At 52.2% G+C, this 64,261-nt stretch overlaps 1 protein-coding gene and 3 long non-coding RNA genes across 6 annotated transcripts; 1 reads left to right on the top strand and 3 right to left on the bottom strand.

Annotated features, from left to right (window-relative positions):
* The first annotated feature begins 5,402 nt into the window (after positions 1-5,402).
* Positions 5,403-14,308, top strand: LOC134430109 (uncharacterized). Its single transcript, XR_010030736.1, has 3 exons — positions 5,403-5,629; positions 11,644-11,800; positions 14,011-14,308. It is a non-coding gene; the product is annotated as an uncharacterized LOC134430109 (long non-coding RNA).
* A 1,814-nt stretch (positions 14,309-16,122) lies between these two features.
* Positions 16,123-49,007, bottom strand: RPS6KA1 (ribosomal protein S6 kinase A1). 3 transcript variants are annotated; one of them, XM_063177644.1, is made up of 23 exons: positions 48,913-49,007; positions 42,713-42,757; positions 31,914-31,967; positions 27,693-27,809; positions 26,777-26,858; positions 26,429-26,509; positions 25,557-25,636; positions 24,852-24,958; positions 24,258-24,295; positions 24,011-24,153; positions 23,441-23,511; positions 23,132-23,220; positions 22,947-23,011; positions 22,502-22,604; positions 21,928-22,055; positions 21,365-21,490; positions 21,124-21,213; positions 20,524-20,682; positions 20,142-20,303; positions 19,767-19,843; positions 19,539-19,656; positions 19,021-19,158; positions 16,123-18,808 (listed from the first exon to the last, which is right to left on the bottom strand). In XM_063177644.1, the coding sequence occupies exons 1-23, from the start codon at positions 48,973-48,975 to the stop codon at positions 18,686-18,688; spliced, it is 2,259 nt and encodes a 752-aa protein (XP_063033714.1). In that variant the 5' UTR covers positions 48,976-49,007; the 3' UTR covers positions 16,123-18,685. The 3 variants fall into 3 exon arrangements, with proteins under 3 accessions (XP_063033714.1, XP_063033715.1, XP_063033716.1); XM_063177645.1 differs by having other exon boundaries at positions 21,365-21,487; XM_063177646.1 differs by lacking the exon at positions 42,713-42,757 and having other exon boundaries at positions 48,913-49,004.
* Positions 38,460-42,705, bottom strand: LOC134430110 (uncharacterized). Its single transcript, XR_010030737.1, has 2 exons — positions 40,364-42,705; positions 38,460-39,176 (listed from the first exon to the last, which is right to left on the bottom strand). It is a non-coding gene; the product is annotated as an uncharacterized LOC134430110 (long non-coding RNA).
* An 897-nt stretch (positions 49,008-49,904) lies between the features above and the next one.
* Positions 49,905-51,419, bottom strand: LOC134430073 (uncharacterized). Its single transcript, XR_010030724.1, has 3 exons — positions 51,312-51,419; positions 50,243-50,474; positions 49,905-50,134 (listed from the first exon to the last, which is right to left on the bottom strand). It is a non-coding gene; the product is annotated as an uncharacterized LOC134430073 (long non-coding RNA).
* Between the last annotated feature and the right edge of the window lie 12,842 nt (positions 51,420-64,261).

The following is a 64,261-nucleotide window of genomic DNA, read 5'->3' as shown; positions in this document are numbered from 1 at the left end:
GAAAGAAAGAGCAACAGATATCTATCAATTCCAGTGGCTGATTCCAGCCACCCACAGGAACTGAGGAGCAGTTGGCTCTGTGTCCCCTCAGGCACCCTCAGGCTGAGGAACAGCTAAATTGTAATCACATAACCTCCAACGGGCACTGCTTTCGTGGCTGTTGATTTCATAAATTGTCTTGAGGTTCCTTGTCATGGAAGACATTGGATATAATTACAGACAAAAAAAATAACTCACGGGCCTGGTCCTGGGCAAGGTGCTTTGGCAGCTCAGCAGCTCAGGGGATGATCAGCTCTTTGTATACAGGAGCCCAATGCTAAGAGACAAACTGCAAGAAATAAATACCTGTGGTACAACTCCAACTTACCAGTTCAGAAAAGACCACACACAGAATTCCTGAGAGGCAATGAAACCACAGAATTAAAAATTTTAAGTGCAAAGCCAACATTAAGTCATCCATTTGCAATTGTTGGTGGTGAATCCATCTACTCCAGAAGGGAAGAGGTCACTCTCTTCTTTTTCCAGGGCAAGTCTATGAATAATTTGAGTGATTAAAGCTCAAATCAGGTGTGAAAATGAAAGACTGGGAATGCACATGGAAAAGAAACCACATTCACAAAGAGAGACTCAGCTTTCATTCTGGAATCAGGAAAGGCCCCTTCCTTTTCTGTCCTGCCACAAAATACAGGTGAGCTCGTACATTTTTTCCCAAAGAGTTGGCACTTTTAAAGGCACATTGAAATCTTATTTTTACTTTTTAGGTCTCCCTTCCTCTATTGGAGATGACCTAAATTTTGAGCTGAAGCACTCATCCTCGCTTGGAATAGAAAACAACAGCAAAAAAACATCAGGCTGTGAAAAGAGGCAAAATAATAGGAGGGAAAATTACAGTGAAGTCCTCCCTGAATAAGAGGAGGTCACAAAGGCTGCAGAAATAGAAGCTGAAGTGGTGCTATCCTGAGCCAGGGGACACAAAGTGGTTGCATTTACAGCCCAGGCAGAGGACAGGTGGGCAGGATGTGAATCGAAGCAAACGGCCGCAGTTCTGGGAATACCCAACAGCTCTCAGCATCCCCTTCAAACACTGCTCCCGGGGAAGAAATGTCACACACACCAAACTCCAAGAGCCTGCTGTCACAAAAAACCCTACAAAAACCTGAGTGCTTTCTAGGAGTGCTCAAATGGAGTCAGACAGCTACAGAAAGGGATAGAGGCATATTTTATATGTTACATAGAAAAATGTATGGGAACACATAAACAGCCCAATAATCAGCAGTGGAGACTACTGAACATTCATGCAGCTCATTGTTAACAAAACAAACCCCAAAATGTACTTGCAGATACATTGATTGTGCTTTATTTTATCATCTTAAATAGCCAGCAGAAACTGAGATTATAATCTGTGCCTTTTTAAAATTCCATTCAACAGATGTTCATAAACAGACTGGAGCCAAATTTCAGGTCCCCAAAAGGATATTCAGCCTGAGAACTTTTACAAATGGATGATAAAGTCCCACTTTTCCCCTTGTAATCATTGCTTTTCTGAGACACTAAATCCTCTCTTAGCCTCATTACAAGTTCCCACCAGCATAAAATGTATTTTTCATTTCCATTTCCTATAGTATTGTTTTCCAAAAATGGCATTTCCCAGCACAAGACAACTCTCCTTCACTCCTTTTTTATGTCACCTCCTCAATACCAAAGGATTGTCTCAGTGACAAGGCTCTGTTCTTCTAAGAAGATGAAAAAAATCCAAGTGGTACTAATAAATATTTACTTAATGTAAAGAAAAGGGAATTCAACAGTTAAGGATGAAAATTACATGGGAAAAAAAAGGTGTTTGGAAAGGCAAGGCTCTAAGAAGTTCAGTGCTGTTTATGAGAACGACTGCTCAATGGCTCCTTCTGGGACACAGTGAGATGACTTCTTTAAAAGTATGGTCTAGAAATACCCCCAAATCACTGAAATTATAAGTCACCCGAGTATTTCAGCTGCAATACAAAATTAAGAAATATCAGGACACATAATGAAAATGGTGGAATGAAACCAGCATTGCACTGACTTGTCTATGTTAAAAGGGGAAGGGGGGGGCTGAAGTGAAAGGTTTTATTTTTACTTAATTACTCTCAGTGCTCCCTGGAGACTCCTTCCAAAGCGTATTTTGTATTTGGACCTAAATGCAAGCAGGATTCAGCCTTGATCTTATTCCTTATGACAATAGGTTTCTTAAATTAGAAGTTCCACAACTGGAATGTTGACACCAGTGCTGGTTCCTCCAGCACCTCAGAGTCCCTCCTGTGCTATCAATCCATTAACCTGGGAAGCAGCGAGAGCAGGGGACCACAGACTGTTCAAAATCTAAAAATCCATCCGCAAAACAATACTTACAGCATCTTTCATCCATTTCTATGTATGTGGAAATGGGAAGTCTCAAAATACATTAAAAAAAAATAGAAATCAACAAACCCACCTAACTTCAAGGTATTCCGAAATTATAACATATTAATTGAGTGAGCATCCACCTGTGATACGATTTAAGAGTCTCCTACTGCAGCATTTCACACGTATTCAATCCACCTTCTGGTTACAGCGTGCAAGTTTATGTATGCTATGTAGAAGGAACAGCAGAGCTGGTTAAAGATTTTCTCTTGCTTCACATACTCTGCAAGCTTCTCATTAACTCATACATGACTTTAATCAGTGCTGAAGCACACACTTCCTTCAGCATGCAGCAGGAATGAGCTGGGGAAAAAAAATCCTCCATAAAATATTATTGTAACCATGAATTAATAAAGAGAAGGGCAACGTTTTCCTAAAGTGGCTGCCGATTCTCATCTCTAAAGGGTTAAACCGACCTTCGCTGATCCAGAAGAGGTAATAAAATAGAACTTTAAGGACAAAAATGGAGCACTTAAAGAGATTATTATGAAGAGCCACATTCAAGAAGACAAAACCTTATTCTTAAAGCACAGATGCTTCTGAAACAAGAGATCGCACGTTTTTAACAGCACACTGCCAAGCGCTTATAATGAATAAGCAAAACGACGGGAATCAGGGTGTTTTTTTTCCTTTTTCCTTGGAGCTCAGAGGGAAGGGGCATTCATGGATGTGGTAGCAGAGCCAGCTCCGCACTTCTGCAGGGCTGTGGACCTGGTGCTGGTCGGTGTGTGGGGGGAGAAAACAGAGTAAAACCTGAGAAAAACCCATCAGAGCTCCTGTCCTCCCCTTCCAGCGTTAATGGGAGGGATACGAGTCCATGGGAGCTGCAGTGGGGGATGGTGCTGGCGGAGGGGGTGGGGAGAACCGAGCGAGGCCTTACAACCATCAGCAGCTCTTGTTCTTGTTCCTTTCAGCCTTAGCAGGAGGATGTGAAGCTCATGGAGCCGGCAGCGGGATGGGGCGGGGGGGGGGAAGCAGCGCAGGATCATAGTTTAGCTTTTGTCCTCTCTCCGCAGGGTTAATAGGAGGACACGAGTGTCACCGGGATAAGGGCAGGGCCAGGGGGGGCACGGCGGGGACCGCAGCTCCCCGCAGGGCTCCCGGCAGCGTGTGCTGGGATTTGTGGGGTCCTGTGCGAAGTCACAACACCCGCGGGCGAGGCGTGTGGGGGGGGAACACGGGGCAAACTTCCCTCAACGTGGCGGCTCCGCTTATCCAGCACGGCGAGCCCGGGGTGCCCCGCGGGGTGGGGCGAGCCCCGGCCTTATCTGTGGGGCGCAGGGAGCGCGGCTCCGCGGCCGCGGGCAGGGAGGCAGCGAGGGAGGGAGAGCCCAGGTGCGCTGACAGAGGGAAGGGGGGCACAGGCGGCCCCGCGGCCGCTCTGAGGGCGCTCCCTGCCCGCAGCGGGAGCGCGGGGCTGAGGCGCGATCCCGGCCCCAAAACAGGGGAAAGTTTCCCCAAACTTTAGCGCGGGGGTCCCGTCCCCCCTCAGCGAACCCCTCACGGGGCCCCCCCTCAGCGGCTGTTCCCGCCCCCGCCGCAGGGGGAGGGGGGCGCTGTTCCCGGCTCCGCGCCGCGTTTTCCCGCTCACCCCCCGCTCCCCGCGCCTCCTCACTCCTCCGCGCCTCCGGATCCCTCCGCCGCAGCCGGCGCTGGGGCTTTTTCACCTCCCCAACCCCCACCGCTTCATCCCGATTATCCCGCCCGAAGCTGCGGGGAGGATGCGGCGAGAGAAACACTTCTCCCACCCTGTTCCTGTAGCTGGGTCCCGGCTACGTGGACCGCGGGACGGAGCCTTTTGCTGAGTGAGGGAGAAGAGGCTGTTGGGACTACTTGGCGTTCCTGCCACGGCCTCGGCGGAAGGAGCGCGCTTGATCGAGCGGCTGTGGGGTATTGCGGCTCTCCTCAGCGCTTCCTGGAAACTCCCGCTTAGGAGCGAGGGGGGGCGGGAGCGAAAGAGTCCCAGGCCGGGAATGGGAGGGGGGGCAGGGCACAGCCCCCTCCCCGTGCCCGGACACCCCCCGAACCCGCTGACACCCCTCAGACCGATACTTACCCCCTCTTCCTGTTCAGATGGAACAGGGAGAAGTAAGGGATAAACTCCCTCGTAACCGCCGTGAGGGGTGGTGGGGGCTGAACTGTTTTTCCCCTCACAATCTGGAGGGTGAAAGGACAGACTCCTCTTTTCCACTCACAACCTGGGGTCTGGAAGAGCAGACTCCCCTTTTCCCCCTCACAACCTGGGGTCTGGAAGAGCAGACTCCCCCTTTCCCCTCACAACCTGGGGTCTGGAAGAGCAGACTCCCCCTTTTCCCCCTCACAACCTGGGGTCTGGAAGAGCAGACTCCCCCTTTCCCCTCACAACCTGGGGTCTGGAAGAGCAGACTCCCCCTTTTCCCCCTCACAACCTGGGGTCTGGAAGAGCAGACTCCCCCTTTCCCCTCACAACCTGGGGTCTGGAAGAGCAGACTCCCCCTTTCCCCTCACAGCCTGGGGTCTGGAAGAGCAGACTCCCCCTTTCCCCTCACATCCCGGGGTGTGGAGGAAAGACCCCCATTTTTTTCCTCACAAGCTGGGAGCAGCGCCTCTCTACCCCCAAAACTGAGCGCTGGGGAGCGGGGGAACGCAACGGCGTGGGGGAAAAGAGAGCCCGGCATGGCCAGGGGACAGGGGGAAGTGATCCCCCAAAAAGAGCCCCTTTCCCCCCGAGTTCTTGGGGATGGGGGCGATCTCTGGATCCGGAGGCCTGGGAGCGGGCTGAGGTGGTGCGGGGGAGGGGAGGCCGGGCTGGTAAATGCAAAACGCTGGTACAGAAGCGTTTTAGCACAATCGGGCTGGAAAGCTCCGACTGCAACGGGCTGAGAACAAAAAAAAAAAAAAAAAAGAAAAAAAAAAAAAAAAAAAAAAGGAAAACGTGAAAAGGCTCCTTTGCTGCCCTCTGCCTGCCGAGGCTGCGGGGGAGCCCGGCCGCCTCCGAGGCTGGCGAAGGGCTGACATTGCCGGAGTGAAAAAACGGAGGAATCCGGGCCAATTCGCGCACCTGTGGTGCTTCCACGGAATCACTTAGGTTGGAAAAGACCTCCGAGATCACCGAGTCCAACTCTTCCTGGCTCTGGATGCACTGAGTTATCCTTTTTCCCACGTGTGGACGTACTCCTGTTCTCCTCACTTCTAGACAACTTAAGTAGAGGTAAAACTCCTTCCCGTTAGACTAGGCTGAAGAATATCTTCAAGCCCAAGAGGGTTTTGGGGTCTGCAGTTCAATACTTGAATTATTTAATGAAACAACAGTTCAAATGCCTAACACATGTAAGCCACAGAAAAGAAAAAAAAAGAAAAAAAGTGGAAAAAACAGGAGAGTAGAGCGAGTGTGCTGATAAATGCCTGTGATACACAAACACGGGCAGTAAATACCGTGTGGTTCATTAGATATGGGCTGGGGTGATCCTGCCCTGCAGTTAAAGGCCTCTCACTTCCTCTGCCTTCTCCAGATCGGTGCCTTGTACCAGCTCTTGTCCAGCTCTGCTGGTTTCCAGTTTGCCACCCTTTAAATGTGGAGCTGTTGATCCTTTCTGGTGTTACAATGCAACTCTTTGATGCCCAAAGCCCCTACCTCTACTGAATCTACAAGTTTCGTGGATGCTGGGACTACACAGGAAAGGCAGGCAACATGTAATGAAATTATGTGGAAGAGAAAGGTCCATTAGAACACGGAGATACCCGTAAATCCTGTTAGCAGCCAAGTATTTCCATAGAAATTTCCTGATTTTAGATGCCCAGCACCTGTCCTATCCATTTCCTTAACACCATTCCTAAATCCCTATGTGGCTTCATTTACAAACCTAAACCCCAAATGTAAATTGAGGGGGGAGCATCTCTTTGAACTCCTGTCTCCTTGGGTTTTAGCTCTAAATTCCGTAGTTCAGGGTCTACTGGAAAGGGCAGCCTCCAGCTCTTGGACCAAGAATCATCTCTTGGCATTAGACTCCTCCAGCACCGCTCAGTTAAAGATGAGCTGTGTTAAAATCTTTTAGTTATGTGCTCTTTGTTGAACTTTTATTCCTTTGCTCTTTGTACCCCAGTCAGTGCAGAACAGCTTGTAAATACATAGATTTATTCTGTCAGCCTCACACTGCTTCCCTTAAATATCAAAATATTAAAACACAAAAGCTCCCCGATTACTCATCAGCAGATCAGTGACTTTACACACAGGCAGCTTTCTCAGGAGTAAATTAAAACAACTCCTTCAAAAAATTTGAGCTGAGGTGGATTGTTTCCAGATTCCCAGAAACTGTGAGGGACAATGTGCTCAACACCAGGATCCTCAGAGCGGCTGCAAAAGGTAAAGATACATCTTGGGTCCTGCAATTAAGTCCAAATTAATTATTCTGGATTCATTTTGTTCAGTTAATGATGTTAATTGCCTGCCTGGCATACTGTTTAGAATTTGGAGCCATTTAATGACTGCTACATAAAGATTTTGCAGTTGGGAGTGATTTTTTGATAACAGATCCAATACAAATCCCTGTCCGGCCTCCCAGTTGTGTTGGCTCCCCAGTGCCAGGTGGAAGGGCAGTGCTGCTTGGTTTGTAGTTGTGCTTTAAGTGATTACTAGATCCAGGGCAGTATTTATACCTGCCTTTTTAACATTCTGGCTGACAACATTTGGTATTTTTAAAGTTATTCAAGTAACTCAATCCTAAGCAGACATTCTACTGAATCCAGAAGAGTAGAATCCAGTAAAAAGGTGTTAGTTTTATGAAGCTGAGCACATTTTAACCAGGAAAAGCTGTGTTTATGGGCCCAGAGTACTTGGGACTCGCTGCATTTGAAGCAGTGTCACTGAAATATCACTGAAAGGCAGTGCAGGAGACCCTGCTTTTCGGCTTCCCAGCCTTCTGCCAGGTCTCTGGCAGAGCATGAGGGAAGTTTACAGGAGTTTCCTAAATGGGAAGGGAAGGGAAAATAATTTAAACAGTATAGTTGTGAATCAGAGGCAGAGGAAACGTAGTTATGTGGAGGGAATCCCTCTGTTAAGGAGAGAATCCCTCCTGTGCCTCTGTGCTCAAGTGGAAGCCCCAGCAACACTGCTGCCCAGTCACAGCTCCCACACAGTGAGCTGGAGATTCCAGGGAGATTATCCAGCCAAAGCAAACATGCTGGAGGAGTCAGGCAGGTGCTTTTGGAGGAGGAGGGTGTTTCAAACACACTCCTCAGCCCTCCACATGACCTGTATGGCATCCGGCAAGGCTGAGTTAGTCCTAAGGCCAAAGGAGTAAAATGCAGGTAAAAGATAGAGGTGTCTCCTCTCCATGGCTGCCACAGAGCGAGAGCACAAGACAGCAATGAAATTTCCAAGGCATTGTGCTCATTTTTCATCAAACGCCCATTAGTAAAATTGTTTTCTTTGCTTTTGACAAATCAGTTCAAGCCCACACACATCCTGCAGGATACATTACACTGGGGGCTTGAGCCTCTTTCATTTCCCAAACAGCTCTGTCACCCTGTTAGTGATCGTCTACCAAAGCACTCCATTGCACATCCCTCATGACACAATAATTCCTAATATTTATACCCTTTTTAATGAATGGAAGATGCATTGATGTAGAAGCCAGATACAGCATAAATATCAACAGAAGTGGCTGAACTTGATTCACATTTTCTGGTGCTGTGCCCTCTTACAAATCTTTTTGCTGTTCTCCTGGCCTCAACAGATTTAGAATGGTATTTCAAAGACCACTGATGACACCATTCAGTAGCTGGCAAGACAAAGAATTCATGGATGGAGTTAATAAGGGAGATAAAAGCAGTCTGTGCCCCAAACCCAACATTTTCACAGTGCACGTGGGCTGGTTGTGTGAGCCAGATGCAGAGAGCTCCAGGGATGCTACGCCGCAATCCTACAACCCTAATTCTTGCGCATTTAAGGCTGTATCTGATTAGGCATTTCTGTATTTTCTGAGTATGTAATTATCTAGCACAGTACGTGCGAGTCATGGAGTAAACCCAGTTGGGAGTGGAGCACTGGGAAGGGGAGAAAAGGTCTGTACGTGGGTGGGTGGGTTTGTCCCTGTCGGTGATTGCAGCAGCCTGGGAATACAGTGTGGAAAAAAGCCTTTCCTGGAAAGAAACTGAGGTGAAATCCCCTCACTGTGCTGCGAGCAGTTATCACTTCCCTGTAGACCACGAATGAGGTGATAACTAGATCCCAGGTCCTTGTAGGATCCTCATTAGGAAGAAATTCCTTACTCAGAAGGTGGTGAGGCCCTGGCACAGAGTGCCCAGAGCAGCTGTGGCTGCCCCTGGATCCCTGGAAGTGTCCAAGGCCAGGCTGGTCGGGGCTTGGAGCAGCCTGGGACAGTGGAAGGTGTCCCTGCCATGGCAGGGGGTGGGATGGGATGGGCTTTAAGGTCCCTTCCCACCCAAAGCACTCTGTGGTTCTGGTGGTCTGTGATCCAGAGCACACCCTTGGGTACCGTCCCAAGCAGGTGACAGTTGAAGAAACAGAAGTTTCAGGCTTCTCAGAGTTGAAGAATTAAGGAAATCCAAGTGTCCTTGCTGTAAATGCAAGGTAAATTATTCATATTCTCTCTCTCCCCCCTCTTTCCTCCCTCTAGTTCAGTTTTTCTTTTCATGCTTTAATCGTTTTGACACCAAGCTGTACAAAAGTAATTTAAAATTAACGTGACTGACACTTGGTAGATAGCAGGACCCAGTGCAGGGCTCCACCTTCTACTGGGAACTGCGGAGAGGGCCTCTGGATTGGCTGCAGGACCTGAGGCAGCTGATGGGGACTAAGGAAAAACATGGCAAACAATTAATTTGCTAATTTAGTTTTCTGTTTAATTTGAGACCAGAAAATTGTCAGGCACTCATCAGCCCACAAGCAAGGCTGAGTGGACTCAGGGCAGTGCTGAGCTATTGGCAGCAAGGAGGGGATGTGTTTGATTAGCCAGCAAAGCAATTTCTTCTGTGGTACCGATGGCATTTCACAGCGTGTTTGAGCTCTGAGGTTCTATGGTGTGGCTTTTGTGTCACCTCTCCCCAGCTCGGTGCATTTTGCACATCTGACTCTGGGAAGGAGGTGATGTGGACATGTGTGCTGCAGGACAGCTGGGAAAAGTTGTCACCTCAAACACAGAACGTGCCATAGCCTGTCACTAACCCGGTACTGCCACACGGTGCCTCGGTCAGCCGGGATGCTGACAGGGATAACTGCGCACCGTGAGCATAATGGACCTGGATCGGGACTAATGTCCTTTGATGGGGAAAGAAATGCTCTAATTTGATTTCCTCCCTTCAGCTGCCGAGTGTGTAATTTCAGATCTGTGCAGAGCAGGCCCTTTACGCTTGGGTTTGAGCCTTTTTTTGATTGATTAAATTGAATTGTATCTATTTATTTCACGCATCCAATTCAGGATTTCACTAGTGGGTCGTCAGAGCGAGAACGTGCACATTTATCGGGAGTGAGAACTCACCACAGCCCGCAATTTCCTCTGATGCCTTTGCCGGGATTTGGTGCTGTGGGGGCGAGTGGGTGTGCGAGGAGCTGGGAACGTGTGAAATCGAGGAGCTGGTTGCCAGCAGAGGGAGCGTGGGGCAGGGCCGGGTTCAGCGGAGAGTCAGGAGGCTGGAAACGGGACCGGCTCCCCAGGAAACATCGCACAGCTCTCTGATAAAATATCCCGAGACTGTTGGAAGATAGCACGATTTGTTTCCTTAATCCAAATGAACCGAGAGATGGGATCTCGTTTGCAAATCTGGGACCTTCTTGGCCTCCCTAATTCACAGATTCGCTCTTCCCGGCTAAGTGATGCTCCCGGGAAGCCCAAGTCACTAGATGGTACTGTTGCTGTTCAATATTGACGCCTCCGCGGGCCAGCTCCTTGGGAAACTCGCGTTTCTGTCGGGAGGGAGGGACGGCTGTGTAATTTGTGAGGGAGACGTGAGCGAGGAGCCGAGAAGTAGGTCAGAGCTGCTTCCTGGGATTGGGCTGTGGGAGGGGGAGCGGAGGGGTGGCAGAGATTTTGTCAGGGCTGGTTTGCTTTGAGGTTTGCTGCCCAGAGGGGCACAGGGTCAGGCCCTCACGTAAACTCTGGAAAAGCTGGGTTTTGGTCAGCCTCACTCGTGGTTAAGCCCCAGCAGAAGGATGAGCCTGGGGAAGTTTTGTCGCTCTCTGACCTCAGGGCACACCGAGTCACCTCCTGGCAGGAGGCAACACAGCAAATCATAGAATCCTAGAAAGGCTGATTTGGCTTGGAAGGAACTAAAGCTCATCTTGTTCTACTCCCTGCCATGGGCAGAGACACCTTCCACCGTCCCAGGTTGCTTTAAGCCCTGTCCACCCTGGCCTTGGACAATTCCACGGATCTCCAGCTCTCCCCTAAAAGCCAACCCACAGCGAGGGACTGGTCGCACAAATTCCTGGAGCACTCTGAAATCCCCCCAAGCTTTCCAATGACATCATTGCCAGGTCCCATCCCCGTTAGGAGGTCAGCAAGCTCTCCCTGGCCAGGGTAACAAACAGGTTATTGTGCTCTGTGCTGCAAACAAGCCCCGGCCCTCCTGGCTCCAGCCCCAGCGGAGAGCAGAGGAGCTGCTGCCTGCCCGGCCTGCGCTCGGGTTTCTGTTAGAGGAGAAAGTCAGGCCAATTAAATCAGGCAGCATTGAATCTCTAATTGACATAAATGAGACAGACAGACAGCTGGGAAGACTGGGAGGAGGGGAGGGGAAGGGGAGCAGGTGCCCTGGATGAGAAAGAGATGGAAATACACCCTAATAGTACCACAGCTTTCCTTATTCTGTGTGTTTACATTAGCCAGCAACATCATGGAAAGTGTCTGAGCCCCTGCTGGAGAGAAATTAGTAAAATAAACACAAGTTGCAACCATTATGGAGTTGATTAGAATGTTCCTAAAAATCTCCAAACAAACCCAAAGGAAAAAATCACCCTCAAAAAGACGTTTGAATTTGTGTAGTTAAATTAAGAAATTGGGTTTTTCCCATGCAGTTTGAACATGAAGCCTTGCAGCTGAACAATTACAAAATCATTTAAAATCATATTTGTTTAATTTTCCACATCTGAGCAGTGCTTACCCAGGTATTTCCCCCTCTCTTTTGACCAGGGAGTGCACTTTTGTCTTTAACAGACCTTTTAAGCACTAATATATACAGAAATAAGTTATTTAAATTCATACATTTCAGAAGGATGAGGCACAAAGAGGAGGAACTCGCCCAGGTCCCACCCGGCACTGCAGAAGGAACCAGAATTACCAGCCCTCGCTCTGCCTCGCCCAGGGTGTGCCCTGATGGAAACAAACTGTCCGACATTTTCTCCAAACACACTTCTGCTGCTGCACAGGTGAGAAGCGAAGGTGGGAAAGCATTCCCAAGTGGATGCAGGTAACAAGGAGGGGGGGAATACAGTTTTGTGCTGCTGGTGAATCCTCCAGTAGCACGACAGAACAGCAATTTGCAATAATGTCTTACAAACCAACCCATATCTTAGTTTTAAAATAATCAAGATTTGCACATTGTGGTGTAAAAACCAGAAATGTTTTTCATTTACATTTCCAGAAACTTTTGAGATCTCTTTCCGAATATTTCAACACATTCTCCTTCCCCATTTTCCCAGCTGGGATAATTTTTTGCCAGCACAGGCAATTCTTCTCGGTATCCATGGGAATTGCCTCCATAATTAGACGTGCACCCAGTGCACAGATCAGAGCGCTCCAACCCAGCAGCTGGAACTAGGAGGCAGGTCTGATTAAATCTGCTCTGCCACAAGGAGAAAAGCCAGCTTTAATGAAACATCACAGGACTCCCTACCCTGTCTTTAAACAGGGCAGGAAAAGGGACTCCGGGATTACTTTGAGAGTGACTGCTTGTGGTGTGCTCACAATTCACAGAGCAGAAAGTGAGCACTGAGTGATCCAGGGCCTTGAAACTGGGGATCTGTCTCATTAAAAAGGGGCTGATTGCCAGCAGCTTATTAAAGGGGCTCACAGTCTGCCTTCAGAACGGCGGTGAAGGTTGGAGGGGTCAGCAGGTGCAGATGGAGGTTTTCTCCTTGATAGTTTCTTCTAAAGCCAGTAAGATCAGGGTCTGCTTGTAGAGGAACAGCTTCTCTGGGTTCCCTGCCCTGCCCATCAGTGATTGATTGTGTGGATCCACCAAAAGACACAGAGCCACCCAAAGCTCTTTTTTTATTGAATCCCACAAGGATTTGGATGGGAAGGACCTTAAAGCCCACTCAGTCCCACCTCCTGCCATGGGCAGGGACACCTGCCACCATCCCAGGCTGATCCAAACCCTGTCCAACCTGGCCGTGGACACCTCCAGGGATGGGGCAGCCACATCTGCTCTGGACAATTTTCATGGAAAGTAAATGATTTCTATTCCTGCACACCCAATTCTGCAGGTACAATGTGCTCTTCAGGAGAGGGAGCTGGTGAAAGAGGCAGATGGTCGGATAGAAATTATTAATCCCATACACAAGTTCTTTATCTTTAGTTGCTGCCTCCATTTGGTGTCACAAACCCCACGACTCCTGGGGGCTTCCCCTTTTAAGAAACAGAGCTGGGAGTTGGGGTGGAGCAGACGTTAAAATTCCAAGTGGTTTGGTGGGTGGGAAAAAAGCGACTTTTAACAAATACGCCAGGGCTGGGGGATCAAACAGGGCTCTGGTCTAGACAGAACCACACTCCCCGCCTGCCTCAGAAGTTCATAGCACACCAGCTGACAGAATTTAGCATCTCGTTTCCCTAACATGATTAAAATGCAGCTCCGTGTCCTGGGGTACTGACAGCCCCTCAGATCTCTCTGCATTCCAAGCCACGTTTCCATTTCCACTGCTGGAGTCGCTCCCTTTGGAAACGTGGCCCTGTGGACGAGCGGCGCTCGCGGATCCCAGCAATGCAGCTTGCTTTAGCTGGGGTTTGAACTCAGCCCTTCCTGTAATTCTATGATTTGAATATCATTTTTACAGCCCTTGCAAGTAGCAGATGAATGAGAGATTCCTGGCTTTGAGTCAAAAGCTGTGGTAATTAAATGTTTATAAAACACTTTAAGCATGCGAAGTGCTGTTGTAGACAAGGAACCAACAGATCTGGCAGATTGGAGCCGGATTTTAAGGCATACCAGCAAACAGAGCCCATTTCCCCGACTAAATCTCTCTTTTCGAGCTGCTAGCAGAGGGTTATGGAGGCCATCACCAGGTTCCTTTTATTATAACCAGAGTAAGTGAAATCGGAATCACTTTCTTTCATATGAATATGTGTAATTCAGAAGTTTTCCCCTCTGTAAGAACTCGCCAAGCAAAGGGTCAGCTTGCTGTTCAGCTCAGGAAGGAACTACCCCGTGGGAAGCAGAATTGCTGCTACTTCTGATCTCTCACATAAAACTGGAGAGCTTCCACCTGTTACAGGTTTCTAACACCATCTGCTGTTTAAAAGGAAGATGGCATTGGAGCTCAGCAGCACTGAGAGCTTGTTTGATGAACCAGGCACGACACCAGCAAATCTGGAATGTTTCTGTAATTGCCACAATTATTTTTTTTTTTCTTATTTCAAGCCCTGAACATATTTTGACTTGATCTTCATTATGAAGTGAATTATTTCTTTGCTAGAGGAAGAAGAATCCCAGTGAGCAGCAGCCGAATGTCAGGTCCACAACACTTCAGTTTTCATTCCCAGCCATGAGGCTGTCGTTTCAGCACCAACACAAATTTCAAGCAGTGTCACTCTCTCCAAAGCTTGGCCCGAAGAACTGACTTAAAAATGTTTTCATAAGAGAGAACCATGGTCGCCCTGGGATATGAGGAGCTCAAAGCAAATAATTCTTCCCATTAAAAATAAAAATATTGACCTTTTTCTGGCTCACACTGCTGCCTGTGGGACAGAATAAACACTCTAACCAAGGATTCTTCTGCTGCTTCCTAATTGAAAGAGATACAAACTTTTGTCCCAGGAAAAACAACAGAACCCAGGAGCTCATTACACGTTTAAATTGAAAGGCTCACAACTACTGCTCTTAGTTTTGTTTGCAGATATTTATAATAACAATTTTTTCTAAAACAAAAAGACTTTTCTCCAAAGGGGTTCTTGGCCATTCACCTTGAGACAAGCAGGGGTTTAGATAAAAACCACCCAAAACCTCAAAATCTAACACCAATCAGAGGTTGCAGCACTGGGATTCTTCTCCAGTGTGATCCCATCAGCCCAGTTACAGCATCACCCCCACCTCTCGCATTTCTCACCCCTCCACACATCATTTAAAGTCAGTGGCTCCTTTTGTGAGCAGCCGGCTCCTCACCCCGGCACTTTCCCTGCACTTCGACAAAAGAGACCTTTTACATGTCAATTTATTTTCAGACAAGCATATCTGAAAGGGAGTTTCCCTCCGGAGTCGAATTAGTATTAATGGCAGGTGTTCAGTGGCACACAAAGGGAGGGAGGCTGAGCCGAGGCACTAAGACAGCTTGATGTTTTAATAACCAGAGGCAAGGAATGGAGTGGCAGCGGACCTGCGGCTTCCCCGGCGTGAGTGAAGGTTTTATTCAGAGCCCCCATGTACTGCCGAAAGAAGACCTTGAAATATTTTAAATGTTTTCTTTGCCTTGAAAGAGGGATTAAATTGTTGAATATTCCATGAAAGCGCAGCATCCACCCCACATCCCGTGGAACTCACTCGCAGTCACCGAGTACTTCCGAAGCCTCCCGCGGCCTTGGGAAGCGGCCGTGGCCACCACGAGGAGGTGGTGGCACCCAGGAGGCCTCCAGCTGCACGGTTCACCATCCACCAGTGCCTAGAGATGCTGAAAAAAGAATTACATGGAGTAACTCAGAGGTGGGAATTGGAGAGGGATTTGCATTAAAGTGTAAAAGTTAAAACCACAGATCAGTTGCTCAGTGAAGTTTCACTATGAAAAAGAAAGAGAAGATGATTGCTGGGAAAGCTACTGGCCTTCAGTTTTAAACTGAATCTTGATGGGAATATTTCCCAGGCCAAAAGACATTCATTGATGCCCTGGTGAATTTGACAGAGGTCAGCAAGGGAAAGGCACAGCTACACATGGGAAAGAAGAGAAACATCTTCTCAGCTGGGTGAGCCCCTGCAACAGAAAAATGGCTGATTTATGCCCCAAAATAGGGAAATTTAACCTGTGTTATACAGAAACAGTATTATATAGAGCTGTTCAACATTATTTTCATGCTCCTTGACTGTGGATCAATATGTTTTTTTCTGCAGAGGTTATTTCCAGGTAGACTCAGCAGTTTGAGGCTGGATTCCGGGATTTCTGCTCCCTTGAGCTTTCTTTCAGACCTATTCAGGACAAAAGCTTAAAGATCAAATCCACCATTAAATACCTGAACTAACAGAAATAGCTTTCCTTGTAAAGATGTCCTTATGTATGGAAGTTAAATCAATTTTTGCCTCTTTTAAAACCAAGACAATTTGTGATATACTCTGTATCCTCTTTCTCCCAAGTTACAGCTGAACGACTCCAAACTCCTGCAAGAGCAAATCACTTGGTCTCTCACCCTCCCAGTAGGCATTAGATAACCAACTTTCACCTCAAATAATGCAATTTCAGTTAATATGACAACAGTACTTTGGCAAAGGGCAGGACCAAAGTGGAAAAGGAAGGAGAGAGCCTAACCCGTCACAAATACAGCTCTCATATACAGAAAATTGACAAGTCCAATTTTATTGAGCACTGCAATTAAAAAAGTAACAGCACTTGGTTGATCTGGAACTAAAAATCAAGGCTTATTTTACTTATGGATAACTCAGAATAACATGGTTAAAAGCCCCCGGAGAGGAAGGTGTAGCCCTTCTTGTTCTCTCTGTTCTCCAAGGGGATGAGGGTTTCAGAAGCTCCAGCTGCATCAAGCACAAAGTTCTTCAGATAGGAGACCCGAGGGTGGCAGAGGGGTTTGATGCTCCTGGTTTTGGGGTCTGACACCCCAGGTATCATCTCATGGCCCGGCAGAACCTGCAGCAGCTGAAGGCTGCTCTCCCCCTGCCCACACTGATCTGCACCTGCTTGTCCCCACACCCCTGAGTTGTCCCCAACTGGCCTCACACCAGCACATCACAGGGAGGATTCAGCAAGGGCTGTAATGTTTTTCCTGACTGATGTTTGAAAACATTTGCAGTCTCATACAAATAACCAGCTATCCCCCAAACCAGGACAAGTATTTGGTTTAAGACCTCCTAAACCCCAGGGTTTAAGAGCACTGAACCCCACCCACCCATAGTGGGTTGGCATCCAACCCATCCACCACCCCAGACCTTCCCTTGAAATACAATGTAGGAAATATTCTGAAAATCTGTGGAGGTTCCTGCAACACCCAAAGGGACTGAGCCCAGCTGCAGAAAAAATGATTATTGCATTGGTTGCAGGTTGCACCTACCATTTGCACAGCACTGGCACAAGAGTCACTGTGGAGGTGTAGGGAACATCATGCCACAAGTATTTTTAAGGAAGGCATTTTGGGTGGTGAAGTCTCTCCCTCCCCAAATCTCAGCAAAATATTAAATTCCTGTCTGCTGGGGTTGGTGGCAATACCAGTAAGATCCACTGTGGACTGGGGCTGGCCTCCTCCTCTCAGAAGCACTGGACACTCAGGCTGCACTTGGAATACAGAGAGAAAGAAATTGTGACTATTTCAGCTTCTCACTGGCTGCTCACAGGACCTACTTGGATGACGGTACAGGAGAAGAGCACTGTGCATCTCACATAATTATTTTTATGGAATTCTCCGTTTTAAAGTCAGCTAGGACTGAACAAAAAACCAAGTTTCCTCTCTTGTGACACGATCAGCTAAAAGTAGCAGAAGTTGACATGAGAACCTTTGCTTGCTCCAGTCACATCCTTGAGCTCTGTTTGCAGCCCTTGTAGCAATCCTGCTGCTCCCAGGAACTGCCACCATGGAACCATGGAGCTCTGGCAGTTCCTTGCAGGTCAGACTGGGGTGGCTATTTATTCCTAGCAGTTTGTCTCCAAGTGTTGGTTTCTACAAGCACAGAAGTGTCCTGAGTAAGAATTTCCCATTCCTGTTGGTTCTTGCCTCATTCCAGGACTGGTTCTGGTCACCTCCCACTGAGAGAAGGTAGCACGAGAGGCTGCCCTAAGCAGCACTGCTGGCTTTCAGGGCCTGGTAAAAAGCTGTGTAGCTTTTCCAGAAGGCAGCCAAGGAGCACTGTCCCTGCAGAGCACGGAGGAACAACCTGGGAAGGGCAGAGATGCCCGGGGAAGGCCGGGGGTCGCTGGTTCTGCAGCTCACAGTCAGTCACAGGACGGGCCCTGAATGACACATTTATTGTACAAGTCAGAAAGAAACCCTGAGTCACGGCTGGAGAACAAAGTTAAATTAAAAAATAAAGGTTTCAGATGTTCAGAGGTTCCTACTGAGGGGAAGGAAAACCCCACATAGTAAAAGCAGCAGCCAGAGCCAGCCCAAAGGTTTGCCAGGGAGGAGGTTCTGTCGTCACCCTCCCTGCACAGGTGACAAACTCGGCAGTGATGGGAGAGCATGGAGATAGGAGAGCAGAGGGAAGGAATGAGCCAGATCTAGGAGGTGTCCTGGCCTGCTGAGCATCTGCAGGAGGGCTTGGAAAAAACGTGGTGGGTTTTGTTCAGAGATCTGAGCTGCTGGCTGGGCTGGGGGAGCACGGGAGAGAGGGAGAACAGAGGCTGCAAAATCCACTTTACATGGAACAAACACACAGGACTTAGAAGGGAGGGAGGTCCTTCATGGACACGAGTGCTGCTGGCTGGGAGGGCTGCAGGGCTGGCTTTGGGAAATGCATCCAAAGGTTTGAGGGAGGAAAAACCCCAAAGCCTAAACCCCAAGTGTGACACAGTCTTCCAGCTGCTGTGGAGCTGGAGAGCATCAGTTCCAAGAAATGCTGTAGTAACAACAAATACCTGGTCCTACACAGGGAAGGGTGAATCAGAGCTGCTTTTTAGTGCCACTTGACATCAGTTATACATTCTAGTTCTCATATACACAGATGGATTTCTTTATAAATCGACAATTTACACATCAAAAAAGTTTTACAGTGAAGTTCTTCAGCAAAGATCAGTCCACATGAGGAGGACCCAGTCTTTCAGGAGCAGGAAGGCACTTGGCCTCTTGAGAGCAAGTTCCCAGGGGAGCCCCTGTGCAGACCCTGCCCGTCCTCTGTCCCCCTCTTCTGTAGGTGTGCAAAATCTGGGCTGTTCCTGCGCTGTGGGGCCTCACAGGGTGGTGGAGGGGAGCTTCTTCACCCGCCTCTGTGCCAGGATGGAGGATTCGATGGGCTTCAGCTGAGGGCTTGGCTTGGAGCTGTTCAGCGCCGAGTACGTGGCAGCCATGGCGCCCTGGAGAGGCGCAGGAGAACTACTTCAGACTCATGGTTTACAAGATGGGACCAGAGCAGCCACATCCACAAAGAAAGCCAGAAGCATCTTTCTTGTTTCATTAAAGAATCTCCCCTTTCTTTCCTCCCCAAAACCCCTGCTTGTCTGTACTGCCTGCCCTGGCTCACACCTCTCCAAACTTCCCTCCTGCTTTCCCACTCCAGATTCTGTACCTTTACAAGCTGAATGTCCTGGTGATTGAGCTGGCTCTGGGGTAAACTGTCCTTCTGGGTTATCCAAGGATGCTGCAGGACCTGCTTGGCTGTGAGACGCTGGTGAGGATCTACGTGGAGCATCTTTGATACCAGATCCTACAGGCATCATTTGGAAAGTCAGACTTTAGAAGATTTCATAATTTAAATGCAAAAAACCCCACCTGTGTACACCCCCAGATTAGGATTTAAATGCAAAGGCCAAGTTTAAAGTGCCCAGGCATCAATGTCTTTTTGTATGAAATATGTTTTTGGCAGGCCTAGGGGGTAGAACACAGAGCAAACCCCACATGGGTCAAGCACAAGGTTGGTTTTCCATGCAAATATCACAGCCAGAGCTAAAACAAAGCTGCTGTGAGGAACTTGTGTAGGGTAGAAGCTGCAGTGCTGGTTTTCTTCTCTCTCTTGTGTGCTCCCTCCCCAACCCGCTCTATATTTGCCTCACAGCAACCCCAACCCCAACAAATATCAAACCCTACCTTGGCCATGTCAGAAATAGTGTCCCAATTGCCCCCACTGATGGAGAACTTCCCTCCTCCTATCCGTGTCAGGATCTCTTCTGGAGTGTCACTGGGACCATTTGCAAAGGGAGTGCAGCTGGGGAGAGAGGAGAGAGCCCTGGCTTACTGACCCAGGCAGGAGGAGAGGCACAGCTGTCCCCACAGAGCACACCTGGACAGGGGTCACAGCCCCAGCCACTGCCTTACCCTGCCAGCATCGTGTACAGCAGGACCCCCAGGCTCCAGATGTCACAGCCCTCATCGTAGCCTTGGCGTTTCAGGACCTGAACAAGCAAAGGGAAAAAAAGTGTGTTTGCTTCCTGTCATTGAGCTCATTTCAGAAGAGGGGCTTGACCTGGGTGCAGTCCATATGCAAAGCTTCCAGAGCTGGACAGAACAGCAAAGTCTGGGACTAAAATATCAGGATTCAAAATAGATTCATTACTACAAGTGTTATTTCTGTAATTGCCTCTTCCAAGGCGGGATGGAGATGGGAACAGGGCAGACCCTGCCAGGTGGGAGCACAGGTTAGGGGAGGGACAAGGGGACTGCTGGAGGGTCTCAGGTCAGTAGGGTGCTCACCTCGGGTGCCACGAAGTTTGCTGTGTAACAGGGGGTCATGAGGAGCCCGTTCTCAGCCCTGAGCTGCTTGGCAAAGCCAAAGTCACAGATTCGGATGCTCTCAGGGTTCCCTGATTTATCCACGTAGAGGATATTGCTGGGCTTCAGGTCCCTGTGGACCACCTGTGGAGCCAAGAAAGGGCTGTGCTCATACCCCACAAAAATAAAGGTCTGAAAGCTGCCTGAGGTCACTCATCCCCTGCCCTCGCCCCACATCTGCTTTGCCAAGAGGGCAACACCAGCAAGAAATAATTGTCATGATGGGCAGTGTTACTCCTGGGAGGAGAGGGAGCACAGTGTAATGCCAGGGAGCTTCCAGGAAACCAGTCAATACCACACTCACCCCTTGGGAATGCAGATACTCCACTGTTTTACAGATCATGTGCAGGACTGAACTGGCTTCTCTCTCCGAGAAGAATTTCTGTCTGAGGATTTTATCCAGCAGCTCTCCTCCCCTCATGAGGTCGGTCACCAGGTACACGTACTTGCCATCATCGTACACCTGCCAAAGAAAACATGGGTGGGGTGACCAAAATGTGCTTCCACAGCTTCCTTTTTGTACTCCCATCGCCAAGGAGCAGACAGGAATCAGCAGAGGTGGCTTTGGGGATGCTTCCCCACCCCAGAATCATGTAATATCCCAACCTGGAAGGGTGCCACAGGGATCACTGATCCAGCTCCTGGCCCTGCCCCAACAATCCCACCCTGGGCATCACTGGCAGTGCTGTCCAAGAGCTTCTGGAGCTCTGGCAGCCTCAGGGCTGTGCCCATTCCCTGGGGAGCCTGGGCAATGCCCAGCACCCTCTGGTGGGCATCTTGTGACAGAGAAACAGCAACATGTTGAGCTGGGTCGCTGGGCTGCCCCTGCTGGGGCTGAACTCTGCTCCCACCAGCCTGCCCTTCCTAAACCAAAGCATGGGGAAGTCTCCCAAGCCACACTCACATCTTTCAGGGTGATGATGTTTGGGTGCTGCCCGTACCGCAGCAGGATCTCAATCTCCTCAGAAGGGTCTCGCTTGCTCTTGTCAATCACCTGCAAGAGTAGGGACACACTGCAGCCACCCCAGATGGGGAAGGGGCCAGGACAAAGCACACGAGCTGAGTTTGGAGCCTTGCAGAGCTCCTGTACCATATCCACTCTGTTCCCTCATCTCTTTAGCTCTACAAATACTTAAGTCCCGGACCTTGACCGCGTACTCCATGTTGGTGGCCTTGTGGATGCAGCGTTTGCAGACGGAGTAGGAGCCGACGCCGATGGCCTCCTTCACCACGTACCCATCGCTGAACTGGACGTTCTTGCCGTGCAGCTGCTGCCAGGGCACACAGGACAGGTTCAGGGAAGGGTTTGTGCAACATGATGAGTTAATGCAGCACAGAGAGAGCTGTCAGACTGTCTGCTACATCTCACAGCTTCTCCTCCCGCCGGGGAGCAGGAGGAGAGGAGAACAAGGCAGATATAGGTCAGTGGGCCAACGCTGCCTGCACCAAGCACGGTGCCTTTGCCTTTGGCTGCCCAACCCACAGGCATTACAGACCCCCTGCCAGCACACATCCACCTGGGGACAGGAAAGCCACAGCCCCACACTGCCCTGACAGCCTGTGCACAGTGTGGCAGTCAGTGGTGATGAAAGAACAGAAGGCAAGAACTCCAAAGAGAACTGCCTCAGGCTCCAGGTAGTGCAGAGGCCCTGCAGACCTGGAGCATCCCTGCACCTCCAAAGAGCTGTTCCTCTGCCCCATTGCTTACCTGCACAACTGAATGCAGGGCAGGCTGGGGAGGGTGGACTTTGCCATCCTCCATTAACCCGGTTGCCACGAAACTGAAGCCTCGGAAGAGCTGATGGGCCCCTGCACTCGGGGGCACACCTGGGGAATCTGCAGTGGGAGAGACAGCTCGAGAAGGGCCTGAGGAGCAGAAGCCTCCCCTTTGCTCCCAGGAGCTACTGTAATTTATTTCAGACAGGATCCACACCAGCAGCATGGAGTTTACCCCTAACATCCCACAGAGAATCATGGAATTGTCCAGCTTGGGAAGGCTCTCTAAGATCAGTGAGTCCAACAATTCCCCCAGCACTGCCAATGTCCCCAAGTGCCACATTCACATGACTTTTAAACCCCTGCAGGGATGGTGACTCCACCACTGCCCTGGGCAGCCTGTGCCAGGGACTGACAACCCTTTTGGGACAAGAAATTTCCCTGATATCCAACCTAAACCTTCCCTGTGCAGAAACCTTATCCTGCTGGTGCTGGATACTCCCTGGTGTGAAGTCACAGAGTGACATCTCACAGGAAAGCTGGGCTTTGCCTCAAGTCATACAAACCTTTTGGTGTCCGTGATGTGAACTCTGTGTCAAAATAAAAGGTATCATCTGGCTGGCCCACTGCAGGCTTGAAAGGGGGTTTGATTTCCCTGCGATACAGCTTCTGCAAAACACACAAAACCCAAAAAACAGCTGCAAAAACAGCTTGGAAGTGCTCCCACAGGCACCTTCTCCCAAAGGATGCAAAGGCTGGTGAGGAATGAGGGCCAGGAAGAGATTTTGTGGAACTCTGTGTCTTAGCATTTTGCTACAGCTCAGGGAGGTGACAGGTAGCCCATGTATGAGACAGAGAATTTTGGTTTTGGAAAGGGTTATTGGAATGGATGGGGACAGCGGTTAGTGGCTCTCCCATAGCTGGCCAAGCATCAGGACTGTTGTATTCCTGCTGCTAGAACTGTGTTACTGTTGCTGAGTGGTGCAGAAATTTGCTCTTTCTGATACTCACGTTCCAGTCGATGGTGGAGTAGAAAGGGTGGCGCTTGATCTCCTCTGCCCCATCTGGCCCAGACCCTGCAAAAGCCACCACGGGTCATGTTGTACTGAACCCCCAACAAGGCCAAGGGCACAGCCAGGGAGGCAGCACAGCCAGGTGTCACAGAGAACCTCAGAAACCAAAAAACCTGGTCTTACCTAATCTGTTGGCTGGATTCCTTTTGAAAAGGGCTCGCAGGAGACTCTGAGCCTCAGCGCTCAGGAACTGTGGCATGCCCAGTTTCGCTCTGGGGAGGAAGTTATGCAATCAGCTGCAGGTTTGAAGAAAAGCCACAAGGCATCTACACCACCTCCACCCTTAAAATGCCCAATCATCTCTCTGGCATTTACACTGCACCCTTTAAATGGATGGCTGATATGGCACCACTTGCCAAATAACACCACAGAATTTCAAGAGCCCCCACTTGCAACACCCCTACTGTGCAGACAGGAGGGACAAACTCTTACTTGAGGATGAGGGTCATCGTCTCCTTACGGTCCTTCCCCTGGAAGGGCAGTGCCCCTGTGAGCATTTCAAACTGGGAGGGAAAGAGAAGAAGGGAGGTCATATCTGCGCAAGGCTCAGGGTTGCACAGGTCCCACTGCCCCTTCCTGCTTGTGAGGGGTCCCAAGGCTGGCTCTGACAGGGCTCACAGGCACGGCGAGTTCCCAGCAGCAGCTTGGCTCTCAGGGTTTGCCTGGGAACGTGTCCAGGCCAGCGCCTGCTCCTGCCGGAGCCCTGGGATCCTGCAGCTGCCAGACGGTGGCACCAGATCTGCACTGACAGCGCGGGCCCGGCGCTGGGGTGGACACGGACACCCTCACACACCCCACAGAGAGCCCCCTGCATCCCACACACGCCACAGCCCCCTCACAGCCCAGCACCCCCCGGCACAGCAGCCTCGAGGGACCAGCGCTCCTGGCTGGAGGCCTGGACAGCCCCTTAGGGCTCTTTAGGGGTCAGCAGGACACGCAGAGCCGTGTCTGGTGTCCCAGGGCAGGGGCAGCTGGCATTGCCAGTCCCGGCAGGGTACCCACCATGAGGACCCCATAGGACCACCAGTCAGCACTGTGCGAGTGGCCCTGGCGATTGACCACCTCCGGGGCCATGTACTCCACGGTCCCACAGAACGAGTAGGCTTTCTTCTCGTGGTCTATGGCCTCCTTGCTCAAACCAAAATCTGCACAAGAGAAAGCTGTCAGCACACTGCTCCACACATTTCAAGCAGCTCTGTTTTTCAGGAACCAGCCTTGCTGGAGCCCAAGGCTCAGTGGAGCCCCTTACCTGTGAGTTTGATGTGCCCCTCTTCATCCAAGAGGATGCTGCAGCAGGAATAGAAAAACAAGTTGTTACTGTCTATGTAAGGGCTAGTGAGAACAAGCACAGCAAGGGATGGTCTGAGATCATCCTTTGGCTCCCAGAATCCAAAGTTACCTGTCCCTTCTCCCTGTGCTTTAAGCTCCACCACCAAGACAGGAGTGGGACCAGGAGCAGCTCCCTCCTCTCCACACCCTCGGCTTCATAGCAAACCAAAGGCCCCAGAGGTACCTCCCTCTGACCTCCACAAACCCCAGGCAAGGATAACCAAGCTGGAGTGGGCTCTGCAGAGCCCACCTGGTCCCTTCTCCCTCTGAAGGCTCCCAGCTGCCTAAAGCTGGAGCCTGGGGACTGCCATGGATCTCTGCTCAGCCTGTGGCACACACAGCTGCCGGCTGGAATCACTGATCCGAGGAGCAGCAGCCTTGGATTGGCACCAGCACCTCCCACGTGTCCAGCCCCAGGGCACCTTCCAGCCCCTCTGGAAGGTGGGAGCTGTTCCCTGACTCCAGGCTGGGCTGGATGCAGGGCTGGGATCCTGCCTCAGCTGGCCACACGTACTTCTCTGGCTTGAGGTCCCTGTAGATGATCCCCAGGCTGTGCAAGTGGTCGAGTCCCAGTGCCAGCTCTGCCAGGTAGAACTTCACATCCTCCTCAGTGAACATGACCTGCAGGCAGGGGGACAAAGCAGAGAGGTGCTGGCTTACAATGCCAGCAGCTCCCCTGCACCCAGGCAAGACCTTCCACATCCATGTTGCTCCCTCCTGCCCTTTCTAAATTTTCCAGACTTCACCCACTGCTCATGGCTTGGATCATGAATGGACCTTAATGGATCCAGTGCCACCCTGCCATGGCAGGCACACCTCCCACTGTCCCAGGCTGCTCCAAACCCTGTCCAGCCTGGCCTTGGACACTGCCAGGGATCCACAGCTGCTCTGGGCACCCTGTGCCAGGGCCTGCCCACCCTCACAGGGAACAATTTCTTCCTTAACTCTAATCAAAAATGACCTTTTTTTCATTCTTGTTCTTTAGGAGATGCTCATCTGAAGCTGTTGCAGGGGTGGATCTGCCACCTGTGCTGCTGCTGCTCTTCTGCTGGACCACAGGGCTCCCACCACACCCTCTCCTGGTGCCAGCTCTGGACTAGCAGCAGGCTGGAGGCAGCTTTCATCCTCTCAAGGACTGCAAGGGTCAGTTACTTCTCCAGGCCCTGAGCAGAGAGGAGCTGAGCCACAGCAGCCCACCGAGATGCCAGAGCATACCCACCTCTTTGGAAAGCCGAGTGAAAAGGTCACCTCCTCTGAGGAAATCCAAGATGAGGTACAGCTTCCCCTCTGTCTGGAATGCTGAAACACAAGCCAGAGCAGGAATCAGAGCCCTGCACTGAGGGAGTTTTCCGTGGTGTTACATTAATCACTTAAATCCCAGTGGCTCCAGCTGGGCACATGCCCTGCGTGGTTCCTGGGTCAAATGCAGGTAGGGCTGATGGGGTAAAGGAGATGGCCTGTCCCTGCTGCTGAAATGGGAGCTCCCCACAGCACTCTGGCACTGCAGAAAATCCTCATTTTATGGGGGTCTGGTTCCCTTTCCACCAGTGATGCCCTCCGGAAAGGGCTATTTTCCCAGGAGAGGTGCTGGTCACCTTACAGCAACAAAGCTGTCCTTGCCTTCCCCAGAGTCAGGGCACTAACAATGCAGAACTCCAGCTCAGCTAGTTAGCTCTACTTTCTCAGTTTCTCATGGCTTAATGTTCTAATCCCAGGGATTTGATGTTTAAACCTCCACTCCCAGTCCATGCTCAGCTCCCCAGTAACCCTAACCCTAGGCAGTGAAAGCATCCTTGGGCTAAGGCTGATTCCAGGGAAAAAGCTGTGGATGAAGCCATATTGTGGCAGTTCTGTGTTCCCCTTGGGATGCCTTTTGCAGCTGCAGTGTGCCTGGGGCTCTGGGCTTTGTGGTTTTCAGAACCCTAGGCATAACCCTAACCCTAGGCAGTAAAAGCAGCCTTAGCTGGAGCAGGCAGTGGGACCACAGATCCTTCCAGAAAAGAATTTCTGTTCAGGGGATTGTGTTGAAAGGCAGCCAGAGTCTGCTGGAGCTGCAGCCCCTCTCCCAGCACCCCAGGGAGCTCCACTCACCGTAGTGGAGTTTCACCACAAAGGGATGGTTGACATCAGCCAGGATGTCCCTTTCTATCTTTGTCCTCAGTCGGTCCCGCACTGTGGGAAGAGAGGAACAGCTCAGACTCAGAAATGGGCCCTGGCAAGTGTCCTGCCCCCTCCCAGCCTTGAGCACCAGGCTGCTTGAGCCAGGTGTTTCCCACCTCCGTCATGATGCTCTTAAACAGAGGAAAGAAAAGGAGGATGTTTTGCTGGGAAAAAGATGCTTCTGTTTCACCCAGCCCACCCCAGGCCAGCAGTGACATTTCCCCAGTGCTCTGTAAGTCACAGAGGGTCAGAGCACTGCAGCAGGAGTCTCCTTCCTACCTTTCAGTGTCGCCTTCTTCAGCACTTTCATGGCATAGAGGTGGTTGGTGTCTGGGGGAGTTATTTTTCTCACCAAGAAAACCTGAGGCAGGAAAACACCACATTCACCAAGTACTAAACACTGGCAGTAGGAGCTGGATGCTTTCCAAAGTGGCAAACCCCAGAGTGTCCCTAAGAAGCTCAAGCTTTCCCATGGGGTTTCCAGGAAAGTGCTGTGTGTGGACTCCTCTCACCCCCCAGTGTCATGTTGCACTTTCCTCCTTTCCAGCCTTCCACACCTCCTGACTCCTGCAGTTCTTGTGGGGCTGGGGCTGATGCCTGGGAGCTGTGATTGGAGGCACTGATGCTTCACTTTACCACTAAAGCCTCCTGGTTTGTCAGTCAGATCAACTCCTTGTTATTCAGGTCTTGCATCCTCTGGATTTTTATCTCCTACCCTTCCCTGATGTCTCATTCTACCTGGTTTTAGGCAGCATCAAAAGGACACCACCTGCAAGTAGTGGGCTTGGCAGTGCTACTGGTTGGATTGGATGATCCCAGAAGTCTTTTCCAGCTATTCTCTGATTCTACAAAACCTCTGCTGCATTTTCTCAGGCAGCAGTCCTGTCCAAGCCCCCACTGTCAGCTGGTAACTGACTGACAGCAAACTGATTTAATGTGTCAGCAGATGGTCTGTGAGACCTGGATTATTGAAATAGATAAGAGCTACAGGCTACTTCCTTCCTCCTTCACAGAAAGGAAACTGGACCGTAAACAGGGGCCAAACCCAGCCTGGGGCACACAGCAGCAGTTCTGAGAAGGGAGGAACATGCCCAGGAACATTCCTGGGAGTCAGGAAAGTGGGTTTATTGGGGATGGTTCCTTTCGTCACCAGAATAATTTGCCTGGCATGGCACATAGGAAGAAGTGATCTCACCTTGCCAAAAGAGCCCTGTCCCAGCACCTTCAGGAGCTCAAACTGTGAGGGATCAGCCTTCTCAGAGCCCTCCTTCACATGGTGGGTGATGTTGATTTCCTGCACGACACCTTCCCCCTGAAACAGAGGGCACACGGTTGGCAGGGACTCCTGAGCAAGGGAAAGGAGCTTTCTGGGATCATGGAACAAGGACTGCAGCTCCAGACTCACGGGAGCCACACGGGAGAGAACCACAAAGGCTGGTGCTTGTCACAGGTATCAGCATCTGCAATCAATAAGGGTAGGGAGGCCCAGGTAAATACAGAGCCCTCCCTCCCAACCACAGGAGCTGCTTTGAACTGCATTTCAGAAGAGTGCTTGAGAAGCACCTTCCTTTTTGAGGCACTGGTAGCAAAAACAGGAGTGTTTATGCCACTAAAAATCCCACAACACAAAAAATAAGGCACTGTTGTCAAAACAGGGCCAGGGCTGGCAAAAATAAGACATGTTGGAGCCCATCTGCTCAGCAATCTGAGCAACTCTGCAACATAAGTCTTAGTGCATCTTCAGCACATACAGATGATGCTTTAACAGACTCCAGCCTTCAAGAAGATTGAGGGGAAGCCAAGGTCTCTGGCACATGTTTTGTTTAAAACACATTATTTTACTTAAAAAAAATAAAGAAGAAAAAATGGATTTCATCAGCATAAGTAGAATAAACTCACCAAGGGATCAGGGCCAGCACAGCCACAGACCCTGAGGTGATGCTGAAACACCTCCTATTCCCAGCAAAACTTTTGGACCCAAAGAGCAGCAATTATGTTCAAAAATTCATTAAATTCTGCTGTCCCCAGCCCTGGGGAAGCTGTGGCCAGCAGAGGCTGCAGAAAGCTGGAACTACAATTTATTTTTTTCCCTTGCAGAGTTGGGGGAAAAAATTTACACTTTGTTTTCTAGACCTATTTAGACACTTGTTGTGAAACCACCTCATCAAAGCAGCTTTTAAAGCCAGCCAGGGGCAGGTGCCAGCCCTGCCTGCCCTGCCCAGCCCACTCCCACCCTCCGTGGCCATGGATGTGGTTGCCCACGGATGTGGTTGCCCACCTGCACTGAGCTCCCTCCCCACTCTCAGGCTGGGTTTTTCTCAGTTTAGGAAGTGGCTTTGTTTCCATGGAGGGAGCTCTGGTCTCTCCTGTGCAGCTCAGGCACTCGGGGCAGGGGCACAGGAGCTCCCTGGTGTTATCCTGCCTTTCCCTGGGCTCGGTGATCACAGGCAAGAAAGATCCCATAATCCCTTAAACAACACATTTTCATGTTCCCGATGATCTCCCAGCTTAAACCAGCCACTTTGCACTTCTGGGTCCATCTGGAGGCTTAGTCCCTGCAGGCAGCTGCTGTGAGGAACAGCTTCCCACCTCCAGAGCTGCAACAGGAGCCGGCCAAGCTCAGCTCCTCCTGCCAGCTCAGCTCTGCAGGGAGACAGCCCACAGCAGGGAGAGACCCATTACGGAAGAAATTCTTCCCTGTGAGGGTCCCTGGCAAAGGTGCCCAGAGCAGCTGTGGCTGTCCCTGGATCCCTGGCAGTGCCCAAGGCCGGGCTGGACAGGGCTGGGAGCACCTGGGACAGTGGGACGCGCCCCTGCCATGGCAGGGGTGACACTGGAGGGGCTTTAAAGTCCCCTCCAGCCCAGACCATCCTGTGATCCTCCTACCACTTTGACAAGCCATTTGGTATCTTGCTGACACAAGGGAGGATTTTCCCTCATGGACTCATCCACCAGCTTGGAATTCAACACTCAGGACTCTTGTGACACGCTCCTACAGCCTGGCTGGCAGCACACACAAATCTCCAGCACAAAACCACCCCTGTGCCACCGAGGCCAGTTTCTTCCAGAGTCACCACAACAAACTATCCCAGAAGGCAGAGTGCCCTGAACATCCATGGGAAGCATCAGGAAAGGAAGCAGAGGGAAGAGGCAGGTAGGTAGCAGCAGGAGAGGCAGTAGGAGTGGCAGCAGGAGAGGCAGCAGGAGATGGCAGCAGGAGAGGCAGCAGGAGAGGCAGCAGGAGAGGCAGCAGGAGAGGCAGTAGGAGTGGCAGCAGGAGAGGCAGCAGGAGATGGCAGCAGGAGAGGCAGCAGGAGAGGCAGCAGGAGAGGCAGTAGGAGTGGCAGCAGGAGAGGCAGCAGGAGATGGCAGCAGCAGAGGCAGCAGGAGAGGCAGCAGCAGTGGCAGCAGCAGTGGCAGCAGCAGTGGCAGCAGCAGTGGCAGCAGGAGATGGCAGCAGGAGAGGCAGCAGCAGTGGCAGCAGCAGTGGCAGCAGGAGAGGCAGCAGGAGAGGCAGCAGCAGTGGCAGCAGCAGTGGCAGCAGGAGAGGCAGCAGGAGGTGGCAGTGGTACTGACCGGGCTGGAGAGCTGGCTGGGGGCAGGCAGCTGCAGGCTGCAGGGCTTGGCTCGCTGCTTCCTGTGCAGCCAGAGCATCAGGAGCGCCCACAAACGGGGAAATTTGGGGTCCCTCTCCATTGTCCCATCCCGATCAACATTGTCTGGCCCCGGGAGCTGCGGCCCCAGAGCGGGGCTGGGGGCTCTGCCGCAGCAGCAGGAGCTGCAGGAGCTGCAGGAGCTGCAGGAGCAGGAACTGCAGGTGGCTGCACCGGCGGCGGATGTGCAGTGGGACCAGACTCGGTCACACAGAGGGAGGTTCATGCTCCCCCTCCCCAGCAACAACACTTGTGGTTAGGGCTTTTTTTTTTTCAGGTTTTCTTTTAAAAAAATAATAATCTCACAGCTCCTCGCTGGCATTTGGGCTCCCTGGCTCAGACAAGACACTGATAGAAACCACACAGAGTCTCCTAAGAGTGATTTCCATCTAATGCTGCCTGAAGTTCACGTCAGGCTGGGAGCTTTGGGTATTTCCACAACAGGGGAAATCGTGAGAAGCCACTTTCCTCTCTAAAACAGAAGAGAAAAACTCGCAAGAACCCAACCAGAAGTGTGATGACACCTTGGAGAGCTGCACATCTCTGCTCTCCCACTGGCACAGGGATGAGGGGGCACCCACGAAGGGATTCCTTCAGGAATGTTTGGATTGGCATTCAGTCCCTGTCTTGCCTTATGCTGCACAAGACTCCTTGCTGTGGAGTCTGGAGTTATTTATCTGAGAGCCACCCTGAAGGTCCATGAGGTGTTTTTAAGGGCATTTCTTCTTTCTCATCCCACCATGGCTCAGATTACGGGCAGGACAGAACAGAGGTACTTAGAGGGCTCGTTTGGCCTCCTTCCCCCTCCAAACCTGTTCACCTTTGACCTTTCCATCAGGACAGACAGATGTTTCCTGCAGCAAGACCCCAGAGGGTGCTGGTAAGAAAGAGGCCCCTTGAAATGAGTCAAAAGACACCCACACAAAAGGAAATATCCCCGTGTCAGCACTGATTTCTGAATTTCTCCCGAGAGTGCAGAGGATGGAACCAGTGAGACAAATTATGACTGTCTTGCCCCCTGTGCCCCCACCACGTGCTCTTTGAGAACTGATAACGAAAGAAACAAATGACTGAGCAGCAGAGAGGCAGCTGGGCCCAGCCCCAGCATGCTGCCTGCTGAGCTCCAAGGGCTGGGGCAGGTGCCAGAGCATGGAAAAGCACCTGCAGCTGCTGAGCACAGCAGGAGCCTGGTTCACACAACGCCTCCTGCCTTCTGACACAGCCCCGGGAGGGGGAACCCTGTCCACCCTGTGCTGCCCAAGAGAAGCACCCATTCATTCCTCAGCAGCTCCACGTTCTCAGCGTGGGGGAGCAGCAAACTCCTGGGCCTGGGCCTGGCAGGAGCTGATAAATCTCGTTGTGACCAGGACAATTTTTCATGTTGTGTTACCAGTGTGGGAGAGGAGCCTCAGAAAGACAAGAAAATCTCCCTTGTACATCCACGCAACCAAAAGTGCCCGTTCTGGCTCACTGACAAGATCAGAAAGCCACAGGAGACACAAATGGCAGCACGGAAAGGGGGTTGGTGTGGGGAGGAAGGAGGAGGAGGACGATGAAATCAAGTCCAGGATGTCATGTGAGCAAGTGAGCAATAGCAGTCTCACAGAGCTGAGAGGGGCTGGCAGGGGCGGCAGGCAGGGCAGGAAAGGCTTTGGTTTGGTTTTCAGAGAGGTCCCTGTGAGCTCTGCTCACACCTCGTGTGTGGGACAGAATGCAAATGAAACGGATGAGTCTCAGTGAGGTGCCCACTGCAGCTCTCCTACCTTGTCTGCAGAGTCCACCAGGTCTTTCTCTATCCAAGTGATGTCAGACTTTGCCTGTGGGACAATAAACAAATGTCAGCACAGAGGGGCTGTGATTGTCTGCTAAGGTTTTCCCAAAGAACTTGTCCAGCAAGACCAGGTGAGCTGTTCACAGCCACTGGGGTGTCTCACTGGGGGAGCCATTGCTCCTTGGGATGTGATTCTGAGCCATGAGGTAGCTCCAGGAGAGCAGTTGGTCCCAGTAAATAAATTTATATTGATTTGATTTGATAAACTCAGGGTGACCTGGAGGTGGGACAGGAGCTACTGAGAGGGAGAAGAGAAGGAAAAGCAAGCCCTGAGGAAGGGAGGAGCTGCATGAGAACAGTGAGATTAGAGCTAGGAATTAACTGATTTTCAGCTCCAGAAGGACCAAATCAGATCGAGGGGCCCCTGCAGTCCCCTCTTCCCCTTCCTCCTCTGCACTGCTGTGCCCTCACAGGGGGAGCAGCAGGAGAGAGTCACTGTCCCACTGCTCAGGAGCAGCAGGGTGACAAATCTGCCAAAGCCACAGCTGAACCCTTCCTGAGCGAAAAGTCATCACAAGACCCTCAGCAGATCCCACTCCAGGATCCCTCCCACCCACCAGGAAAGCAGCTCCATCCTGGCTCCTTCAGAGCAGCCCCAGCCCCTGCCTGCGATGGGGTGGGAGTGCTGGATTCCCACAAATCCCACAGATCCCACGGATCTCTGCAGGTCCAGCCCTCCCTGCTCCTGGGGGAGCACCTGCTGCCACCCACAGCCTCCACAGGCATTTCCCACAGATCCCTGCACTGCTGGGAAAAGAGACTGGCTTCTCCTGGAAAATAAAAGCCCAGGAAGTCTCCCCAGTCAGAGGAGGAGACAAGCTCTGAACCTCTCTGTGCCGCCTTCGCAGGGCACAGGCGGCTGAGTCACCCACAGCAGGGGCTGGGCACGGGTGAACAGGGGGTTTTCCCAAGTTCCAAAACAAGTCCTGTTTTCTACTTTCCCCCTTTTTTTGAGGGAGGATTTTACAAGCCAGAAGCCAAGAGACAGGTTTGTTTTTGCTCGCGTTTTGTCACTTTGCCGGTTGAGACCGTCACATCTAAATGCAAGGAAAAAAAAACCACCCTGCAAAAGCTCGAAACAGATTCTGCTCTTGGCATTTCACTTCCTATTCATCAACAACTAACCAGAAGCTGTTTTAATTTCTGTTGCTTCAACACATGCTCTGGTCCCAAAACACTCCCAAAATCTGGCAGCACCTAGGAAAGACACTTCTTAGAAAGCAGTCATACCCTCCAAAATGCCATTTCCAAAAGAGTGCTTAATGAAACCGGGATAAGGTCTGGCTCTGTAGGATCAGGAATTCCCTGACTCCTTGTGTCCTGCAGAAGAGACAGAGCCCAGCACGGCAGGCAGAGCAGGTATTTTATCAGACACTTGCCTCCTGGATCCTTGGCTTGCTGCGGAAGAGGAGCCTCAGCATCTCCAAAGCTTTGGGCTGTTATCCTCCCATCCTTCCCCAGCTGGTTCCTGAGCTGGCAGCCCCAGCGGCGCCCGGAGCGGCGTGAGAGCCCCGGTGCCGTGGTTGTGTCACTGGGATGTATTTTGGGAGTTTTACTGAAAGGAAACGGCGGTTTCGTATGGGGAAATGGCTTTGTGTGGCCATGGCTGCACAATGCAGCAGCCAAACGAGAACACTGGGTGGCTTTACGGGTGCTTAGGCATGGAAAGAGCCATCAGCAAATCTCAGCGGGCTTTTCAGGAGGATCAGTGCAGTCCCCCTGTCACACACACGAAAACAGGCTCAGAAACAACAATTTCAGGCACTGCACAAGGCAGCAACGAGCAACTGAGAGCCTCAGTAGTTTTCTTCCTCAAAATTTCTCTACTCCTGCTCTGGGCAGCACAAATGGTGATGCAGCAGGGATGCTCTCCCTGTAGGATCAGTGGAATTGCAGCTCTCCAGGGAAAGGGCCAGGAGGCAGCAGCAGCTTCTGGATCAGCACAGGAGCAAGGTGGACCTGCTGGAGAAGGCCATGAAGATGTTCCAGGGACTGGAGCCCCTCTGCTCTGCAGCCAGGCTGGGAGAGCTCATATGGGGAAGAGAAGGCTCCAGAGAGAGCTCAGAGCCCCTGCCAGGGCCTAGAGGAAAGCTGGGGACAGAGTTTTTAGCAGGTCCTGTTGGGATAGGGCAAGGAGTGGTGGTTTGTGCTGAAGGAGGTGAGATTTAGATTAGATATAGGGAAGAAGTGTTTTACAATGAGGCTGGTAAAGCCCGTGGCTGAAAGCAGCCGGTCTCCTGAGGGAACTGGGAGTGCACATGTGGCTCCCCATTTTCCTTGCATGGAGCAACAACTTCCCCGTGGAGCAGCAGCTCCTGCTCAGGAGGGAGCTGGGATCAGTGGGAAGCACCAGGGGCTGCAGCTCTGCAGAGGAAGCGAGGCTGGAGCTTGTGGAGAGTAAAGGCTGCTCTGTCTGGAACTTTTTTCAAGTGGTGGTTCTCAAAAAGGGGAACAAATAAAGTAAAGAAACCTCCCCACTCACTGCCTGCCCTTCTGCAAAGGCCTTTTTTGGGCAGGGCTGGCCCTTGGCCTCATTTGCAACTAAAGAATTGGCCAGAACCTGGTACTTTTGATTGTATTTCTGTGGTGGATCCTCTTCAGTGCTCCTGGGAGCCCCCAGCCTGAGAAATCCTGCAGGGCACGGAGCAGAGCACGGCCCAGGCTGGGAAGGGAAGCGTTCAGCTGGGGGTACCTGTGCTTTGGGGCCATGGACTCTCTTAAAAGAAAAGGGAGCAATCCTAGAGGATCTGCAGGGACAGAGAGGCCTCCTTAGCCTTTAACTCACTCTCAACAAGGGCATTTGCTGACAGACAAAAGCCTCAGGGACACTGGGGCCCGAGGAGGAAGGGACACCGCAGGGTGGCTTTGAAGGTGGAAGTCCTGCACAAAGTCACTGCTACAAACACAGCCCAGGAGCGCCGGGGACCTCGGGAGTGGAAATTCCCAAGGAGGGAATAAGGACAGGGGCAGGTTCCTGGCAGGAGGTTTGCAGGAGGAGATTACTGAGAGGGAGCAGGGCTGCACGTTTCACACCATCCCCAAGGACTGTTACTGGTCTCCTGAAAAACAAAACCAACCAAAAATGGCAGAGGGAGGAGAAACCCAGAGGACACAGTCAGGCCTCTGCCCAGTGGGGGTAACGCGGTGTCCAGAAATCCTCAAAACATCAAAGCCTTTGTGCCCAAACCCTTACACAGCCAAGGCAGCTGAAGAAGGGAATGACCAGCTCCATCCTGGCGTGGAAAACATCAGGAGCCTCCCCACACATGGCTTAAACAAAAGCCTGACTCCTGGAAACGCTGCCATCCTCCTGGGGGCAATTCCTCCCCACTCACAGAGGCAACCAAACGGTGTAAAATCAACCTGGTGACTCCTGGGAAGGACTCTGCTGCTCCTCCAGTGATCCTGGCTCCCCACAACAGGGGTTACAGGCAAACCCCTAAAAAGGGAACACTGCCACGGACAGGCAGTGCCACACTGGCACCCCTCGAGCACATTCCAGCAGGTGGCACTCGGAGCATCTTCAGCGTCCAAATGCGTTTCTCATTTGACACGGGATGGGGGGAGCCCAAAGGCCATTTCATAAGCACACACGTCATAAACACCCCCCTGGGAAGATTCAGCACCCCTGAAACAGAGGGATCCTGGAGATTGTTAAGGGATGAAGGGTTTTCTCAAGGAAAGCCTGAGGCTGAAGAAGGGAGGAGGCAGATGGTGGCTCACACAGCTGAGCCCCTGTCCTTGTGCTTCACAACATCATTTTTGATCTGCTCAGTTTTTAACCAACTCGTTTCACAGGGAAACCAAAATATCTTGTTTATGTCAGAGGGCTCAGGTTGGTTTTGAGATGGAGAGCAGAGAGGCTCCAGCCCAGGCACCCCCTCACACTCCCAGGCTCCTCCGGCTCCTGGCTCTATCTAGGGCTATGCTGGCAGCAGATCCTGAAAGTTTCTTTAAAAAAAAAAAAAAAAAAAAATACAATTTCCCCACCCTTTCCACGCACCACAAGCTGCAACTGGCCAGGATCAGCTGACGATGAGCTGTTTGGGCTAAAGATACAAGCTCAGGCAAAAGATGTTCCCAAACTCCACGGAGACTCCCCAGTGGCTCCGGTGCTGCTGCAGTGTCAGGGCTGTGAGGGGGGAGCCAGCAGGACTTTGCACCCAGTGAAACGTGACACTGGAGAGGAGAACACCTTTATCAGCCGGGAGATAAGGGATTACTCAGTTCTGTGGCTTCTACAGAGCAAATCAGCCTCTGGTGAAAAAAAGCAGAGGATGCAGCCTCCCATTCCTGCAGCCCTGCACACACCTCCCAGCAGGGAGAGAAGCTCTGCTCAGCAAATTCCAACCAGCTCGGGCTTTGAAGGTGGGAAAACCAGGAGACCCCATCCCAGGCTGTTCCAAATGCAGAATCCCACTCTGAGGAACCAGCAGTAAACACCACCTTCCATCAGGGCATGGGCAGTTCTGCTACTTTCAGTAGAAAAGCTGAAAACTCTTTCTAGCTGAATTATAAAATACAACATTGGTTTCACAACAAGAACCAAGACTTGTTTGCTGCCCTTGGAGTAATCGTGGGATGTGGAAACTATTCTGTATTGCAGGAGTGCTGGAATTCCACACTCCTCCCACAGCACACAGGCTGCCCTCCCCTTGCAAGGCTCACAAAAAGTGTCTCAGCACCTGGAGAAGCCTCTGCCTGGTACCTGCTGGGGTTGGTCTGTGCAGGCAGGGAGAACCCAGCCCTCTCCTGCCCTCTGGGAAGGTCACATGTGCTCAGAGAAAGGGATTGTCACCTTTTGGGGGTGGCTGTGAACTGCAGCAGGGTTAAAAGCAAAACAAACCCTGTCCAAAACACACCCAGAGCTGTGTGTTACCAACACCCCAGTGAGAGTGCACAGGTTGAGTGTCTGCTGGAGCAAAGCTCTAATTTATCATTTAATGTCTATAAAACCATGGATGCAGCCAGCAGCCACCCCCTCCACGGCTCAGCTACTCCGTGTGCCAGGGACAGGACCATAACATGGACATCACATCCATCCCAAACATGGGGATCACATCCATCCCCTTCCCAAACACGGGAGATCACATCCATCCCCTTCCCAAACATGGGAGATCACATCCATCCCCTTCCCAACTTGGGAGATCACATCCATCCCCTTCCCAAACATGGGAGATCACATCCATCCCCTTCCCAAACACAGAGATCACATCCATCCCCTTCCCAAACATGGGAGATCACATCCATCCCCTTCCCAACATGGGAAATCACATCCATCCCCTTCCCAAACATGGGAAATCACATCCATCCCCTTCCCAAACATGAGAGATCACATCCATCCCCTTCCCAAACATGGGAGATCACATCCATCCCCTTCCCAAACACAGAGATCACATCCATCCCCTTCCTAATCATGGGAGATCACATCCATCCCCTTCCCAAACACAGAGATCACATCCATCCCCTTCCCAAACATTACACCACAGGGACTGCAGCCACCCCCACACTGGGAATACCATGTTTTGCCCTGTTCCCCTCAGATGCTATTTTAATGAGCTTTTTTCTCCTCACTCTGTCCCTGTGGAGGCCCCAGGGGTCCCCTCCTGGACCCCAAAGATGACCACTGACCCCAGTGCTGGTGCAGAGCCAGCACATTCCCAATCCATATCCAGGCCAGCCTTTTACGTCCAGTGAAATTCATCTCTCTGACAGCGAGGGGATCAGTTCAGCCTCATCTCAGGGGCACAGAGTGTCCTCAGCCCCCTCGGCGTTCCCAGAGCAGCTCTGCCCACCCTGAGCCTTCAAGCACAAAGAGGGTTAAACCCCCTCCTTTCCTCCTTTTCCAAAGGGGTGAGGTTTCCCAGCCGTGCTCTCCAGGACTGGCAAGGGAAGGACCTGGATTTCAGCTGCAGTTGGGAAATCCTTCCTGCCTCAGAGCTGCAATGAGATCAGCAGGAGCTGCTGCAATCCTCTGCTCCCGCTGCTGGGAGGCTGCCCCAGGCACACACAGGGGATTTCCTAAGGGAGAAGGAAAAGGGCTCCAGGCAAGGCAGGAATTCTTCGATAGCTGGGACTCCCCTCCCTGGACCGTCCCCACCCCGTGGCAGCCCTGGCAGGCAGCACAGTGCAGCCAGAGGGAAGACAGCTTTTGCAGCTTCACCTGGAGCTAGACAAGGAATTCACTGCTTGTGCCCAAGCCAGGCTGCACTTCCAAATAAAGCTGGGACTGGGGAAGGCACAGGAGCTTCAGGCAGATCTGCCTGTGTGTGCAGGGAGAATCCCAGTCAGCATCCTGGCCAGCCAGGGGCCCACAAACCCAGCCAAGGGCACTCCACGCTCCCAGCTGCTGGGGTGGATGACCCAGTGACCCGAACCCAAACTCTGGTCCTTCAAAAATCAAATATTAATGGCTTCTTCAGGGTCCTCTCCAGTGCCAGCCCTCACCACTGTCCCCTCCAAGTACAACACACAGTAACAGATTTTCAGGGATTTATTTTCCTTCAGTACAAGAGGCTTTCTGCAGACAGAACATGAGGCAGCTTCTACAAACTCACCAGGGGGATGGAAATGGCAGAGAAGAAACCGGAGTGGTTTGGAAGGGTCAGGGACCATGTGGGAGGGCTGCTGGAGCAGACTCTGCTGCATTCCTCGTGTGCAAGTCCTGTAAGCTGACCCCTCTTCAATTATCCGTTAGAGTCTGCAGCTCATCAGAGACTCTGCTCCTCAAACAGGCTTTTATTTGTGTTTTCTAAGAGCTCAGAAGCTGCTGCTCGCCATAGCCCAGCCCTGCCAAGGACACAGAGCAAAGGCTCTGCCAGGAACAGGCCAGGCAGCTGTCAGGCACTGCTGGAGCAACAAACCCACTCAATTCCTTCAGCTGACAAGGCAGAGCAGCCAGTTTGAGCTCAGAGCTTTACCAGGGACAGGCTGGAAAAGCCAAATATTGAGAGTGGCCACAGCTGCTGCCCAGTCCCTGCAGCGTCAGGGAAATTTCCAGGCAGCACCACAGCACACTGGAGATGTTCTGGATGTTCTGCTCCCACGTCCTGCCCAGCCACAGGGCCAGTCTGGCCAGAACACTGCTGGCTGGGAGCCCCAGGAGAGGGGCAGTGGGCTGAGAAGGGATTTGCTGAGGTACCTGCCCGTTCCCACAGCTCCACGGATTTCCAGGTCCTGGAGGAACCAGCAGCAGCTGTGCAAACACACAGAGCAGAGCACTCACTTGTTTGTTTTGAAACCCTTCACGTTAAGAGGCTGAGATTAATGGTGTCCAGCACTGACCAGGATCACAGCGCTGGATGTGGGTCTGGAGCTCAGGGCACCAGAGCCCTCCCTCACCTGGACCCTCACAGGCCAGGCTGGACAGGGCTTGGAGCAACCTGGGATGGTGGAAGGTGTCTCTGCCCAGGGTAGGACCTGTCTGCAAGCTTTAGGTCAGGATAAACCAACAGGAGCTACACAGACCTGAGGAAAAACCTCATCTCTCCCTGTGCTGCACTGCCCCAGCCAGGCTCAGCCTGGAGCACCTCCTGCCTGATGCCTGGTGTGGCAGAGCACTGCCCTCATCCAGTCTCAAAGGTCCTTTTTATGGTGCAGAGCTGGGAGAGCTCAGCCCTTCCTTCCCCAGCTCTCCTGTGCTCTGTGATTATCACCCCTGAACAAGCTGATCAGCACCCTCAGCCCGTTCCCCAGAGAGAGTGTGGGCACGCTCAGCACTGCAGTTCCACTCCTCTGCTTTTCATGATGAAGTGATTTCACTAATTGGGTGTTGTAGTTCCATGTACAATTCCTCATGCTTGGCACCTTCAGGGAGCACAGGCTCACCCCTCAGCCAAGCTGGCTGCAGAGCAGGCTGAAAAACCCCAGTTATGAGAGCTTCCATTTTCCCACTGAATTCGGCTGTTCCCCAGTTGAACAAGGACCAGTTTCACCCAACCTGACAATTAAAATTTGGAGAACACAGGAGAGAATGGTGTTCTGTACCCAGAGAGGCTTTTAATCACTACCACCAAAGAGGATGAGAAAAAAATCCATCCTTGTACCCATCCTGCACTGCATCAGCAGCCTGGTGTTAGGGATGTGGCCATGATTAACCCTGTTTTCAGTGCAAATTCAAAACACTGCCTCATCCCATCCACTGTGAGCACTGACTCTTCCCCAGCCCCAACCAGCACAGGGATCTTGCAGACATTCCCCAGGCAAACACTGAGGAATGGGGCCTGCAGGGACTTGTGTACCACAACTGTTTTTGAAAGGTAGAAAACACCAGAGCTGGTGAAAAGCACCAGCTGTCCTTGCTGGGAAGCTGAGCTGGAGCTACAAAAGCAGCAAGAAAGTACCAGAACAGGGCCAGCCTGGCCCAAACCATGCCCTCCGTACCTCTGCAGTGACCACTGGAGTTTCAGCTGAGATGGCCACGGAGGCTCACACTCCGTCAATCTCACAGCACCAACTGCGAGCTTCCTGACTCTTTTGAGGAACTCTTGGATTTCCTCCCTTTCCAAGAGCCTTTGGTTGTGGCCCAGGCACACGAGGGCTGTGCTTTGGCAGCGTCCTGCTGGCAGGGCCGGGAGGGACAGGGCTGCAGCGTGGGCGCGGAGCAATCGCCGCTGTCGCCGCTTCAGGTTATTTTTAGCAGAGATCACAGAGTGAGCTGCAAAGGGATAGCACAAACCTGGAAAAAGGTGCCTCTCCCCCCCTGCGTGTGCAGCTCTCCACACACAGCACAGAAGGGTGTGGGAGGGAGCCTGAGCTACCTTCAATGTGAGAATAGTCACCTCGGATGGTGACGGCCACTGCGTAAAGCCAGAGCCAGGAGCTGCTGCTGATGTCTACCCACAGAAAGAACCGAAACACACAGATATTCTGGGTGCAGCCTGCTCCCCCATCTGCAGCATCTCAGGGCAGAGCTTACCCTCAGGCTGAAGGTATGTGTTTACAGGAGGGATTTCATTTGTGCTGGTAGCAAACATACCTTGTACAAACTTGGAAAACGCCACCGAGGTTATTTCAGGAGCATGCAGCAGAGCTTTGGGTGCTCAAAAGTTACCCAAAATGGGATTGTCAGACACTGCTCACAGGCATTTTGGCCACAGGGCCTCAGGAAAGTGGAAAGCAGGACACCTAAGGCAGCACAGGGCTCCTGAGGCTTCCCTGCTCTGGGATGTTGGAGAACTTGCCCTCTGCTCTGCTCCAGCTTGGACTGCATGTTTGTGACCCACAGAGCAGCAAAGGGAACCTCAAGTGCCTTTTGGCTTCTGTCTCATGATCTTTCTGTGGAATGGCACCTACAGATTGAATCAGCCAGGGTTTCTCTCGGTGATGTCCTTCAAAGAGGAAAAAATCCTAAACGATTTTTAAAGCAACATCCGTCAGCAGCATTTAGGGAAGGGCAGTTTAGCCAAGTGTTTGAAGATGAAAGAGGCAAAGTCTCAAACCTTAAAAACCCAGCTGGAATCCAACCAGAAGACACAAGATTCCTTTTTCCTCATGCCAGAAATGCAGGCACAGTGAAGAGTTGTAAACCAACTGGTCTCAGGGGAGGGAAGGGCAAGTTCCATTGACCTGAATTCATCTGACCCAAAGATTTCTCTGCAAGCCACTGAAGAAGTGCCAGGCCAGCTCCAGAGTGGAACAGAGGCAGAACAGGTAGGGGAGATGCCCTGGCACTGCTAGAAATCCACAAACATCCCAGGGAAAAAAAATGGCTGAAATGTAGACAACTGGGGTTTAGGTTTAAATATCTTTTACTAAAAATACAACGTAACCAGCTGGAAAAACAAGGCAGCAAGCCCCCAGAGCCTTCGGCAGGGCCGATGATTCAGAGAGAAGCTGCCACAGGGCCCTGGCTGAGGGCACAGAGCTCCTGAGAGCCCACTTGGGAAGGCTGCCCAGGGCAAACCCAAAGTGTTGTGTCATTCTCCACGGTCAGAGCATGGCTGGGTCAGAAAAGGAAATGCTGAAGGGATTATGATTTCACGGTACTGACATGGCTCTTCTGCTCTGCAGTGAGTGCAGGACACAGGAATGGGCACAATCAGGAGACACCCACGGGACGGCATTGTGCTGGTCCTGCACTTGGGGAGGGCTCTCAGCACACAGATCAACTCCTTCCACACCACGCTGCTCATGTGGGGAGCAGGGTGAGCTTTAGGTGTCTCCAGAAGGAGTAGCAGGTTCAGATCCCTGCCCAAAACACGGGAGACAGCAGCCCAGGTCTTTCTGTCATTCCCAGCTGATGCTGCTGAGGATGCAGAGGGCAGCTTGGCAGAGCTGGAGCTTCTCCCAGCCCCACCGAGGCAAGAGAATAAACAGATACCAGACACTCAGCAAGGGCAGCTGTGCCAAAACCATCAAATACTCTTGTACCTCTCATCCCAGCTGGCAAGATCACAGCACAGAGAAAGGCATAAACACGGCACTGAAACACCCCAGGGCTCCTCACTTCTCACCCTCAGCCACAGCCCACTCCAGCTCCCAGTGCTGGACCGCGGTGTCCCTCTGGAAAACCTTCCAGGCATGTTTGGATGACCAAAGGGACAGGAAGACAGAGGTTTATCTTCCCTCTTCCCTGTCTCCAGTCCCTTGCACTCCCACGTGCACTCTTGCAGATCTACAGAGCAGCAGCTTTACAGGCTTTAAAAATAACCATCCCCATCCTGCTCCCGAGTCAGCTCACACCCCCCACGCTCAGAGGGACCTGCAGAAGTCACCTGGGGCATTTTTTACCTGGGATGGAGGATTCCCACTTTCTTCTGGAGCCGGCTGCCCGTTCTGCAAAGCAAGAGAACCCGCTGTTAGCACATGCTGGGCAGGGGATTGTTCCTCCTGTCCCTCACAAAAGCTGGTGGCTTTGGGACAAACAAACTTTTAACTTGTTTAACAGAAAGTCTCTTGCCCAGAGAGTTTCTCCACGCTTCCCCCCAATTAAATTGGGGCTCCTTATCCACCCAGTGTTGCTCGTGGGGCAAACAAACAGCACCAGGGAGGATCCCCGGCGTGGTCGGTGCAGATCCCCACCCCAGAGAGCTGCAGAGCTGCCGCATCCCACCCTGCTGCTCCGGGACTGCTGGCAGCAGCCCAGCCGAAGCCCAGCCCTTGTGCCATTGTGCCATTGTGCCATCAGCTTTCACTGGAGGGTATATCGGTTATTTACTACCCCACTGCAGCTGATAGCTGCAGGGAATGTGCCCCGCCCCGCTGGCTCCAGGTGCTGCCCGCACAAAGTCACAGCAGTGACCCGAGCCACCCGAGAGGCACCGGCTCGGGTCAGCCCGGGCTGAACCGGGATGAGGTTCAGGGGCACTGGCACCGGCACCGGCACCGGCCCCGGTCAGCCCGGGCTGAACCCGGATCAGGTTCAGAGGCTCCCGCACCGGCACCGGCCAGCCCGGGCTGAACCGGGATCGGGTTCAGAGGCACCGGCACCGCCGGGGGAAGCCGGGCGAGCAAAGTGGGTGGATTTCACTGAGACACAGATACCCAGAGCAGGATAAGCACGTACAGGAGGTTTTCTGCAGACTGTGGAGAAAAACAAGGGCAAGAAGACTTTGCTTTGACATCTGTTTGCACTGCAGTCTCAGGCTCCAAAAGTCATGGCATTCCTCTCCTCCTCAAAGAACAGGGGCAGTTTATCCCTTCCTTTCCAGAAGTTATGGGCCAAGTGAAGAGTTGCAGTGCCAGTGGGTTCAGACCCTCCGGGGAATGGCTGGGTTCTAGAGCCTTTCACGAACTGACAGAAACAAAGCCAACTCCTTCCCCAGAGCAGCAAGGATCCATTGAGATTATCAACCTGACTTCTTCCTCAGGTCTCCACTATACTGCAACATTTATTTACATCTGTATGGACCCAGCCCCAGCTCCACAACTCACCTTAGCCCCAGCTTAACTTTAAGTTCCAAGGTAGTTTCAGCCAAGGACTGAAAGCAGGCCCCAGCAGCCCGTGCAGGAGTTCTCCCAGAGGAATGCTGCCCTGCTGTTTACACGGAGCCCTTGGTGCCATTAGCACGGGGAATAGCTGAGCAGTGAAGTAAGAATTTGTGTTTATGAACAGCCCCCACAACGCAGGGGGAGCCACGACACCGAGATAACCACACTTGGAAAGAGGCTGATGTTTACTGGCTCAGCTGTCACCCATCCACAGCTCATAACTGGCTGCTAATCCAAACCACAGCTCGGGGAGGGCTGGTTTTCTCTCAAACAGCTCAAGAAGCAGAATTTCTGTGTTGGACAGGGGGAAACAGTGCCAGGCTCTTGGTGTGGAGAGCAGATCCACATGGCACATGTCAGGAGAGGGGTGAGTGGGTGCAGGGAGTGTCCAACCCCTCAGCTTCAAGGGTGACCTGGGAGACACCAGAATTTCGAGGGCTGAGTTTTATCAGCTCCCTGCACAGGAAAACTTGTCCTTCTGTTGCTGACAGAAACCCATCCTACCTGGGATGGAAGGGATGGGGAAAGAAAGAAAGAGAGCAGTGTCCATGCCAGGGAGTATCCTGGGCATGCAGCTCCCTGCTCTCAGAGGGACGAAACTCCTCATGAAATGGTCCTTTCTCAGGCTGACACAAGTCAGATGTGGGAGCAGAGAATTGCAGTGTTTAGAGCCAAGTGCTCTCCTTCCACCCCAGAGGAAAAGCAGTCCTTATTCCCTCATATGGAATTGCAGGGCCATTTGTATATATGTTCCAGATGGAAACAGCTCCAGACTCATCACCTCCCGAGATGAAATACGGCCACTCAGCACGCCACGAGCAGGGCTGAAATAGTTTGTGGGTTTCTTGGGTTGACATTTGCCTCTTTAAAATGCTTTATTTCTGCCCTGCCCCTGCACACCACACACCGGGGGGAGCAGGTGCAGCTGCCCTCCCACAGCACTCTGGGGCTGCAGAGGAGCCTCCCAAATGTCCCGCTCCGAGAGAACTCCCAAGGTCTCCCTCCTGCAGCAGCCAGGCAACGTCTGCGGCAGAGGGAGGAGAGCAGCTCCTCCCTGGGGTGCCCGGGGCAGTGAGCAGCTCACCAGGCTGTGTCAGAGCAGGGCCTGGGCTGCTGATGAGGCAGCCTCACCGGAGCCCGCAGGCTGTCCTTGCACTGCCCTGCTCGGGGGTGAGCGGAAAAGGGGATTAGAGCTCTAATCTGATGGGCACGTGGAGCAGCAGCCCGGCAGCCAGGGCACCTCTGCACCCCTCCAGCTGCCCCAGAGCTGACACAAACCCCTCCTGAGCACACCCCGGGCCAGTTTCCTTAATAGCACACAGAGAAGTATCCTGGAAAACAAGTGTGCTCAGTTACGCAACTGCCAGCCTGGCTGAACTTGGGAGATATTTATCTTAGGACATCTTGCGCTTTAAATCCTTTTAATTCCGCATAATCCGCAGCACAGGGAGCAATTTCCAGAGCAGGCCAGTGTGCTCTAATGTGAAACCAGGACGAGGTGCATCCTGGCAGGGCCGTGGGGACGGGGCCCAGTCCTGCTCTGTGGTCACACCACCAGCTCAAGGCATCCCAGGTTATGGACAGCTCTGCCTGCAAAAGCAGCCTGCTGCTTCTCCTGCTTGAACAGCCACTTTTGAGGGGCCCCAAAACCCCTCATAAGCACCAGGTACCCAGAGATGCTCTTTCACCCAACTCTGATGAGCCATGAAACACTCAAGGAAGGAGCAGAGGAAGAAATCCTTCACCTCAGAGCTCCTGCTAGTTTGACACAAGAACAAGGCATGTTTAAATTATTGCCATTAAGTGGAATTTATGGATCTTGCCTCTTGCAGTTCAGAGAAAGGAAACAATTCTACAAGAATAGAGATCTCCAAAGGAACTCTGGTAACCCAAACAGAGGAGTCTCTGCACAAGGCATATCAGAGACGACAGCCACTCAGCTGTCTCCCTTGTCTCTCAATCGTAGTTTGTACAACTCAAGCTACCATGCTTGAGAAAAGAGTTATTCATGAGCAGCTCCTGCTCAATAAAGAGTGATAAATATATACAGGCAAAAATAATTAGCTTGAAGTGGTGGAGTTTGGCGTAATCCCACGTCAGTTGCATTGTTGTAGGTTTGTGTAATGAAAGAAGAATTTGAAGCAAAGCGGAGCCCTGGTGACAGATCCTTCGCTATGGGGATGAAGTCATGGAATCAAAGAAACACAGGATGGTTTGGGATAGAAAGGACCTTAAAGCCCACCTCATTCCCCCTGCCATGGCAGGGACACTTTCCAATATCCCAGGCTGCTCCCAGCCCCATCCAACCTGGCCTTGGGCACTGCCTGTGCCAGGGCATGCCCACCCTCCCAGGGAAGGATTTCTGTGTCACTCTGCTCCATTCTCCAGTGTTTGTGCTCTGCCCCAGGCATGTTTTTCTACTACATAAGCAATATTTGGAATAATGTAAGCAGAAGAGAGAATGGCAAGGGTAAAACAAGCAGGAGCAATGATTATAAAGCCCAGACTGCAGGACAGAGGGAGTTCAAGCTTCCATTGCCACCCACTCCCACGCGTTTCCCTGGCATGGCTGAGCTCCAGTGGGCCAGGAACAGGGGCACCACAGGGCCAGTTCTCCCGGAAGACAGTGGAAAAACCCCAAATCCCTCAACAATAGGACTGATGCCTCCACCAGCACGGTGACAGCACCTCTGCTCCATGACTCAGAAAGCAAAGGTCGGAGGAAGCCGGTTTCTAACCTGGATGGCAGCGATCCCAGGGCAATTTACGTAACCGGTGTTCCAGAAACGTCTCCTTGCTTTCTCAGTGGTGCCACCTCTCCCAGGAGGGGTGAAAACTTCCCCCTTGGGCCCCTGCCCTTGGCGATTTTCACCTCAAAGTGCAAAACTCCTCCCAAGCTCCATTCCCGCTTTGCTGCTGGGTCTCAGGGAGCTCTCTAACGTCTGACCCAGGCGTGGAGGTGAAGAACACCTGTATTATTCTCCTTGCTGTAATTGAGAGTGTGTACTTTTCATTTTAAATCAAAGGGAGGCAAAATGCTAAGTCCCATTTGACATCCTGAGATGCAAAAAATCTGATCTGCTGAAATCCCACCTGCACATGGTGCCTGACCCTGACCCGGAGCTGCAGCCAAGGTGAGAGGCAGAAGGGGAGAGCCAGAGGCTCCCTCCAGTTTCAGTTTAGGAGTAACCCACACGCCATGAGGAAATCAGTGCCTGATGCTGCCAGGAGCTGGCTGACAGCAGCCTGGACCCCCAGCCTTTCCTCTGGAAGCAATCCTGTGGTGCTGACACAGCGCTGGCACCGGGACACCAGCACAGGGACACCGGGACACCGGCGCCAAGCACTGACTGCAGCCTTGCCCGTGGCTTCCCCTGCCCTGGGCACCGGAATTCCTTTCCTCCCATTATGAATCGAGCAGCATTTTCTGGCTTTTCAGGCATGTCCCTTCTTAGGAAGGGGAAACCACAAATAAAAAGCCCTGTCTCCCAGCAATGACCTCCGGCCTGGCCCTGGGCACATGACGTGATTTGGGAATCGCCGCAGGACTTCCCTCCTCTCTCAGCCTGGAGCACAAACTCCTCCTCATGCTCCAGTTATGCTTCAGAGCAGAGGCTCTGCACCCACTGCACCTTTGTGCCAGGTGTTTGGCCCAGGTAGAGCCTCCCCATCTCGTGCGGGGCTCCAGGAGAAGCTGTGCCATACCTGGCTGATGGAAATTAGGAAACCTCACCTCAAATGGCCAGTGTCTCCCTGGTGCCCTGCAGCAAGGGGGAAATGCTGCCTCTGCTCAAACACAGACCTCTGAAGAGGCAATTTTAAACAGGAATGAGCAAATCTGACCAATTAACCACGGAGACATCCCCAGGTATGATAACAGAGTGTGCCAGCACCAAATCCTGACAGAACAAGAAATCACCACGGTCTGTGAAACACCTGGGACCAAATCCCCACCTCCCCTCTGGTTTCTCCAGGAGAGCTGCTGGTTCCAGTTTGAGTGAGAAGATGTTTAACTGAAGAGTGCCAGAGCACAGTGCCCAGCCGGCTGCTCTGCCGTGGGTGACAACTGCTGCAGGCTGTCCCTTCCTTCGGAAATGGCTGTGCCAGCCTGCAGATGTGCACAGGGCATGAGCTCCCTCCTGCACATCTGCCTTGGGGGTCTCAATAAGGAGGAAAAGAGCCAAGAGGGAGGGAAGAGCCGACGTCCAGCAAAGTGACACCGGAGCGTGGTTGGAGTTGGCGGCGCAGGCCTTTGCGAGAAGACGGCACTGGGAGGGTGAGGGAGAAACCCCCAAAATTGAGATCTTTATTCTCTGGGCCTTCAGCCGGGTCCGCTTTCCTCCGTGCCCGGGAGCTTTGTGAGCGCCGCCAGCACTGCCCGAACGATCGCAGCCCGCAGGGGCAGCAGCGAGCCCGGCGGCCCCCGGTGCCCCCGGAGCCCCGTCCGCAGCCCCGGGCACGCACAGCGAACCCCAGAGCGGCTCCGGAGCGGTGCCGGAGCGGTACCGGAGCGGTGCCAGAGCGGTACCGGAGCGGTGCCGGAGCGGTGCCAGAGCGGTACCGGAGCGGTACCGGAGCGGTGCCGGAGCGGTACCGGAGCGGTGCCGGAGCGGTACCGGAGCGGTGCCAGAGCGGTACCGGAGCGGTACCGGAGCGGTGCCAGAGCGGTACCGGAGCGGTGCCAGAGCGGTGCCAGAGCGGTGCCAGAGCGGTACCGGAGCGGTGCCGGAGCGGTACCGGAGCGGTGCCGGAGCGGTACCGGAGCGGTGCCAGAGCGGTACCGGAGCGGTACCGGAGCGGTGCCAGAGCGGTACCGGAGCGGCCCCGCAGCAGCCCCGCGGCAGCCCCGGAGCGGTACCGGCAGCGCGGGTCTCCGGTGTCCGCGTTCCCCCGGCGCGGGCGCGGCTCGGGCCGGGCGGCTCCGCTCCGCGGGGTCCCGCCGGGCGCTCCTTTGTTCGGCGGCGCCCCCCGCCCCGGAGCCCCCCCGCCTGCCCGCTCACCTCCGTGTCCAGATGCACCAGCTCCATGTCGGGCCAGGGCTCGGCCAGCTGGGCGAGCGGCATCGCTGCCGGCGGGTGCCCGCGCCGGGCTGGCTCCGAGCGCCGCCGGGCTGGGCACCCACCGGCTCCGGGCCGGGCCGGGGCGGGGCGCGGGGCGGGCGGCAGGCTCCGGGGAGGGGCCGCGGGGCTCCGCCGCCCGGAGCATCCGGCAAACCCAGCCCGGCGTGCGGCGGCCGCGGCAGCGGAGCGGGGCGGGCAGCGGCGGAATCGCTCGGGCTGGAAAGGCTTCCCCCGAGAGCATCGAGCGCAGCCGTGCCCCCAGCGCCGGCACAAGGCCGCCGCCAATCCAAGTGCCACATCCGCACGGCTTCTAAATCCCTCCAGGATGGTGACTCAACCTGGCAGCGTGTTTCAATGCCTGACCACTCTTTTGGTGAAGAAATATTTCCCAATATCCAGCCTAAACCTCCCCTGAGGCCGTTCCCTCTGCTCCTGTCCCTGTTCCCTGGAGCACAGCCCGACACCCCCGGCTGTCCCCTCCTGGCAGGAGCTGTGCAGAGCCACAAGGGCTCCCTGATCCTCCTTTTCTCCAGGCTGAGCCCCTTCCCAGCTCCCTCATCCTCTCCTGGTGTTCCAGCCCCTTCCCAGCTCTGTTCTTCTCCCTGGACACCCCCAGTCCCTCACTGTCTCTGACCCCACCGTTTGAGGGTCTCAGCAGTGCCAGCACAGGGAACAGGCACTGCCCTGGGCCTGTGGCCACACCATGGCTGGGACAGCCCAGATGATTTTCACTGGAAGGCTGAAACCTCGGGAAGTGATCACTAGGAAATACTTGCTCTGGGAACTGGGGAGCCTCTGCCAGGGAGAGCTGTGGCTGAGCCAGTGAGAGATGTCCCTGCCCATGGCAGGACAAGATGGTCTTTACAAATCTCTTCCATCCCAAGCCATTCTGTGGCTCTGCAGCACCACAAAAACCTGAAACTTACTCACAAGTCCATGACACTGAGTCCTGCTCTTCTGTGCCTTGGAAAGGTTTTAACTGTGGGAGTGCCCAGCTGTTTCCCTGTGTGCACAATCTGCACCAGGAGAGGTGAGGACAGACGTGGTGACACGGCTCAGATCACTGCTGAACTCAGGAAACTGCTCCAGGAAATCTGGATTCCCGGTTTGGGATGTGCCATGAATCACTGCTCATCACCTCCTGCAGGGCTCCTGGAATTCCCTAAAAAACGGGGATAAAGAACACGCCCACCTTAAAGATGGTGTTCAGAATTCCTGGCTATTCTCACCTGTCAGGTTCTCACATAGGAAAAGGTTTTCTTCTACTCACATTTTCCAAACCCCAATGCACTCCAGGAGAAGGCAGAAGTTCTCAGCCTGACCTTGCCTCCATTCCTGCTCCAGGTAATGCTGAATCCCAGCTGGATTAACAGAAGGTGAAATGTGCCACGGGAGATTGCTGCTAAGTTCAGGGCAGGATGTCAGGGTAGGAAAAATGATGTAGTGGTGTCCCCCAGGATTTATTTCCAGTGAAAGAACAGCTATAAAAAGCATCCTTGATCCTGGAAGCAGGGTGCAAGAAGAAAAATCTGCTGTTTGGGTGGCTGTCATGGCTAAATACAGTGATTAAAACATATAGGCTGGCATTTTTCTGAGACACTTGCAGGCTGGGAAGAGCTGCTGCTGTGGTAAACAGAGACTTGGGATCAGCTGGATGCTTTGTCAGTGCTGCATTCGCTGAAAGTTCAAAATGCGTTAGTTTGGTCTTAAAACCATCAAATCCTCCTCAAATACAGTTGTAGATATTTTTGCCTCTGCAGCTGGCTGGCTGTGTAACATTTTTCCTTTGCAGAGAAGCTGACAACATTTGTCAAGCCACTTAAGAAGAAAATTAACTCTATCCCAGCCCAAACCAGGACCTCCCCAAAGCAGATGGAGACTGATCAGTATCATCACCACCAGATCCAATTCTGACTGACTGTTCCAAAAGCTGGCCGAGTGATTCTCCCCGTGAGCACACAGTAACCCAGTGCTCCCGTGGCTCACTGCATCTTTTCTTTTTTCTGAATCCATGGGCAGCTCATCCCCGCCTGCTTTGTGTGATGCTGCTTTTACACATACAAGGAAATGCAAAAAAGCTCACAGGCACATGACCTTCCTTGCAAGGCAGAGTTCCAAATATCTGCTACAATTTACAGACTCGTCTAATTTGCTAAGACAGTCAATTAATTAGAGCTTGCAGCAACGCTCTCTGTACTTTTAATATTGACCAAACAGATCCAGAGCTTGTTGTTTTCCTCACAGGGAAACTGAGTCAGGTTTTCAGTGTCAGGGCAGAACTGAACTCCACATCCTGATTTCTAATCCCCAGATCCCCATTCACCATCTCATTTCTTCACCTCTTGTGCTTTGTTTGCCTCTATGGAGGAAGAGATGATGGATCGCCTTGTTTTGATCCCAGGAACATTTTTCTTTAGCGTGGTACAAAGATACAAAGCAGGGGCCCTGGAAATGAGAAAAACTGGCTGTCTCTAAGAGCTTTTTGCTTTTCTGGCAAATTTCTTTCTGTTCCTCCACACTGGTGCGATTGCAGCTGCCTGAAATGCCAGCGTTTTCCCAGGCAGGTCCGGGCAGTGGTCGGAATGCAGGAATTGCACCGCAGCAGGCAGAGGGATGCAGAGCAGCCCGGCAGCTCCTGCTCCCTGCCCGGGGATCGTGGGGCTCGTCTGAGGCTCATCCACGGAGCAAACCCCTCCAGCCTCTGCCCACATTCCTGCACAGGTGAGCGCCGCGTTCCCCTGCTCAGCTCAGACGCGTTTCTGAAGGCGTCCAGCACATCTCAACCCTTTATTTTTTGGCAGAACAAACTGCATTTTTCCTGCCGGCTCCGCAGGCTCTCAGTCTGCCAATCCCACCCTGCTCCTGCTCCAGAGTAATTCTGTGAAACCATCCCGTGCCCGAATCCTCCCGGAGCCTCTCAGAGAGGCACACAGAGCTCAGGACGGGATTTCTGCTGAGAACTGATGGAGCTGCTGGCTCCAGGGAACGTGCCCGCTTTGTGCATTCTGCACCTTTCTGTCGGGAATACCGAACCGAGCCGAGGGAGCCGGGATGTGCCCAGCCGGGATGTGCCCAGCCGGGATGTGCCCGATCCGGGATGTGCCCAGCCGGGATGTGCCCAGCCGGGGTGTGCCCGATCCGGGATGTGCCCAGCCGGGGTGGGCCCAGCCGGGATGTGCCCAGCCGGGGTGTGCCCGATCCGGGATGTGCCGAGCCAGGATGTGCCCGAACCGGGATGTGCCCAGCCGGGATGTGCCCAGCCGGGGTGTGCCCAGCCGGGATGTGCCCAGCCGCAATGTTCCTGAACCGGGATGTGCCCGATTCGGGATGTGCCCAGCCGGGATGTGCCCAGCCAGGGTGTGCCCAGCCGGGATGTGCCCAGCCGGGATGTGCCCAGCCGGGGTGTGCCGGGGCCGGCCGGGGAAGGCCGGCAGGCAGGCAGGCAGACAGGCGGGCAGGCAGGCAGGAAGGCAGGCAGGCAGACAGGCGGGCAGGCAGGCAGGAAGGCAGGCAGGCGGGCAGGCAGGCAGGAAGGCAGGAAGGCAGGCGGGCAGGAAGGCAGGCAGGCAGGCAGGAAGGCAGGAAGGCAGGAAGGCAGGCAGGCAGGCAGACAGGAAGGCAGGCAGGCAGGCAGGAAGGCAGGCAGGCAGGCAGGCAGGAAGGCAGGCAGGCAGGCAGGCAGGAAGGCAGGCAGGCAGGCAGGAAGGCAGGCAGACAGGCAGGCAGGCAGGAAGGCAGGCAGACAGGCAGGCAGGCAGGCAGGCAGGCAGGCAGGCAGGAAGGCAGGCAGGCAGGAAGGCAGGCAGGAAGGCAGGCAGGCAGGAAGGCAGGCAGGCAGGCAGGCGGGCAGGAAGGCAGGCAGGAAGGAAGGCAGGCAGGCAGGAAGGCAGGCAGGCAGGCAGGCAGGAAGGCAGGCAGGCGGGCGGGCAGGCAGGAAGGAAGGCAGGCAGGCAGGCAGGAAGGCAGGCAGGAAGGCAGGCAGGCAGGCAGGCAGGCGGGCAGGAAGGCAGGCAGGAAGGCAGGCAGGCAGGCGGGCGGGCAGGCAGGAAGGAAGGCAGGCAGGCAGGAAGGCAGGCAGGCAGGAAGGCAGGCAGGCAGGCAGGCAGGTGGGCAGGCAGGAAGGCAGGCAGGCAGGAAGGCAGGCAGGCAGGCGGGCAGGAAGGCAGGCAGGAAGGAAGGCAGGCAGGAAGGAAGGCAGGCAGGAAGGAAGGCAGGCAGGCAGGCAGGCAGGCAGGCGGGCAGGAAGGCAGGCAGGAAGGAAGGCAGGCAGGAAGGAAGGCAGGCAGGAAGGAAGGCAGGCAGGCAGGCAGGCAGGCAGGAAGGCAGGCAGGCAGGCAGGCAGGAAGGCAGGCAGGCAGGCAGGCAGGCAGGAAGGCAGGCAGGAAGGAAGGCAGGAAGGCAGGAAGGCAGGCAGGCAGGCAGGCAGGCAGGAAGGCAGGCAGGCAGGCAGGAAGGCAGGCAGGCAGGCGGGCGGGCAGGCAGGCAGGAAGGCAGGCAGGCAGGAAGGCAGGCAGGCAGGCAGGCAGGCAGGAAGGCAGGCAGGCAGGAAGGCAGGCAGGAAGGCAGGCAGGCAGGAAGGCAGGCAGGCAGGCAGGCAGGAAGGCAGGCAGGCAGGCGGGCGGGCAGGCAGGAAGGAAGGCAGGCAGGCAGGCAGGAAGGCAGGCAGACAGGCAGGCAGGCAGGAAGGCAGGCAGGCAGGCAGGCAGGAAGGCAGGCAGACAGGCAGGCAGGAAGGCAGGCAGGCAGGCAGGCAGGAAGGCAGGCAGACAGGCAGGCAGGCAGGCAGGCAGGCAGGCAGGCAGGCAGGCAGACAGGCAGGCAGGCAGGAAGGCAGGCAGGCAGGCAGGCAGGAAGGCAGGCAGGCAGGCAGGCAGGAAGGCAGGCAGACAGGCAGGCAGGCAGGCAGGCAGGCAGGCAGGCAGGCAGGCAGACAGGCAGGCAGGCAGGAAGGCAGGCAGACAGGCAGGCAGGCAGGCAGGCAGGCAGGCAGGCAGGAAGGCAGGCAGGCAGGCGGGCGGGCAGGCAGGAAGGAAGGCAGGCAGGCAGGCAGGAAGGCAGGCAGACAGGCAGGCAGGCAGGAAGGCAGGCAGGAAGGCAGGCAGGAAGGCAGGCAGGAAGGCAGGAAGGCAGGCAGGCAGGTAGGCAGACAGGAAGGCAGGCAGGAAGGCAGGCAGGAAGGCAGGCAGGCAGGAAGGCAGGAAGGCAGGCAGGCAGGAAGGCAGGCAGGAAGGCAGGAAGGCAGGCAGGCAGGCAGGCAGACAGGAAGGCAGGCAGGCAGGCAGGCAGGCAGGCAGGCAGGCAGGCAGGAAGGCAGGCAGGCAGGCAGGCAGGCAGGCAGGCAGGAAGGCAGGCAGGAAGGCAGGCAGACAGGCAGGCAGGCAGGCAGGCAGGCAGGCAGGCAGGAAGGCAGGCAGGCAGGCAGGAGCAGCGACCAGCGAGCAGCGAGGCCGTTCCTGCCGGTTGTCATGGCTACAATCGCTGCCCGGCTCCTGGATCAGTTACCTTCCCCTTCCTGGATGCGAGCGCACCGGAGCCGCTCTGGCTCCCGCGCAGGACGCGGAGAGAAGGAGAAAACATCTGCTCAAAGCCACACATCCCCGCAGCACCCGAGGGACGGCGGAGCTGACTCGGCTCCTCGGCATTCGAGCTATGCGGGGCCGATAATGCTTTGCCCAATTCCGCGTGGTTCTCTCCTAACCTTGGGCTGTTTGCTGGGAGCTCAGAGGAGCAGTTTCACTGCCTCCATCCTTTCGGGCTCCCGAGGAACTCGGGATCGGCACAGGGACGTTAAAGCCCGTCCAATTCCATGGCAGGGACTCCTTCCACTGTCCCAGGCTGCTCCCAGCTCCATCCAGCCTGGCCTTGGGCACTGCCAGGGATGCAGAGACACCCACAGCTGCTCCGGGCACCTGTGCCAGGGCCTGCCCACCCTCACACAGAATTCCTTTTGTAAAAGATTCCTCTTCCTACCTGAAAATGGCTTTTTCAAAACCCCACGTAAAGCACAAGCATTTCCTCACCTTTTCTTTTTTAATTTAATCTTTAGAACAGGTCTGCAGCCCAACGGGAAGTTATTTAGATCAAGTTATCCATCAAATTTAGTTTTTAATGACCACACGGCTATGTTTGTAGCTTATTTCAGTGTAGGGCTATGTGAGGGAGTGAAAACATGAAAGAAAAAACTATCAGAAACTGTAAACAGAAGTGAAGCTGCCAGGGCTGTTTGCACTGTCCCCCAGGAGGGAGAAACCTGAGTAAACAGCACTAAGTGCAGTCAGGGTTTATGGTTCTTTTAGGTTTAAGAACTTGTAAACAAATGATAGGGCTTTTAAGTGGATACAAAAAGATACCCTGGGTTTTGTGCTGCTTCCAGAGCACGCAGTCCCACTTTCTCCAGAGAGGGGAGGAGAAAACAAAAGCACATTTTAATAGAATTCCAGCTCCTGAGAGAGGAAAATGTCATTCCAGGGTTTGTGGTCTGGAGCTGACATCCTGCACTGAGCAAGTCTGGTCCTGCTTTGCAGGAGGCACTCACAGATACCTGTTCCTAATTCCCATCCCCGAGTCTGGGGTGCCATCGTTCCACAGCAAAAATAAAGAAACCATTTTAGGCTTGGAAGCAAATTTCAGAAATCCTGATGAGAAGCCCAAACACCACAGAAACCGATTTTCCATAGGGGGACCCCAAACTTCATTTCTGATTTCAGATCAATGAATGACTGGATGCATTTCACTTCTCAGTCCCCTTACTAAACAGAGACCACTGCACACATCCAGCCTTGAAAAACCACATCCCAAAATAACCATTAACTTCTAAAATAAGAGAAATTATCCTGGCAGGAATATTTGGCCTAATGACTGACTGGATCAGGTAGGAAGGCACAACACAGAGTTTTTGGAGAGGTGGGGAAAGAGGTGCTTTTATCATTTAGGGAAACAGAAGCAGGTCTCTCCCAATAACAATTGTTTCTGTATTTTGTGCATGCTTCAGGCACTGCAGAGCACAGGTATGACTCAGTGGCTTCAGGGCCAGCAAAGAGTGCTCAATGGGTTCCTTGTTGGGAGCTGAACAAAAGGCACAACAGCTTCAGTGATGGCAGAAACCTGATTCCCTGCAAAAGAAAATCTATCTGTCCCTCATCAGCATCCCAAAAACACCAAACAAACAGAGTCTGGACTTGGGGAGGCTCCTGGATTTTTGCAGCACTGTACATCTCATAGCAGACACAAAAAGGGTCAGAAATGCAAGGCTGGTGCTTTGCTGCTTGGCTATTATATTGCTGTTATAGATAGATAGATAGATGGATGGATGGATGGATGGATGGATGGATGGATGGATGGATGGATAGATAGATAGATAGATAGATAGATAGATAGATAGATAGATAGATAGATAGATAGATAGATAGATAGATAGATGGATGGATGGATGGATGGATGGATGGATGGATAGATAGATAGATAGATAGATAGATAGATAGATAGATAGATAGATAGATAGATAGATGGATAGATAGATAGATAGATAGATAGATAGATAGATAGATAGATAGATAGATAGATAGATAGATAGATAGACGGATAGATGGATAGATAGATGGATGGATAGATGGATAGATAGATGATAGATAGATAGATAGATAGATAGATAGATAGATAGATAGATAGATAGATAGATAGATAGATGGATAGATAGATGGATAGATAGATAGATAGACAGATAGATGGATAGATAGATAGATAGATAGATAGATAGATAGATAGATAGATAGATAGATAGATAGATAGATGGATAGATAGATAGATAGATAGATAGATAGATAGATAGATAGATAGATAGATAGATAGATAGATAGATGGATGGATGGATGGATGGATGGATGGATGGATAGATAGATAGATAGATAGATAGATAGATAGATAGATAGATAGATGGATGGATAGATAGATAGATAGATAGATAGATAGATAGATAGATAGATAGATAGATAGATAGATGGATGGATAGATAGATAGATAGATAGATAGATAGATAGATAGATAGATAGATAGATAGATAGATGGATAGATAGATGGATAGATAGATAGATAGATAGATAGATAGATAGATAGATAGATAGATAGATAGATAGATAGATAGATAGATGGATAGATAGATGGATAGATAGATAGATAGATAGATAGATAGATAGATAGATAGATAGATAGATAGATAGATAGATAGATGGATGGATGGATAGATAGATAGATAGATAGATAGATAGATAGATAGATAGATAGATAGATAGATAGATAGATAGATAGATAATTTCTAGCAACAAAAGCAAGAATTTTATCTTTCTTCCTCTAAACTTTGTGGGCACCCTTGTGATGGAAGCCACCCTTTGCTGTGCTGTGTTTGTGCCTTTCCTCTGTCGCAGGGCAGAGGGGAGGGTGGTGTTTTACCACTGAGGATTGAGGATCTTTTATAAGGAAATGTGTCCCCAGGTTCATGTCCCGGAATTCAAGAATGTCCCCTCTCTGCTTTGCTGTCCTGTCATCCCCAGCCACTGAGAACAGTAATTTACAAAGTAAAAACTTGATTAATCAGGTATTTTGTCACCCAATGGATAGATAAAAGTTTCAGGGGTGTTATTTTATGCCAAGAAGGATCTGGCCAGAGGCAGTGGGCAGTTTGAACAGCTCCAGCCCTGGAAGGGGGTTTGGATTTGCTGCTGACTTCAGTGACAGCAAAGCTGGGGCTTGCCTGGAGGCAACAGCTCCTTTCACCCTTTCCTCCAACCTGGTGTCAGAAACTGCTGGCCAGCCCTGCCATCTCATTTTCTATTTACAGTCTGCACAGAATCATTTCCCCCTCAGCCCAAGCAGCCACTGACATCACGTTGGAGATAAATGTCCTGTGGCAGTGGCCCAGCACAAGATAGGAGGGAGAAAGGGTCAGTGTGTCGGAAATAGATAATAAATAACATCAGATGCAACATTATTGAGCTCAAAACTCTTCTATTAGATATAAGGACTCTGAGATATGCTACAGCCCTTAAAATAGGATAAGAATCATAGTGCTATTAGCTATTAACACTCTGCAACACCAGATACTTGTTGAAAGGGACTATTGATCAACAGAGATGGAAAACAGGTTTTTGGCAGCTGCTTGCCAGTTGGAAGTTAATATGGGAGTCAATTACCAGCAGATAAATGTCCCCTCTCCGGGATCACCAGCAGAAGCTTTCCAAGAGGAAGATCCAGGCATGGCTTTAAATATCATCGCGGGTTTAAATACCAGCACTATGGTCCTAGAAATGAATTTTTCAGTGAAGTGAAAGGGTTGGGGTGGAAAGCAAAGCAGCTCAAGAGCAAGGCAACCCAGCCCACGCAGAGTGTGTGTTACCCCTCGTGGTCCTGCACCAGCCAGGGGGAAAATGAAGTGAGTTTTGCTCCCAGTGTAAGATGGGGGGACTGTGAGTGAATGCCAAAAAGCTGCAGAGTCTGGGAATGGGAGAGGGATTCCCTCTGGTGAGGAGAGCCCAGCACTGCACAGGGACCCAGACAGGGCAGCAGAGCCTGGGGCTGCAGCAGAGCTGCTCACAGCCCTGTCCCTGTCCCTGTCCCTGTCCCTGTCCCTGTCCCTGTCCCTGTCCCTGTCCCTGTCCCTGTCCCTGTCCCTGTCCCTGTCCCTGTCCTCCCCTGCTCACACCCCTATTCCTGTCCTCACCTCTGTTTCTGCAATTCCACCTGCCCAGAGCTGTTTGCCCACGCCAGCAGGAACCCAATGAATCTGAGTTTAACCCAAACCAGTTTCAGTCCCCAGCACACAGGGCTGGGAGTGCTCAGAGCCAGCTCGGGGCACACAGCATGTGACAAGGACCTTGGGCTGACATTGGGGAGGTTTATCTTGAACGATCTGTTTGCTCCTGGGTGCAGGGCAGGCTCACAACGTGGGATATCACAGTCAGCCCCGGCAGTGGGGGCTGCTCTGACCTGCTCTGGGGAGGGTTTATCAGCATCCCCAGTTTGGGCTAAACCAGTTTATTGCTTTCATAGAACCCCAGAATTTCATAGAACCCCAGAATTTCACAGAGCCCCAGGTTTGGGTTGGGAGGGTCCTCAAAGCCCATCTCATTGCTGCCCTGCCATGGCAGGGACCCCTTCCACTGTGCCAGGCTGCTCCACACCCCACCCAGGTCCAGCCTGGCCTTTCCTCCCCAAACCTCACCCTCAAGGTGAGGGCTGCTCCATCCCTGCTTTGGGCATGGAACTTGTTCACTCGCTGAGTTAATCACTAAACCAAATTCCCAACAATTCACTGCACATGGGTGGAACCCTGGCCTGCCCAACAATCACTCCAGGTTTGTTATCTACACTACCAGGGCATGGTGACAGGGTGTGCTCAATGGAGATGTGGATAAAATGTGGTTTTCAGCACTCAGATCTCCCTGAAACACTTGGCTTCAACGCTTGCTACATCTTCCTGCCACAGCATTTACCCTTGTGACAGGAAATCTCTGCCTTCTGCTTTTTCCCCATAATTCTGGGTGGAGTTTTGCCCACTTTATCCAATAAATCCTCACCCCTATAAATGCATAAATCCCTGTCCCCAGCAGGCACCGAGAACTGAATGAGAGGAATGAGTTTGGCTTACCAGGAGCTCATCTTTCTGTTTTGCATCCATTTCAAGGAAGTGTCATGAGGGTGTCAAGTGCTTTCCCTGCAATCTCGCCAGCTCTGGGAAGCAGCCACTTCCTTCCCAGCTTTCAACACCGTCCTTGGAAAAGATAAACATGGAAAGCATGTGCTGGAAGGAGATAACCCAGGGACTGAGGCTCTGGGGAGAGGGAAAGGTGAAGGAAAACCAGCGACTGGTGGCATTGCCTCAGCACAATACAGCACAGTACGAATGCACTCCCTCCTTCTGGGAGTCTTTAACACGAGGCAGGTAAAATTTGCTGCCTGGCAAAGTTCACAGCATCAGAAGAATCACTCTGGTTAGACTTAAGGAGATTAGCACACATGTTGCAACTTAATTTCCTAGATTTGGCTCACAGGGCAAAAGCACAAACTCAAATATGGGAATGCAAAAGCAAAATGAAGTAACACAAAAAGCACAGGACATTTTTCAATAACTAAATATTATATTACTTCTTTGAACATCACCACTTATTCTGTGATCTCAGGCTGAAGACTCAGCAAGTCTGATTTGAGCAGTTTGTGCCAACAAGCCTAAAAGAGAGCAGGCCTACAGGCTACCTATTTAAATCTGGGTTTAGGATATCCCTTCCCAAGCTGAGGACAGATGAGATGGAGAGTGGCAGCTCTAGTTTTAGGCTCAAACTTTCAGGACATGTGCCACAGCAGCTGCAATAACGGCCTGAGGAGGAAAAGGAATGGTCCAGTGATTCTTAAAATAGAATATGGGAAGCCTCAGTTCAAAGGCTTGATATAACACGGACAAATTCCTTTGCAATGTCAGCTATGCCTGTAAACCGATGAGGAATTGAGCGCTCAGTGCGGATTTTGAATACAATCACACCAAAAGCTGGGAAGGAGGCTCAGAGGGGGCTCAGAGCGCTGGAATGAGCGGGGTTTGCCCAGCTCCGCTCTCTGAGGGCGGCCGAGGATGGGGCAGCGCTGGTTCCGTGTTCCGGAGCAGGAGCCCCCATCGCACGGGGACAGCCCCGGGTTGGGCTGCGCTGCCGTCCCGGCGGCTCCGTTCGGGGTTTGCGGGTACCCCCGTGCGGCCAAGGCGAGGAACAGGCTGCTGCTAATCACCGGGCCTTAATGAGCTGAGCCATCCCCCGGGCTGCGGCAGGAGCGCCGGGGGCTCCCAGACCCGCCGTCCCCTCCAACGTGCCCAGATCCAGCCCGCTCTGAAATCCTGGATGATTTTGCAAGAGAATTAATTCAGTATCGAGGGGGTTTTTCTCAGTGGGGCTTGGCAGCGCAGCAGTTATTGGAGCATGGTACGGCAGGGAAACCCGGGCAGCTCCGGCCAGGCTGCAGGCACCAAAACCCATCCACAAACACCCCAGCACAGCAACAACCTCTGCTAGTATCTCCGATAATGAGAAAAGCCAATTTAATTGCCCAGGTTTGCAATCAGTCCTCGGGCTAAACTCAGAACCCCTAATACAGGAACACTCAGCCCTTGTGCTGAGGGGAGACTGAATTCCATCAGACACCACTTCAATGGAATAAAAACAAACAAAATCTCTCTGGGCATGGCCAAAATAGTAATCCAGATTAATAGTAATCTGATAGTAACTCCTCTCCAGGAGGAGACTGTCACATACACCTACCCCTGCACAAACCCGAGAGCAGGGGAGAGCTGCAGCCTGCAGGGAAATCTGTTCAAAATCCAAAAGTAACCTCAGTGGGGTAACTGAGTGAGGAAAAATTAAATCTACTATCAAATCTCTTTAAAGGGGAAAAGTAGAAATTTTGTTTGGGGTTTATGGGTCCAGCAAAATGCAGAGAATTGTGGTACCTGCTCCACACCTGGGCGCTCCCACCTGGGACTGCTCCTTCTTGGTTCTCCAAGTCCTTTCTCCAGGCGGGTTTGCTGTACCCAAGGCAATGAAGTGTTTTTGTTTGGAGGCTTTAATGCATCTTAAAAAGTGTCAACTTTACGAAGTTCTCCCTGAAATTTTCTACTCCTGTTTCTTTTGCCACATCACAGATCTTCTGCCTCCCCTCATAAAGGGATGGTTAAAAAGCTAAAAAAGAAAAGAAAAAAACGACAAAACAGTTTTTAATAGTCTTTAAAAAGCCCAGTCTCTCACATCAGAAATCTTCTAAAGCCAACTTATTAAAGATCTTTATTAGCTTCAATCAACTTTACCACAGCTCCCCCTGTGCCATCTCCTTCCCATCCCTTACAAATGATGGGCTCACTCTGTAAATTGTGAGTTTAACTCAAGCTCCATTTCATCTCCACCAACTGCAGGAGAAGGTGCCATTGCTCAGGAATTATAGTCAGCAATATTAGTCCCTGGGTATGGCATTACCATATCTGGGATGATTTAGGGACAATGAAATCCCTGTGCCATCAAGCTGCATGATTCCTCTGACAAAAATGATCCTGCAACTGAATATCCTCTGGATGCACTCGCTGAATTCAGTCCATTTGCCTTCCTTGTTCCCTTTCAGCCCACCCATGGCAGGGCTGGAGGAAACTGTTGCTTCTTGCAAAGAGAATTGAAGGCAAAAGCAAAACTGCTGCCGGGGGAATGATTCTGAAACTCAAATGTTCATCCTAGGGCACTGCACTGGGAGGAGCAGGGACCTGGGGAGCCCTCCTGGCATGGTCCAGTTCACCGGTTCTCGTGGGTTTTAGCCCAATTCCCTTTCAGTTTAACAGAAACCCATGGCTGGGGGAAAGGTGGCTCTGTAGGGTATGGAGAAGTGGCCACTGGCTGGCAACTTACATTAACTTTGCTCACATTGCCCACAATAACTTCTGCTCAGTTTAATTGCTGCTGCTTTGGGGAGAGTCCAGAGACTTTGCTCTATAATTTATCAGTAATTTCACTGTTCTTAAAACCTCAGCAAAATCCTGAAGCATTGGGAAAACAAGGATCATCCCCAGTATCCACTTCCAGCATCCCAAAGGCTTCAGCCCTGAGCAGAACTTGGTCATTCTTTGCAACTTCACCTATTAAGAGGGTAATAAATGACAACAGCAGTTTGGCCCTATTTCCCAGGTGACTTGTGCTGGAATCAATAAATGCAGAAACAAATTAGTGGCAGAGCTCCAATATTGCATGGATTTAACCCATACTGTGCCCAGCTTCAAGGCCTGCTGTGGAGCACAGAACTCATTTGTTTTTCCGTTGCCAGTGGTGACTTTCTGGCCCCTGGATGTGTTTCCCAAAGCTCCAGCAGGACAAATCCCCGCTGCTGCAGAGCCCACCCAAGGGACCAGCCTGTTAACTGCACCTGGCAGCACCAGTCCCATTCCCAACAGATGCACAAGAGACAATTTTCCGTGTAAAATGATTACAGTTTAGCAGAAAAAATGTCTGTTCAGCTTCAGGCGCTCTGGCAGGCGGCGATGCAGATTTGTGGTGCCTCTAACCACGAAGCAGGCACGGGCTGCAGCTCCCCAGCTCTAATTTACACAGCTAATTAGTTGGATTTACTGGCTTCAGCATCCCTCAGTCTCTATTTGCTTAAGGAGAAATAGATGAGCCCTGCCTGTCGAGTCAAGCCCAACAGGCCAATAACTCCAGCAGTGCAGGGCACGGCCAGGGGGAAGCAGCTCAGCACCCAAAATATCCTTTGCTTTCTGAGGAATTTAGATGGCAGACACCGCTTAAAATCAGTTTTTGTGCTTGGCTGGGGAAAACATCCTGTGAGGATCCACACGGGTCAGCACAGGCTGCTGGGGTGGGGAGATGGAGAAGTTAAGGAGTAACTCCTCCAACAAAGAGCAGCCCTGGGTTCCCTTCATTAGCAGAACTTTGTTAATGATGGGGGTGAAGAGGTCACCCAGCCCGTGATGGACACAGGGAACTCCAGAACATTCCAGCTGGAAACTGGGCACAGGCAAACCCCCAGACCCAGCTCCTCTGGAAGTACTCGTTCATTTATAGATGCCCAGCAAGGTAAATCTCTACAAAAGCAGGGTAGGCTGTTTCCAACTTTCTGATTTTAAGATTTAATTATTATTTTCCTTTCTGCAGCGACATCCCACTGCCCAGCCGCCCCAGCGACTGCTCAGGAGGTTTGGAGGCTGTTTCTGGGTGGGGTTTAATGAAGATTATTGAGGATTATTCACCATTATTTCTTTTCTGTTAGACAGAGCAGCCATGGAACCCGGGATGGAGCAGCTCCTGGGGGCACATCCCAATCTGCCTTTTGTGCCTGCAGCCGCTCCAGGACACTTCCAGCGCATTGGAAATTTCTGGATGTGAAACTCTGCCCTGCTCGTTTTCACTGGATTCCCTCTGAAATCAGCACAGGTTGAAACAGGTCACTGAACTTAATCACAAACAGACACTGAAATCCCAGGGAAAGCCAAGCAGAGACGGAAAAAATACTCATCTGACAGCCACTGAAGGAGACATTTACACAGGGGGGTTTGGGTTTGGCTCTGCTCTGGAGTCTAAGTAGCAATTATAAAAATGGAGCATTTTTACTCAAAAAGTCTCATCTCCTGCTTAGTCACTACCCCAGCCAGGTCTGGATTCGATTAGCAGGAGCAACAATATTCAAGTTTAAGTGCAGAAATGTAACACATCATCAGTTTTATGGAGCCAGTTCTGGTTTCACTCCCAAGAAAAGCTGACCAGAA

This window comes from Melospiza melodia, chromosome 27, assembly GCF_035770615.1.
Source record: "Melospiza melodia melodia isolate bMelMel2 chromosome 27, bMelMel2.pri, whole genome shotgun sequence".
NCBI lineage: Eukaryota > Metazoa > Chordata > Aves > Passeriformes > Passerellidae > Melospiza > Melospiza melodia.
Note: the sequence above shows the minus strand (reverse complement) of the source record. Positions and strands in the feature narration are given on the sequence as shown.

What these genes read in the sequence shown, in the direction of transcription:
- RPS6KA1 (XM_063177644.1), bottom strand. Translation starts at nt 48,975, where the DNA reads ATGCCGCTCGCCCAGCTGGCCGAGCCCTGGCCCGACATGGAGCTGGTG. An exon ending in TCACTCGGCTTTCCAAAGAG is followed by an intron (nt 24,959 to 25,556) that starts GTGGGTATGCTC and finishes CCCTGCCTGCAG; the next exon opens with GTCATGTTCACTGAGGAGGA. An exon ending in CACATCACGGACACCAAAAG is followed by an intron (nt 22,056 to 22,501) that starts GTTTGTATGACT and finishes CTCCCACTGCAG; the next exon opens with ATTCCCCAGGTGTGCCCCCG.